The 72,089-nt window shown below is 41.4% G+C and overlaps 1 protein-coding gene and 1 long non-coding RNA gene across 2 annotated transcripts; both read right to left on the bottom strand.

Annotated features, from left to right (window-relative positions):
• Positions 1–16,055: 16,055 nt before the first annotated feature.
• LOC138373684 (uncharacterized) lies at positions 16,056–51,598 on the bottom strand. Its single transcript, XR_011231281.1, has 3 exons — positions 51,470–51,598; positions 31,520–31,656; positions 16,056–16,130 (listed from the first exon to the last, which is right to left on the bottom strand). It is a non-coding gene; the product is annotated as an uncharacterized lncRNA (long non-coding RNA).
• A 494-nt stretch (positions 51,599–52,092) lies between these two features.
• Positions 52,093–52,848, bottom strand: LOC138351338 (uncharacterized). Its single transcript, XM_069303071.1, has one exon. The coding sequence runs from the start codon at positions 52,846–52,848 to the stop codon at positions 52,093–52,095; it is 756 nt and encodes a 251-aa protein (XP_069159172.1).
• Between the last annotated feature and the right edge of the window lie 19,241 nt (positions 52,849–72,089).

The raw sequence follows: 72,089 nt of genomic DNA, 5'->3' as shown, positions 1-72,089 counted from the left end.
AGACAGGCAGCCCTAAAGGAAAGAGAGGCGGCCCTAAGAGAAAGAGAAGCCGCCTTGAGGAAAGAAGAACAAGAACGAGAAATGGCCCTCAAGGAATGTGAGACTGCAATATTCCGTGAGCGTGAGCGAGTATAGCTTGAAGCAAAACATCGTCACCTGGAGATGCAACGCGAGCATGACAAACAGCAAGCGGCTATGGCTATAGAATGTCGTCAACAAGAACTCGCGTTGGAAACCACGCACCTCACTCAACGCCAGCAAGCTACCGCCAGTCTTCCAGTAAGTTTCAATATCTCCCATGCAAGTAAGTTAATGCCACCATTCGTTGAGACAGAGATCGACGTCTTTTTTACCACCTTTGAGACCCTAGCTAATCAACTTAGCTGGCCTGCTGACCAATGGTCTACCCTTCTCAGAGTGCATCTTACAGGTAGAGATGCAGTTACTCTCAGTACCTTAGCGTCTGAGAATGACTACCAGACCCTGAAGCAAGCAGTGTTGGACGCCTACCTTCTCTCCACCGAAAGCTACCGACGAAAATTCCGTGACCATCTTAAGGCAAGTAACACCACCTTTCTAGAATTTGTCAATACAAAGAAAAGATATTTTATGAAATGGCTGGAAGCAGCACATGTCCCTACATTTGCAGAACTCATCAACCTCATGCTAGTTGAGGAATTCTAGAGACGTGTTCCCCCTTCCGTCCGTTTATATCTAGCAGATAAAGAAGAAACCGACTAACATCAAATGTGCGAAGTCGGCTGACACCTACAGCCTCATCCACCAGCTGACACCATCACCAGCTCCAAATAAGAAGTCTTGGTACAACGATAAATTGAGTACAGAGGAAGCGAGCTCACAATTGTATTGTAAGTATTGCAAACTCTATGGACATACCATAGACAGATGTGTGAAGGCTCTATACAAGAGCAATGAATCTACTAAACCCAAACAGACTCCTCCTAAGTCCGGTAAGCCTGTAATGAATGTTGGTGTTCATGTTAATGATCTTTCTCTCTTCAGTAAACACCTGTATCCTGGAACTGTCTCTACCAACGGTACAGATTCGGAGGGAAGTTTCAAATTGAAGATCTTGAGGAACACAGTCTCCGTGGTGTAGTGGTAAGACACTCGCCTGGCGTTCCGCGAGCGCTATGTCATGGGTTCGTATCCTGGCCGGGGAGGATTTACTGGGCGCAATTCCTTAACTGTAGCCTCTGTTTAACGCAACAGTAAAATGTGTACTTGGATGAAAAAACGATTCTTCGCGGCAGGGGATCGTATTCCAGGGACCTGCCCGAAACGCTACGCGTACTAGTGGCTCTACAAGAATGTAACAACTCTTGTATATATCTCAAAAAAAAAAAAAAAAAAAAAAAAAAAAACACAGCGGCTCTCCAATCTAATATGCTGAAATCGGCTGTGTCTAACGTCGCCTACACCGGGGAAACCGTCCTTATCACTGACCTCACTGCTACCACTCCATATCCACTCGCCAGAGTCCACCTGGATTGTCCCTTCGTGACCGGTGAAGTCCAAGTCGCCATCAGGGAAAAGCCTTTTCCCATGCCTGGAGTGCAACTTCTCCTTGGCAACGACTTGGCAGAAGATCTGCATCCGTCCAACCTGATCATCAGACAAACCCCAGGTGTGTAACTCTTTAATGGATAATCCCATCTTTGAATGTTCCAGCAGAGGTTCAAGAGAGTGATAAAGTTTCTCCTCCGGTTTTGGTGACCACCCGTGCACAAGCTGCACGACCGCAACCAGCTGACACTACTGCTACCGCTGTCCCTCAAGACCCTCAGAATCTACCTCCAAATCTTACCAAGTTGGAGTTCCGTAAGTTACAGAGGGAAGATCAATCATTAACACCATTATTCTTCCAGGCTGAGACTCAACCTGACAGTATCCCTGGGTTCTTCCTAGAGAATGAATTGCTCTACCGCAGATACAGACCCAGCAAGCTGAAGGAGGGTGACGATTGGGCAAATGTCGAACAACTAGTGATTCCCACCAGCATACGGCCTGATATTCTACACCTGGCCCACGGAGCTCTTTCTCACTATGGCTTCAACAAAACCTACCACGGAATCAGACAAGACTACTTCTGGCCAGGTATGGTAAAAGACGTAAAGAAATACGTACGAGAGTGTCATATATGTCAGATGGCACGTAAACCTAACATCTCTATTCCCCAGGCTCCACTGAAACCCATCCAGGTGCCTGCGGAACCTTTCCACAGACTCATCATAGACTGTGTTGGTCCTTTACCCCGGACCAGTTCTGGCAACGCATATATAATAACTATCATGTGTCCTACCACCAGGTTCCCCATAGCAGTTCCAGTAAAGAACATTACGGCTGCTACAGTGGTGAAACACCTATTGAAGATCTTCACCCAGTATGGATTTCCAAGAGAGGTTCAAAGTGACTGGCACCAACTTCACCAGTGATCTCTTCAAGAAGACTCTGGAGGAGTTCAACATCACACAGGTACTGTCCAGCCCCTATCATCCTGCTTCACAGGGTTCTCTTGAACGTAGTCATCAGACTATTAAAGCACTCCTAAAGAAATTATGCAATAAGACTTTGAAGGACTGGGATAGACAACTTGATCTCATAATGTGCATTTTTCGAAGTCTCCCCAATGAGTCACTAGGAGTATCTCCTTATGAGATGCTCTACGGACATAAGTGCCGTACTCCTCTCAAAGCTTTCAAGGACTCTCTACGTAATGCCACCTTCATTGACCATCAGAATGTGCCTCAGTTTCTTCAAAACTTAAAACACATTCTAGAGAGAGTACGTAAATTTGCTAATGACAACCTACTGAAAGCCCAGGAGAGGATGAAGACTCATTTTGACCAGAGCAGCAAATTGAGGAAATTTAAACCAGGAGACTTCGTATTGGCATACCTTCCTATCCCAGGTTCTCCATTGAAAAACAAGTTTTCAGGACCCTACCGTATCAAGGAGTGCAGGAACAACAACTACGTTCTTGAGACTCCTGATAGGCGGCGGACGATCCAGCTGTGCCACGTCAACCTCCTGAAGCAGTATCAAGGTATTCCCCCTACTGTGCTGATATCTGTTCCTACATCTAAAGGTCCATACCTCCATAGTGAAACCTTCCCTGCTTCTCCCGAAAGCATTAACACTGAATTGGTGCTTTCCAAATCGGAAATCCTACCTGATCTTCATCCCAATTTACAGGACTATAATAGTGCTCCTTTGCCATGTTCTAATCCTATTCTCACCTGTTGACATATCTTGGTATGGTAAGTTATTCAGTCTGGCTCACAGTATTCCCGCACCATATTTTATTTGTACATTAACGTAACGTAAATTTGATTGTTCATCTTGTTTGTTTTGCACACTTTGTATTAGAGCCAAGCCTGGATATTATTTTATGTTTTGTAATTTGTTTACCATCAGTTTTCTATCAAAGTAAAGTATTTTTAAATGTTTTTTTCCCTCTGTCTTATCCTACAGTTACATCACCGTGAAGACAAATTGCAGTCTTAATTTTTTTTATTTTTCTTTTGCTTTTGTTTATTTATATGACTGGGATTCCATCTGCCTAGAGAGGCTGCGATACCACCTATTCTTCTCATCACAATATATATATATATATATATAATATATATATATATACATATATTATCTGTAAAGTACGTCAGGACATAAGTGTCCCATCAACAAAGTCAGACAATAACGCGACTTTGTCTATTGCCCAACTAGTCATCAAAAACAAAAGGTCCAAGGTCACCACTCGTGGATTATTTGACCAAGGGTCTCAAAAAACATTTGTCACACAGAAAGTGGCAGATGACTTAAAATTAAAACTTGTTCGACAGGTAAAACTGAATATATTAGGGTTCCTGACAAACACAGGACCCCAAGACTACAGAGAGGTCCAACCACTAATAAGTTTAGGTGGTTATATCCGACTTGTACAAGCCATAGTAGTTGACAAGATTCCATCTGACCTACATGTTCATGTTCTAGGGACAACAGCCAAATTCCTATAAGAAAAGGGAGTCAAGTTGTCTGATAATAAAATCACATCTGATCACCTCACCGACATGGGAATACTTGTAGGTGCAGACTATTACCACAAATTCGTCATTGGAAGTACAAAACAGCAGGGAATGAACCTATTATTGTCTGCGGGAGGCAAATTGCCCACTGGCCCAGTATTGAGGCTGAGGAAACCCCATCTGCAGACAACAAACAAGTCAACCCAGTGATGGTTGCCTGACTAAGAAAAGAACAGTCACCACTTAAGTTCAGAGACATGTCTGAAGATGAGCGTGATCCACCTGTACATAAATTGTGGGCTCTAGCAACTTTAGGAATAATCCCTGAGCAACCTAGTCCAGACGACGCATGGACGTATAAATAATACCTGGACTCAGTGATCAACAAAGATAATCAATACTGGGTCAGGCTACCTTAGAAGCTGAATCATCCTCTGCTACCAATAAATAATTTACATGGCATTTTGTGGCACCAACTCACAACGAATCGAAGTGTCCAAGTGTCCATCACGTTTCCTCGTAACACCATAATAGCCAACCAGCCTGATAGGCTACATATATTTTGCAACATCTCAGGAAATTCTTATGGCACTGTAGCCTATTTAGTGATAGACTAACAGACATGTCGGCTCACTTCTAAAGCTAGGATGGCACCGTTGAAGAAGTGGTCATCGCCACAATTAGAATTAACCTGCCTACTGTTAGAAGTCATACTGGCTCATTGTCTGACCAAAACTCTAAGTAACCTCTACTCTGAAGAAACAATGGTATGGTCAGACATAGATAATGTCAGTCAGATATGGTCAGTCGGATAATGAGGCAGTACTACAGTGGGTGAGAAACTATAATACCAAGACTCCTTACGTGGGTAACCACACTAAGGAAATCAGAGTGTTGTCAGCTGGGTACAAACTGAGATATGTTCCCATCTAAGAGAATTCAACTATCTCTCCATAGGAGAGATAGTCTCTCTCTCTCTGCTGGTGGATAGCGCGCAGGACTCGTAATTCTGTGGCGCGGGTTCGATTCCCGCACGAGGCAGAAACAAATGGGCAAAGTTTCTTTCACCCTGAATGCCCCTTTTACCTAGCAGTAAATAGGTACCTGGGAGTTAGTCAGCTGTCACGGGCTGCTTCCTGGGGGTGGAGGCCTGGTCGAGGACCGGGCCGCGGGGACACTAAAGCCCCGAAATCATCTCAAGATAACCTCAAGATAGGACTGCCTTTACGGCAATTAACCAAAGCCGAGATGTGGTTCCAAGGACCTCAGTGGCTAGTCAGTGACCAGTGGCCTACACAAAAGCCACAAGTCACTGTGACCAGTGTCACTGCTCTTATTGAGACACCTGAACCAACTCGGATATTGCTAACTGATCCTAATCAGTACTCTGATCTGAATAAAATGTTAGGTGTCACACCAAGTGTATTTGATTTTGATCCTAAACGGATAGAAACGCGAGACCCTTGATTGGAAGATTAGCACGAAGCCCACTGTGCTACTACGCACAGACCAGAGAACCCAAATTAATACGAGCATAGCTCCTCTGCTGCTATTAGGTAGAGAAATAGATACCTCCTCCTCTGCCGCAATGAGCAAGAAAAATAGGTACCTCCTCTGCCACTTTGAACAAGAGAAATAGGTATCTGTTCTGGTGCACTGAACAAGAGAAATAGGTACCTCCTCTGCCGCAATGAGCAAGAGAAATAGGTACCTCCTCTGCCGCAATGAGCAAGAGAAATAGGTACCTTCTCTGCCGCAATGAACAAGAGAAATAGGTACCTCCTCTGCCGCAATGAACAAGAGAAATAGGTACCTCCTCTGCCGCAATGAGCAAGAGAAATAGGTACCTTCTCTGCCGCAATGAGCAAGAGAAATAGGTACCTCTTCTGCCGCAATGAACAAGAGAAATAGGTACTTGTTCTAGTGCTGTGAACAAGAGAAATAGGTACCTCCTCTGCCGCTATGAACAAGAAAAATAGGTACCTCCTCTGCGACTGTGAACAAGAGAAATAGGTATTTGTTCTGGCACAATGAACAAGAGTAATAGGTACCTGTTCTGGCTCTATAAACAAGAGAAATAGCTACCTCCTCTGTCAATACGAGCAAGAGAAATAGCTACCTCCTCTGCCACTTTGAACAAGAGAAATGGGGACCTCCTCTGTCGCGTTGAACAAGAGAAATAGGTACCTGTTCTGATGCTATGAACATGAGAAACTGGTACCTCCTCTGCTGCTTTGAACAAGAGAAGTAGGTACCTGTTCTTGCACTATGAACAAGAAAAATAGGTGCTTCCTCTGCCACTGTGAACAAGAGAAATAGGGACCTCCTCTGCCACTATGAACAAGAGAAATAGGGACCTCCTCTGCCACTACGAACAAGAGAAATAGGGACCTCCTCTGCCACTATGAACAAGAGAAATAGGGACCTCCTCTGCCACTATGAACAAGAGAAATAGGGACCTCCTCTGCCACTACGAACAAGAGAAATAGGGACCTCCTCTGCCACTATGAACAAGAGAAATAGGGACCTGTGAAACGAGCTAAGCTTGGTGGAATTATATATCTCAAATCATAGGGATTAAACTGTACCACGTGGTTTTACAAACTTAGAGTCACAGGGTATTCTGTACCAGGGAGGCTGGGGTGGGTCATCTCCCCAGGGATTAAGGGATTAACAAGTTCAGAAATACAAGATGGCTGTCTCCCTTGCATTAATTCAACAAGTGATGAATAATTCAATAATACAGTAATTACAGTAATAACCAATCTGGTTTAAGGTCTTAGGTTAGGTTAACACGATTGTAGAATGAAGATCAAGGTTCGTATACCGTCACAGAGAAAGTGACGTCATGTAGAAGTAGAGGGACTAGTTCATAGGCCGCCTATGACGCAGCCTGAGTCAAAGGTTAAGCGGTGAGGAGGTAGCCTCAGCCTACCGTATTATTAATTCATAACGTATAAATTCAGGCCAGTTAATACCCATTACTTTGTTCAATTAACCCTGCTTAGTAATCAGAGCTGGCGGAGTGATATTAGCTAGCTTCAGTCTTGAGGACAGGGGACCTACGACAGTGTGGTTTGAGCAGCAACTGGGAGAACAACTCCACCTCCCGGAGACCAGAACAACATCAGGCTGGTTCTTATATTATGGTAAAGTACTGCAGAGTTTGGTACAGTTTGTACCCAGTTCATGTGCCTCATAGGAATATTTCAGTTAGCAAGTGTTAAAGTTAGGGAGGGTTTCTTTTTATTTCCATTTTGTATTAATAAATTGTTTAGTATTTATGGTATTCTTGAGTTCTAAGATTAGGTTAAATTAGGAAGGGCTTATTTACATTAGGTTATGTTTGGTTAGGTTAGGTTAGGTTTCTTTAGGTTCGATAAGATTTGGCTAGGATAGATTAAGTTGACTGGGTTAGTTTAGTTTAAAGCTAGATTTCGTTTGGTTAGATTAAGATAGGTTTCCTTGTGTTAGATTAAGTTAGGTTAAGTAAAATTTAGGTTAGCTATGAATAAGTTACATTTGGTTAGTTTAGGTTTGGTGAACTTAGATAAAGGAAGGTTTAGGTTAGGTTAGTTTAGATTTGGTTACTTAAGATTTAGGTTAGGTAATGCTAAGTTGGATGTATTTGGTTAGCGTAGGTTAGGTGATGCAGACGACGAGTCACAATAACATGGCTGAAGATAACATGACCAGACCACTCACCAGAAGATGAAGAGACGGCGACGTTTCGGTCCGTCCTGCGCCATTATCAAGTTGATTGCCAATCAACAATTGACTTAATAATGGTCCAGGACGGACCGAAACGTCGTCGTCTCCTGATCTTCTGGCGAGTGGTTGAGTCATCTTAGGTTACGTAAGGTAAGAAATAAGTTAGTTTAGCCTAGGTTGGGTTAAGCTAGCCTAGGTTGAGTTAAGCTAGCCTAGGTTGGGTTAAGCTAGCCTAGGTTGGGTTAAGCTAGCCTAGGTTGGGTTAAGCTAGCCTAGGTTGAGTTAAGCTAGCCTAGGTTGAGTTAAGCTAGCCTAGGTTGGGTTAAGCTAGCCTAGGTTGAGTTAAGCTAGCCTAGGTTGGGTTAAGCTAGCCTAGGTTGGGTTAAGCTAGCCTAGGTTGGGTTAAGCTAGCCTAGGTTGGGTTAAGCTAGCCTAGGTTGGGTAAAGCTAGCCTAGGTTGGGTTAAGCTAGCCTAGGTTGGGTTAAGCTAGCCTAGGTTGGGTTAAGCTAGCCCAAGTTGGGTTAAGCTAGCCTAAGTTGGGTTAAGCTAGCCTAGGTTGGCTTAAGCTAGCCTAGGTTGGGTTAAGCTAGCCTAGGTTGGGTAAAGCTGCCCTAGGTTGGGTTAAGCTAGTCTATGTTGGGTTAAGCTAGCCTAGGTTGGGTAAAGCTGGCCTAGGTTGGGTTAAGCTAGCGTAGGTTGGGTTAAGCTAGCCTAGGTTGGGTTAAGCTAGCCAAGGTTTGGTTAAGCTAGCCTAGGTTGGGTTAAGCTAGCCTAGGTTGAGTTAAGTTAGCCTAGGTTGGGTTAAGCTAGCCTAGGTTGGGTTAAGCTAGCCTAGGTTGGGTTAAGCTAGCCTAGGTTTGGTTAAGCTAGCCTAGGTTTGGTTAAGCTAGCCTAGGTTGGGTTAAGCTAGCCTAGGTTTGGTTAAGCTAGCCTAGGTTGGGTTAAGCTAGCCTAGGTTGGGTTAAGCTAGCCTAGAATGGGTTAAGCTAGCCTAGAATGGGTTAAGCTAGCATAGGTTGAGTTAAGCTAGCCTAGGTTGGGTTAAGCTAGCCTAGGTTGGGTTAAGCTAGCCTAGGTTGGCTTAAGCTAGCCTAGGTTGGGTTAAGCTAGCCTAGGATGGGTTAAGCTAGCCTTGGTTGGGTAAAGCTGGCCTAGGTTGGGTTAAGCTAGTCTATGTTGGGTTAAGCTAGCCTAGGTTGCGTAAAGCTGGCCTAGGTTGGGTTAAGCTAGCCTAGGTTGGGTAAAGCTGGCCTAGGTTGGGTTAAGCTAGTCTAGGTTGGGTAAAGCTAGCCTAGGTTGGGTTAAGCTAGCCTAGGTTTTGTTAAGCTAGCCTAGGTTTGGTTAAGCTAGCCTAGGTTGGGTTAAGCTAGCCTAGGTTTGGTTAAGCTAGCCTAGGTTGGGTTAAGCTAGCCTAGGTTGGGTTAAGCTAGCCTAGAATGGGTTAAGCTAGCCTAGAATGGGTTAAGCTAGCATAGGTTGAGTTAAGCTAGCCTAGGTAGGGTTAAGCTAGCCTAGGTTGGGTTAAGGTAGCCTAGGTTGGCTTATGCTAGCCTAGGTTGGGTTAAGCTAGCCTAGGATGGGTTAAGCTAGCCTAGGTTGGGTAAAGCTGGCCTAGGTTGGGTTAAGCTAGTCTATGTTGGGTTAAGCTAGCCTAGGTTGGGTAAAGCTGGCCTAGGTTGGGTTAAGCTAGCCTAGGTTGGGTAAAGCTGGCCTAGGTTGGGTTAAGCTAGTCTAGGTTGGGTAAAGCTAGCCTAGGTTGGGTTAAGCTAGTCTAGGTTGGGTTAAGCTAGCCTAGGTTTGGTTAAGCTAGCCTAGGTTTGGTTAAGCTAGCCTAGGTTTGGTTAAGCTAGCCTAGGTTGGGTTAAGCTAGCCTAGGTTTGGTTAAGCTAGCCTAGGTTGGGTTAAGCTAGCCTAGGTTGGGTTAAGCTAGCCTAGAATGGGTTAAGCTAGCCTAGAATGGGTTAAGCTAGCATAGGTTGAGTTAAGCTAGCCTAGGTTGGGTTAAGCTAGCCTAGGTTGGCTTAAGCTAGCCTAGGTTGGGTTAAGCTAGCCTAGGATGGGTTAAGCTAGCCTTGGTTGGGTAAAGCTGGCCTAGGTTGGGTTAAGCTAGTCTATGTTGGGTTAAGCTAGCCTAGGTTGGGTAAAGCTGGCCTAGGTTGGGTTAAGCTAGCCTAGGTTGGGTAAAGCTGGCCTAGGTTGGGTTAAGCTAGTCTAGGTTGGGTAAAGCTAGCCTAGGTTGGGTTAAGCTAGCCTAGGTTTTGTTAAGCTAGCCTAGGTTTGGTTAAGCTAGCCTAGGTTGGGTTAAGCTAGCCTAGGTTTGGTTAAGCTAGCCTAGGTTGGGTTAAGCTAGCCTAGGTTGGGTTAAGCTAGCCTAGAATGGGTTAAGCTAGCCTAGAATGGGTTAAGCTAGCATAGGTTGAGTTAAGCTAGCCTAGGTTGGGTTAAGCTAGCCTAGGTTGGGTTAAGGTAGCCTAGGTTGGCTTATGCTAGCCTAGGTTGGGTTAAGCTAGCCTAGGATGGGTTAAGCTAGCCTAGGTTGGGTAAAGCTGGCCTGGGTTGGGTTAAGCTAGTCTATGTTGGGTTAAGCTAGCCTAGGTTGGGTAAAGCTGGCCTAGGTTGGGTTAAGCTAGCCTAGGTTGGGTAAAGCTGGATTAGGTTGGGTTAAGCTAGTCTAGGTTGGGTAAAGCTAGCCTAGGTTGGGTTAAGCTAGTCTAGGTTGGGTTAAGCTAGCCTAGGTTGGGTAAAGCTAACCTAGGTTGGGTTAAGCTAGCCTAGGTTGGGTTAAACTAGCCTAGGATGGGTTAAGCTAGCCTAGGATGGGTTAAGCTAGCCTAGGTTTGGTTAAGCTAGCCTAGGTTTGGTTAAGCTAGCCTAGGTTGGGTTAAGCTAGCCTAGGTTTGGTTAAGCTAGCCTAGGTTGGGTTAAGCTAGCCTAGGTTGGGTTAAGCTAGCCTAGAATGGGTTAAGCTAGCCTAGAATGGGTTAAGCTAGCATAGGTTGAGTTAAGCTAGCCTAGGTTGGGTTAAGCTAGCCTAGGTTGGGTTAAGCTAGCCTAGGTTGGCTTAAGCTAGCCTAGGTTGGGTTAAGCTAGCCTAGGATGGGTTAAGCTAGCCTTGGTTGGGTAAAGCTGGCCTAGGTTGGGTTAAGCTAGTCTATGTTGGGTTAAGCTAGCCTAGGTTGCGTAAAGCTGGCCTAGGTTGGGTTAAGCTAGCCTAGGTTGGGTAAAGCTGGCCTAGGTTGGGTTAAGCAAGTCTAGGTTGGGTAAAGCTAGCCTAGGTTGGGTTAAGCTAGCCTAGGTTTTGTTAAGCTAGCCTAGGTTTGGTTAAGCTAGCCTAGGTTGGGTTAAGCTAGCCTAGGTTTGGTTAAGCTAGCCTAGGTTGGGTTAAGCTAGCCTAGGTTGGGTTAAGCTAGCCTAGAATGGGTTAAGCTAGCCTAGAATGGGTTAAGCTAGCATAGGTTGAGTTAAGCTAGCCTAGGTAGGGTTAAGCTAGCCTAGGTTGGGTTAAGGTAGCCTAGGTTGGCTTATGCTAGCCTAGGTTGGGTTAAGCTAGCCTAGGATGGGTTAAGCTAGCCTAGGTTGGGTAAAGCTGGCCTAGGTTGGGTTAAGCTAGTCTATGTTGGGTTAAGCTAGCCTAGGTTGGGTAAAGCTGGCCTAGGTTGGGTTAAGCTAGCGTAGGTTGGGTTAAGCTAGCCTAGGTTGGGTTAAGCTAGCCAAGGTTTGGTTAAGCTAGCCTAGGTTGGGTTAAGCTAGCCTAGGTTGAGTTAAGTTAGCCTAGGTTGGGTTAAGCTAGCCTAGGTTGGGTTAAGCTAGCCTAGGTTGGGTTAAGCTAGCCTAGGTTTGGTTAAGCTAGCCTAGGTTTGGTTAAGCTAGCCTAGGTTGGGTTAAGCTAGCCTAGGTTTGGTTAAGCTAGCCTAGGTTGGGTTAAGCTAGCCTAGGTTGGGTTAAGCTAGCCTAGAATGGGTTAAGCTAGCCTAGAATGGGTTAAGCTAGCATAGGTTGAGTTAAGCTAGCCTAGGTTGGGTTAAGCTAGCCTAGGTTGGGTTAAGCTAGCCTAGGTTGGCTTAAGCTAGCCTAGGTTGGGTTAAGCTAGCCTAGGATGGGTTAAGCTAGCCTTGGTTGGGTAAAGCTGGCCTAGGTTGGGTTAAGCTAGTCTATGTTGGGTTAAGCTAGCCTAGGTTGCGTAAAGCTGGCCTAGGTTGGGTTAAGCTAGCCTAGGTTGGGTAAAGCTGGCCTAGGTTGGGTTAAGCTAGTCTAGGTTGGGTAAAGCTAGCCTAGGTTGGGTTAAGCTAGCCTAGGTTTTGTTAAGCTAGCCTAGGTTTGGTTAAGCTAGCCTAGGTTGGGTTAAGCTAGCCTAGGTTTGGTTAAGCTAGCCTAGGTTGGGTTAAGCTAGCCTAGGTTGGGTTAAGCTAGCCTAGAATGGGTTAAGCTAGCCTAGAATGGGTTAAGCTAGCATAGGTTGAGTTAAGCTAGCCTAGGTAGGGTTAAGCTAGCCTAGGTTGGGTTAAGGTAGCCTAGGTTGGCTTATGCTAGCCTAGGTTGGGTTAAGCTAGCCTAGGATGGGTTAAGCTAGCCTAGGTTGGGTAAAGCTGGCCTAGGTTGGGTTAAGCTAGTCTATGTTGGGTTAAGCTAGCCTAGGTTGGGTAAAGCTGGCCTAGGTTGGGTTAAGCTAGCCTAGGTTGGGTAAAGCTGGCCTAGGTTGGGTTAAGCTAGTCTAGGTTGGGTAAAGCTAGCCTAGGTTGGGTTAAGCTAGTCTAGGTTGGGTTAAGCTAGCCTAGGTTTGGTTAAGCTAGCCTAGGTTTGGTTAAGCTAGCCTAGGTTTGGTTAAGCTAGCCTAGGTTGGGTTAAGCTAGCCTAGGTTTGGTTAAGCTAGCCTAGGTTGGGTTAAGCTAGCCTAGGTTGGGTTAAGCTAGCCTAGAATGGGTTAAGCTAGCCTAGAATGGGTTAAGCTAGCATAGGTTGAGTTAAGCTAGCCTAGGTTGGGTTAAGCTAGCCTAGGTTGGCTTAAGCTAGCCTAGGTTGGGTTAAGCTAGCCTAGGATGGGTTAAGCTAGCCTTGGTTGGGTAAAGCTGGCCTAGGTTGGGTTAAGTTAGTCTATGTTGGGTTAAGCTAGCCTAGGTTGGGTAAAGCTGGCCTAGGTTGGGTTAAGCTAGCCTAGGTTGGGTAAAGCTGGCCTAGGTTGGGTTAAGCTAGTCTAGGTTGGGTAAAGCTAGCCTAGGTTGGGTTAAGCTAGCCTAGGTTTTGTTAAGCTAGCCTAGGTTTGGTTAAGCTAGCCTAGGTTGGGTTAAGCTAGCCTAGGTTTGGTTAAGCTAGCCTAGGTTGGGTTAAGCTAGCCTAGGTTGGGTTAAGCTAGCCTAGAATGGGTTAAGCTAGCCTAGAATGGGTTAAGCTAGCATAGGTTGAGTTAAGCTAGCCTAGGTTGGGTTAAGCTAGCCTAGGTTGGGTTAAGGTAGCCTAGGTTGGCTTATGCTAGCCTAGGTTGGGTTAAGCTAGCCTAGGATGGGTTAAGCTAGCCTAGGTTGGGTAAAGCTGGCCTGGGTTGGGTTAAGCTAGTCTATGTTGGGTTAAGCTAGCCTAGGTTGGGTAAAGCTGGCCTAGGTTGGGTTAAGCTAGCCTAGGTTGGGTAAAGCTGGCCTAGGTTGGGTTAAGCTAGTCTAGGTTGGGTAAAGCTAGCCTAGGTTGGGTTAAGCTAGTCTAGGTTGGGTTAAGCTAGCCTAGGTTGGGTAAAGCTAACCTAGGTTGGGTTAAGCTAGCCTAGGTTGGGTTAAACTAGCCTAGGATGGGTTAAGCTAGCCTAGGATGGGTTAAGCTAGCCTAGGTTGCGAAAAGCTAGCCTAGGTTGGGTTAAGCTAGCCTTGGTTGGGTAAAGCTAGCCTTGGTTGGGTTAAGCTAGCCTAGGTTGGGTTAAGCTAGCCTAGAATGGGTTAAGCTAGCCTAGAATGGGTTAAGCTAGCCTAGGTTGGGTTAAGCTAGCCTAGAATGGGTTAAGCTAGCCTAGAATGGGTTAAGCTAGCCTAGGTTGGGTTAAGCTAGCCTAGGTTGGGTTAAGCTACCCTAGAATGGGTTAAGCTAGCCTAGGTTGGGTTAAGCTAGCATAGAATGGGTTAAGCTAGCCTAGAATGGGTTAAGCTAGCGTAGAATGGGTTAAGCTAGCCTAGGTTGAGTTAAGCTAGCCTAGGTTGGGTTAAGCTAGCCTAGGAAGGATTAAGCTAGCCTAGGTTGGGTAAAGCTAACCTAGGTTGGGTTAAGCTAGCCTAGGTTGGGTTAAGCTAGCCTAGATTAGGTTAAGCTAGCCTAGGTTGGGTTAAGCTAGCCTACGTTGGGTAAAGCTAGCCTAGGTTGGGTTAAGCTAGCCTAGGTTGGGTTAAGCTAGCCTAGGTTGGGTTAAGCTAGCCTCGGTAGGGTAAAGCTAACCTAGGTTGGGTTAAGCTAGCCTAGGTTGGGTTAAGCTAGCCTAGGATGGGTTAAGCTAGCCAAGGTTGGGTTAAGCTAGCCTAGGATGGGTTAAGCTAGCCAAGGTTGGGTTAAGCTAGCCTAGAATGGGTTAAGCTAGCCTAGGTTGGGTTAAGCTAGCCTAGAATGGGTTAAGCTAGCATAGGATGGGTTAAGCTAGCATTGATTACATCACAAGCACCTATATCAGCAACATCAGATTACATCATAAACATCTATATGACATCGCTATAGAAGTATGAGAACGTAACATCTTGTAGACATGTTTATAATAAACATTTTGAACACATATTGTACATACAGTGAACACATTCAAGACACATAACATACATAAATTGTACACATAATACACATAAATTAGACACATATACTTTCTAGTTTAATTTCTTAGGCCCAATCTGTTCTCACATAGAACTGACCTAAAATAAATTCTTCTTTAATCCTAATCATATTAATTTAAACCCATATGATTCATTAGCAAGAAAAAACTTGTATGTGTAGTATTTTACATATATGACCTGAAATACATGGCGAGACATGTGGCTGGACATAATGTGGCCAGATATATATGACCTGACATATGTAGCCAGAGCAGAGGTATATGGCCTGATATATACAGTATACATATGTGGCCAGATATATGTAGCCACACACATCTGAAAAAAAAAATGTTATTCCTAGTAATACTACAATAGTACTCTCTGATGGCTTCAGAAATTTAACATTATTTTATACTGAAAAATGTCATTATTGATTCATTAAAAGTCTTTAAAATGACAGTAGAAAACTTGTTGTCAATGTAATTAAATTTGCAGAAAGAATATCAAAGCAAGTCATGTAAAGAAAATGGGAGCTAGGTCACAATAAAATAAAATAGGAGTTGTAAGAAAATGGAAACTGGCCAACCATCTGAAGAAAATTGGAGCAGGAATATAATTTAAAGAAAATGGGAGCTGACACACCATTAAAGAAAGTGGAAACTAGCACATTATCTAAAGAAGAAGGGATTATTGTGCACTAATGGTTTGTGCACTAATATGACCTGAACACTACAGAAAACGGGAACTGGCACGCCATCAAAGAAAATGGAAACTGGAACAACATCTAAATATAATATAAGCTGGCACCCCCAATCTGAAGAATATGGAATGTGGCACAATGTCTGAAGAAAATGGGAACTGGCAAAAAATAAAGACAATGGGATTTAGCACACAGTCTAAAGAAAATGGGAATTAGCATAGTCTAAAAAATGGAAGTTAGCACACATAAAGAAAATGGGAGTTACCACTCATTATAAAGAAAATGGGAGTTAGCACACATTATAAAGAAAATGAGAGTTACCACACATTATAAAGAAAATGGGAGTTAGCACACCATATCTGAAAATGGAAACAAATAATTATAACAAGAATATATATTAGCTAAATCTAAGAGTGGACAAGCAGTCAAACGGAAAAGCAATCTAACAAACTTTACAACTGTTGCTGGCAAATATTCCTAAGAAAAATGAGTGTTAGGAAACTAAAGAAAATGGGTGTAAGCAAACATCTATAGAAAACGGGTGTTAGCAAACTAACGAAAATGGGTGTAAGCAAACATCTATAGAAAACGGGTGTTAGCAAACATCTCTAGAAAACGGGTGTTAGCAAACATTTCTAGAAAACGGGTGTTAGCAAACATCTGTATAAACCAGGTTGAATAACCATGTTAGGGCACAACAGTTAATGTAATATATCGCACAACAGGCTTCACAAAGCTGCTCATTACAGCCAACAAATTGAACGAGCTCACAGTAAATAGAGGTTAGCACAACGTAGTCACAGAAAACTTGGATTTAAGGGGTAACTTACACGGCGTGTTTGTAGGATTCTTTCTCGGATGGATTGGTAAGCAGTTTTCTCATATCCGGATGACTCAGTCGAACGCTGCTGAGGCGGATTTCGGTTAGATAAATCCAAAATATATTTTTATGTACGGTTACAAGCATCACTCGCTAGTTCATCTTGCTATATGAAGGGTTAAATGATCACTTACCATTAAGATTCAAATAGAAATATATTGGTTCGTTTTACGAAGCAATCTAAATCGAATTTTGTATTTATTTTATTCAAATTAGACATCATCTGAATAAAATTGGAAATGAATTTTTACTTGCATAAAATAATGCAAATGGAATCAAATAAAATAATAAAAACCACCGAAACACAGAATCCAAAATTAGTCAAATCAATTTAAGGATTTAAAGTCCTAAGATACAGAAAGGAATTTAGATTTTAACAATGATAATTTACTGCGGAATTGTGAACATTAGGAGGCGTTGTTAGATAGCCAGGACATAAGAGAGCTGATAATTATTGTAATATGAGACCAAGATTTGTCCACCCATAGTCCTAAACTGAGAGCACTCAAAGTAACTATGGAGTCGACCTTGCAAAATATAGAAGTAATGCATCAGTACAGAAAGTTGACTTTTGTATTATTGAATTTGGACAAACCGGAGAAGCTTTTTTTCAATTTATGTTGCCAATAAAACTTGACCTAACCAATCTAGGTTAGGCCAATCCTAATACCTGCTATCTGAGGCCTAATATGGCACATATATATGCTAGCCTAACCTAGAAATATTAATGTTTACCTTTTAGTTTGATTTTTTTCAGAGTTCTTTAAAATGAATAACACCAAATTCGACTTTCAATTTGTCTGTCATGTAGATATTTGGTCTATCGTCTACATAGTTACAAAAAGTACTTATCAGGATGATGGGTTCACTGATCAAGCGAGGGGGGGGGGGCGGTGGAGGGGACACAGAAGACATTCTGTGGTGAAGACTTTTATAACGTAATGAAATAAGTAAGCAATATGAAAATTATATAAAAATACATAATCAAAGGCTACTTATAGAGAATAAAGAAATACATAATCAAAGACTACTTATAGAGAATACAGAAATACATAATTAGAAGCTACTTATAAGAATGCACAAATACATAGTCAAATACTACTATTCAGGATATTATTACATAACCATATGCTACTTAGAAAGAATACATAAATATGTAACCAATGCTACTTATTATACAGAAATGCATACACAAAACCTAATTACTATGAAAACACATAATCAAATGCTGTTCATTGTGAACAAGTAAGACATATCCCACAGTTGGAGAACACTATGTAAGAACATAACAGGAAGATCATAACTAGGAATATGTAGCCCCAAATCCATACATCATATGCGGTACACATGCAACCAAAGAGTATATTTTGTAATTATATACATATATGACGAAATTTTAAAGTTTGTTGAACATTATGTTATTGATCACATTAGGTCGTTACTGACACTGGCACTAGGTGAACTGGTGACTGATACAAGTAGAACTAGTGACTAGTACTAGGTGAACTGGTGACTGATACAAGTAGAACTAGTGACTAGTACTAGGTGAACTGGTGACTGATACAAGTAGAACTAGTGACTAGTACTAGGTGAACTGGTGACTGATACAAGGTGAACTAGTGACTAGTACTAGGTGAACTGGTGACTGATACAAGGTGAACTAGTGACTAGTACTAGGTGAACTGGTGACTGATACAAGGTAAACTAGTGACTAGTACTAGGTGAACTGGTGACTGATACAAGGTAAACAAGTGACTAGTACTAGGTGAACTGGTGACTGATACAAGGTAAACAAGTGACTAGTACTAGGTGAACTAGTGACTGATACAAAGTGAACTAGTGACTAGTACTAGGTGAACTGGTGACTGATACAAGGTAAACAAGTGACTAGTACTAGGTGAACTGGTGACTGATACAAGGTAAACAAGTGACTAGTACTAGGTGAACTAGTGACTAGTACTAGGTGAACTAGTGACTAGTAGTGGCAATGACCCTGTAGACCGCGTGTTTTGGTTTCCCCCCGCACGGTCTATGGGGCAGGTGGGGATATACATATTTTTTCTGATGGACGGTCGTTGGAGCAGGGGAGAGGGGGGGGGGGTGGATTTTCAATTTTTTGCCTAACAACCTGCCTCAGCCCAGTTTTTTATTTTTTTTATTTTTTGTGTATCATTTATCAAACTATTTTCTTCCATCACAAACAATTTGCAAAATGAGAATACAAAGGTTCGCTCCAAAGTCCAGCCATTTCGCTCAAGGGTATTAAAAGGCCGCCTCCCGCCACACCCAAGTCTCGGCACCTCGGTGACCCAACACAGACATCATAAATCATCAGTGACGTCAGTCAATCTTCATCTCCCCTGAATAAGTCCGTTTTCTGTAATAGCATAATTTAAACCAATTTTCTTAATGTTTCCCATTTTCAAAGTACATTTTCTAGATAAGATCACATATTGAACATAAGAAATGAAATTGCAAAAGCCCTTTTGCAGGATCTCCTATTTACTTCCAATCTATGTTAACCAAAACATCAACTAGCGCTATTAGATGAACTGCTGTAGGTCTATTCCCTATTAATATTCCATTTCAATAATAACACTCCATTAATATTCAGAAGGGCCTATTTATCACCCTTACTCATCTGGAAGCTTTTATATGTGTAGTGACCAGCCAAAGGATCGTTTACTGAGCATTGGAATGGATGAAATCTACCATCATCCATTCGCATGTAGCAAAGGGGAACAACACAGAACATGAACTAACATGTATCTCAGCGTTCACTCCTGTTACCGAACCAGTATTTACCCAGGACTGTTTCCTAAATCTAAAACTTATCCAATTTATACCCATTTTTTCATGTTCTGTCTCGTGTTGAAACTTTTAATAGGCTATTAATATCCCCCTTCGTCATGTCCATTCATCCACTCACACACCTCTATCTTCTCACCCCCTAATTCTTCGCCTTTCTAGAGAATGTAAATTAAACTTTGTCAGTCTTTCTTCAAGGATCGTTAATCAGGCATTGGAAATAAAATAAAAATCCACTATCTCCCATTCGTATGAAACAGACCCAGACATGGAGACTGCAACAGGAATTCAGTAGTATTCCCAAGTGCATGCAAATACATGTTATTATATCATTTTTCAAAACAGGCTACACCAACTCTCAAACATTTTTATTTAATTCCTCTTTCACTGCTTGTTCTGTGTACGTCTCGCAATCGCTCAAAAACATGCCCCCCCCCCACACCTTAAAGTAGCATATGCAGGCGATGAGTCACAATAACGTGGCTGAAGTATGTTGACCAGACCACACACTAGAAGTTGAAGGGACGACGACGTTTCGGTCCGTCCTGGACCATTCTCAAGTCGACCATTCTCCAGTCTATTTTCGGTCCAGAACAGACCGAAACGTCGTCGTCCCTTCAACTTCTAGTGTGTGGTCTGGTCAACTTACTGTAGCATATAACAAATCAAAATACTCATGCTGTGTACCTATATATGAATTACATTGAGTAGAAGCTGCTTTGTATGTTTTAAAATAGGTTTCTGCAGTTACCTTCATTCTGATGTTCTCATCCCCAATGCGGTTTGATTCACAATGGGGACATTGCTTTTAGCCAATGTCACACAAGCGGTTCCGTGGAGGGTATCCACCTCTCATTAAAACATTCTCTTAATCTCTTTCAATAACTCAACTGTACTCTGTAAGCGTCATCACAGGCTATGCTCTGATGCCTTGCAGTATTTTCCTGATGCCTTTTGCTCGTATTTTCGCTCATTGTTCATATTTTTCTGTTATATGATTCATCGGCCCTATCAAACCAACCTAACCTAGCCTTACCTATAATAAACTAACAAATGCATTGTACAGTAATTTTCGAAAAGATTTTCGAAAAGCTTATTTCAATAGCCTAAGAATTTTTGGGGGTCAAATAGATTGGAAAGTCTTGAGCATGGAGGGTGGGCCGGTCTTGGAGCGAGATATGAACCCAACGATAGGTGACGTAAAAGGGTATTTTGATGTGGATTCAAAATATCCCTTATTTAAAAATATTCTAAGCAAAGCACAGAAATGTTGTGTACCATACAAATTGAATATATCGAATATTAATGACCCAAATTGGATAAGAAAGAATCTGAAGAACCTTATAGGAAAGAGAGCGTGGTACAAAAGAATTAAAAATGGGGAAGTCAGTTTAGAACAGGAATTCGTACAACTGGTTAGAAATGTTAAAAAAAAAAGAGATAAGGAAAGTAAAAAGAAACTATAAAGTTCACATAGCAGGGCAAGCAAAGACAAATCCTTAAGGGTTTTTTCAATTATATCGAACAAACCTCCTGGACGCAGGTTCGAATCCTCGTCACAGTCCTTGTGGATTTGTTCTTTATATCGAACAAAGATTAGGGAAAGGAGAGGTCCATTAAAAACTAAAACAGGTCAAATAACAGATAGTGATGAAGAGATGAGTAGTATTTTTAATAAATATTTTATAACTGTATTTACTAAAGAGGAACTTAACAATATGCCTTCAGCCGAACAAATCTATGTGGGTGGGGACGAGGACAGGTTGACGAGTTTAGCAGTTACCAGGAAAGATATAATTAAACAAATAGTAAAATTCAAACCAAACAAATCCCCAGGCCGGATGAAGTGTTTGCCAGGGTGCTTAAAGAATGCAAAGAGGAGCTTTGTGACCCACTGTCTACCATATTTAATAAATCAATAGAGTCAGGCAGAGTGCCAGAGTCATGGAAGGTAGCTAATGTGGTACCAATTTATAAGTAAGGAGATAGATCACTTGTGTCAAACTATCGGCCAATTAGCCTAACGTCTATTGTGGGAAAGTTACTTGAATCGATAATTGCAAATGCAATTTATCTTCATTTTGAAAAACATAAATTAATAAATGAGTCGCAACATCGTTTTACAAATGGCCGTTCATGTTTAACAAATTTGCTATCTTTGTTGAGGTAGTTAATAGTGGTAAGGATTGTGATGTTGTGTACTTTGACTTTAGCAAAGCTTTTGAAACAGTCCCACATGAAAGATTGATTAAAAAGAAAGAGGCTCATGGTACTGGGGGTGCTATATTAAGTAGGATTAGGGCATGGCTATATGAAAGGAAACAGAGTTAGCATAAATGGGGTTAAGTCAGAGTAGAAAAATGTTGTAAGTGGAATGCCTCAAGGCTCTGTCCTAGGACCTCTGTTGTTTATAATATATATATATATATATATATATATATATATATATATATATATATATATATATATATATATATATATATATAATAATAATAATAATAATATTTTATTTAGGTAAGGTACATACATACAATAAATTTTTACAAAGATTGGTTGACTTATAGGTAGAGCTAGTACATACAATGCCTAAAGCCACTATTACGCAAAGCGTTTCGGGCATGATAAACTTAAATGACAAGCTTAATACTAATTGAGCATAATGAGTAGATGAAAACAAGAAATGAAAACATAGATGAAAAAGCAGCACAAATACAAATATGTCAACAAACAGCGCTCTTTAAAGAAAAACAGACATTGGTTGACAATAGAAGGGTAAGGTAGGTTACAGGGAATTTATTAGGTATAGCTTCGTTTTTAACTTAAACTGGTTGAGCGAGGTACAGTCTTTAACATGGTCGGGATGGTCATTCCACATTCTGGGCCCCTTGATTTGTAGAGCATTTCTAGTTTGATTAAGTCGTACTCTAGGAATATCAAAACTGTATTTATTTCTGGTGTGGTGCTCATGGGTTCTGTTACAACCTTCTATGAAGCTTTTGAGATCAGGATTGGTATTATAGTTTAGCGTTTTATATATGTATAATACACATGAGAGAATGTGCAGAGACTTAATGTCTAACATATTCAGAGATTTGAGTAGGGGTACCGAGTGATGTCTGGGGCCAGAGTTGGATATTGTCCTAATAGCAGCTTTGTGTTGAGTAATTAGAGGACGTAAGTGATTTTGGGTAGTAGAGCCCCAAGCACAAATACCATAGTTGAGATATGGATAGATAAGGGAGTAATAGAGAGTCACCAGGACAGGGCGTGGTACATAATATCTGATCTTAGAAAGAATGCCCACAGTTTTTGAAACTTTTTTTGATATATTTAGAATGTGTCCCTGGAAATTCAGCTTGTGGTCAATGAGAATGCCAAGGAATTTGCCATCTAATTTGTTACAAATTTGGGTATTGTTTATTTTGAGATTTATTTGATTAGAGGATTTATTGCCAAACAGAATATAGAACGTTTTGTCAATGTTAAGGGTGAGTTTGTTGGCAGTTAGCCAAAGATGGACTTTATTAAGCTCAGTATTTACTGTGGCATTTAGAGCAAGGGGATCAGGACTGGAGTAAATGAAGGTTGTGTCGTCAGCAAATAGAATTGGTTTGAGGTGTTGGGAGGCATTTGGAAGGTCATTAATGTAGATGAGAAAGAGGAGAGGGCCAAGTATGCTGCCCTGAGGAACACCAATGTTGATGGGTAGGGTGGGAGAAATTGTATTATTCACAGAAACATATTGGAGCCTGTCAGTAAGGTAGGATTTGAGGTATTGTAGGGAGTGTCCTCTGACTGCATAATGATGTAATTTAAGAAGAAGGTTTTGGTGGTTGACAGTATCAAAAGCTTTACGCAGGTCCACAAATAACCCAACAGGGAACTCATTATTATCAAGAGCTGTATGAATCGAGTTAAGCATACTAATAAGTGCATCGTTAGTGCTTTTTTTGGGTCTGAAGCCATATTGGCAAGGGCTAAGTATATTGAGTTTGGCTAGATATGAGTAAAGCTGCTTATAGATTAGTTTTTCAAAAATTTTTGACAAGTTTGGCAGGATTGATATAGGTCTGTAGTTGTTAACATCTGTGAGATCACCACATTTGTGGACAGGCGTTACTCTCGCTTTTTTTAGAATATCTGGAAAGGTTTGGAGTTCAAGTGACTTGTTGAAGAGCAAGGCAATAGCAGGGGCTAAAGATCTGGAGGCTTTTTTGTAAATTAAAGTTGGTATCTCCTCAAGGGCACTAGACTTGGTTTTAAGGGAAAGGATTATCTCATTGACGTCAGTGGAATTAATAGGCTTTAGGTACAGAGACTGTGGATAGTTACCTGTAAGATAGTCCTTAATGTCAGTACTGGAAGATGGAATATCATTTGCAAGGGATGAACCAATGGAAGAGAAGAACCTATTGAACTCAATAGCAGAATCAGAGGCTGAAAGCTGACCATCGTTATTAGACAGGAGAGTCGGTTTGTTATTTAAAGACTTCTTTGATCCCAATATTTGTGAAATTGTGCTCCAAGTTTGTTTAATGTTGCTCTTTATTTGGGTAAATTTATCTTCGTAGTATTTAGTTTTGGCTCGTCTAATTATCTTAGATAGCAATAATGAGTAATTCTTTGAGAATTCTTTGGAGACAATTCCTAACCTATACTTCTTCTCAAGGTCATGTTTTTTATTAATAGATTTAAGTATTCCCTTTGTAAGCCAGGGATTGTTAAGCCTTTTGGTTGTGACTTGTTTTGTAAGCATAGGACAGTGGGAATTATAAAGGCTAATATAAATATATATATATATATATATATATATATATATATATATATATATATATATATATATATATATATATATATATACATATTTGAGTAGCAACATTTGCAAATTTGCCAATGATACAAAAATCGGTTGGGAAATTAACACAGAAGAAGACTCACTTTCACTCCAAGTTGATCTAAATAGGATTTTGAAATGGTCAAAAGATTGGCAGATGCAGTTTAATGCTGATAAATGTAAAGTTTTGATGCTAGGTAATGATGATAGAGTTACAAGATACGAGCTGGATGGTGTTGAGATTGCGAAGTCGGATTACGAAACGGATCTGGGAGTTATGATTAGTAAGAATTTATAACCAAGGGATCAATGCATGAATGTTCGTAATAAGGCAAATAGGACATTAGGATTTATTAATTGAAGCGTTAGTAACAAGACACCTAATGTTGTTTTCAGCTATATATTGAAGTAGGCTAATAAATCTAATAATAACATATTAGCTGTAATCCAGGGTGGAATGGATGTTAGAAGTAGACATTATCAGCTCTAACAGTTAACTCGTGCTCTGGATGGGATGCGCATAGGTATATTTAGTAGAACAATACTGGAATTGTTACAAATTGGGATAATTTGGAGGAATTTAGCTAATGTTGTGTTAGGATAGGCTAGGTTAGGTCTGGTTTGGTAGAATTGATGATAGAAAACACATCTGGAAATTGGAAATAGCTAGACGAACACAGCACTAGCTCTATGAATTGGTCTTGGGAATGGGGGATGTTGTGCCAAGACTTGATTCTAGATATTGGAAGTTTAGGTGGAATAGGTGAAAGCTTGGGTAAAATGCACTTTAGCTGTGCTATGATTCAAAACATTTTGGGCACATTGGTGGAAATTGTCTTAAATTAGGGTAAATATTGGTGGGACAGCATAAATTTTGCCAACTTTTATTCAAATCGGGCTTTGGATATGCTAGGTCAGGTTAGGTGAGGTTATGTAGGGTGGGATGAAATAGCTGAAAATGTGGATAAAAATGGGCTTTAGCTGTGCTATGATACAAAACATTTTGGGTATCTTTGGTGTAAATTGTCTTAAATTAAGTTAAATATAGTGGGGAGAGCATAAATTTTGCCAACTTTTATTCAAATCTAGATTTGGTTATGCTAGGTCAGGTTAAATAAGGTTGTATAGGGTAGGTTAGAATAGGTGAAAATGTGGGTAAAAATGGACTTTTGGTTGTGCTACGATACAAAACATTTGGGTATATTTTGTGGAAATTGTCTTAAATTAGGTGGAATTTAGGTGGGAATAGCTTAAATTTCACTACCTTTAAGCAAATCTAGCTTTGGATATGCTAGGTCAGGTTAGGTAAGGTTGTGTAGGGTTGGATATATAATATCTTAGTGGTAATGATCTAGCTTGTTCAGAAAATAGAGTAAATTACCCTATTAGGGTTAGAGTCATAGCTATCATTTGTAATGGATGGGCAGAGGCTACATAGGGATGTATGTGAGGATATGGGCACTATGGTCTTTGGAATGGGGTATGTCATGTCAAGACTGGATGTTGGATATTGAAAGTATGCATTAAATTCAGATGGCATAGATCAAACTTGGATAAATTGGGCCTTAGTTATGCTATGATAGGGTAAATTTGGTGGGAATTATCTAAAATTCAGTAAATTTAGGTATATTTGTGCAAATTTGGTGGAAATTCTCTTAAATTAGGTGAAATTTAGGTGGGTTAGCTCAAATTTGGTCAACTTAAATAAAGTATCACTTTGGATGTGCAAGGTCAGGTTAGGTGAGGTTGTGTAGGGTAGGATATATAATATCTTAGGGATAATGAACTAGCATGTTCATAAAATAGTGGAAATTTACTTTCTTAGGTTTGAGCTGTAGCAAGCTCATGTAATGGATGGACGGTGACATAGGCTTGTGTGTGAGGATATGGGATGCTTATATTTAGTCAGGTTTAGCTTTGCTAGGTTGAATTGGGTTAAATTTGGGAAGTATAAGTATAAATTTTGCTAGATTTAGATGAATTTAGGTTCTAATTGGTTGCATTTTTGATAGGATATAGTAAATTTGCTTAACTTATCATTGAAATTACTAACTTCACCTGTCCCTAACATAATTTAGGCTAGCACCAATAATTCTGTTGGTTGGTTAGCCTAAATAAATATATGTGACATGATTGAAGAGGCTGTAACAAGGGGGGTATTAATAAAGCATTAAAACAATGGACACATGTTAGATGAATAGTTTGGCACTATTAATGTTGCAACATTAATGGAAAATGTATGTGTGTGTTTTTATATTGAGCTCATAGGATGTCAGACGTGTCATTCATTCATGCGAAATTCTGACTTTGGGGAGTTGGATAAACTCAGTATATTATAATTAATTTTTTAAACATTCCTAAAAAAATATTATGTAAATTGAGTATTGTTTGGCCGAGTTGGCTGTGATTGTATTTGTACAAATAGCATAATAATTATAATTGTGCAAGTTGTGTATTAATTGTGCAGGTTATGTATTTTGCATAAATTGTATGATGATTGCAATTATGTATTGATTATATCCCAACAAACTGTGTATTGTTTGTGCAAGTTGTGTATTAATTGTACATGTTTTGTATATGTATTTGTGGAATTGTGTAGTTGTGTATTTAGTGTATATGCACTAGTTCTATATAGTGCATATAGTATATGCCTATATGCACATTAAAGTATATTGCATATATATATTGTTCATATTTGGGTTAGTTGTGTATTGATTATATTTTTGTGTAAGTTGTGAATTAATTGTGTATATGTTGTAGTTGTATTAGGTGAATTGTGTATTTGTGCTGGTTGTGTATTTACATATTTCGGCTAGTTATGTATTGTATGTATTTATGCTGAACATGTATTTAATTGTATTTATGCAAATTGTGTAATTATGAACGATGCATAATAATTGTGCAAGTTGTGTATTAATTGTGTATGTTGTGTAATTGTATATGGACGAATTGTTTATTTGTACCTTTGAGTATTGATTGCCATCGTGCAAGTTGGGCAATTATATACCAAGTTTGTCTGTATTAATTGTGCAGAGATGTGTATAAATTACACAATTGTGCAATAATTATCCATGTTTTATAATAGTTTTGTGCGAATAGTGTATTAATGCAAGTTGTGTTTTTAGTTTGCTGAAGTGGAACTAGTACAACTGTATTTTTTTGTGAGAATTGTGTATATGTGAAAGTACTGTGTATGTTATCTGAAAAGTAGTTCTTGATGCGCAAATGTGAAAGTGTATTTGGTTTATGAGACAAAGCGTGGATATTTTGTGAAAATTATGTTTATGGAATTGTGTAATTTTAGTGAAAACGCTTTTTGACTGTATGAGCATATATGAAATTCGATATAGTTATACAAATACCATACTTTATGCAAATGTTATACTTTGAGTATATATGTAATATTTGTGTAAATGGTATATTTTGTGTGTATTATATATATAAGAATATATATATATATATATATATATATATATATATATATATATATATATATATATATATATATATATATATAGATATAGATATGATGCACAACTTGCCTAAACACGCAAGTGAAGTTATACAACTTTAGAACACTTTCCCACCAGGAGACTCGAACCCTAGTCAGCATAGAAGCCTTCCAGCAACTGGCATAACAGGTACGCCTTTAACGTAACGTACTAGGGTTCGAGTCTCCTGGTGGGAAAGTGTTCTAAAGTTGTGTGTATATATATATATATATATATATATATATATATATATATATATATATATATATATATATATATATATATATATATTGTGTAGACATATTTTGTGTGTAAACGGCATATTTTGTGTAAGAATAATATAGTTTGTACATAAATGTCATATCTGGTGTGTAAATGTTGTATTTTCTGTGTAAATTGAATGTTTGTGTGGAATTGCTTTGTGCTTAAATGATATATTGAGTGTAAATGTCAATGTGTTTTATTGCGTGTAATTTTGATTTTGTGCATTTTTAGTGTGAGTACAAGTGCTGCATTTTGTGTGTTTATGATGTTAAATTAATATATTTTTGTGCTCCTTAACACAACCTTAGCTTTTTATGAATAATTACTAATGTATTTATTCCAATGAGACATATACACCCTGGTTTATCCATTTGTATAGTGTGTAAATGGTATTTAATAATATTTTGAACTCGCTGGAATAATATGAATACCTGACTGATTGGTGTACATTAATATGAATTAACAGTACAAATAATTAAGATTACTTGGGGTTAATGAGCTTTGGGGTTACTGAAATCTTATTCTTAATACATTTTAGGGTTTCATATAGCATAAATTACATTACAATGGTGGTAAAACAGGATATTATCTATGCATGTATGGGTTGTGGAGTATGTGTATGTGTGTATGTGTGTATGTATGTATGTATGTATGTATGTATGTATGTATGTATGTATGTATGTATGTATGTATGTATGTATGTATGTATGTTTGTATGTTTGTATGTATGTATGTATGTATGTATGTATGTATGTATGTATGTATGTATGTATGTATGTATGTATGTATGTATGTATGTATGTATGTTTGTATGTTTGTATGTATGTATGTATGTATGTATGTATGTATGTATGTATGTATGTATGTATGTATGTATGTATGTATGTATGTATGTATGTATGTAAGCATGTATGTATGTATGTTTGTATGTTTGTATGTATGTATGTATGTATGTATGTATGTATGTATGTATGTATGTATGTATGTATGTATGTATGTATGTAAGTATGTATGTATGTATGTACGTATGTACGTATGTATTTGTGACTGTTGGTTTAGAAACAAGTTAGTTGATTTGTGTAGCAAGACTGAGATTTTCGAGGTCTAGGAATGATTAACCAACGAGTATACTGGCCAGGATCCAGCTGAGTTGCTAGATGGATGAATTGCAGTGAGACATTTGGGCAGCTATTTGTTGGATGTGAGTACAGCTGACTAACCTATGAGCGCAGCTGTTAGGACAGCTGACCTGCTATGCTGCCAGATGTACGATTCAGATGAATTGCGGTACGACATTTGGGTAGCTATTTTATTTTTGAATTTATCATTGCATAATGTATGATCAAAGTTGTGGATAAATGTATATTCTTACACCTCTGATGAAGTTAGGTTATGCAGGCGTCACTCATAGTTGAAAAGTCAGCATGCTGGGGGGCCTTGACACCCATCTGTTAATGGGAGGCCATATTTTATCCCTATACCTGGGCCAGTTTTTGTGAAGTCGCTAAAACAACAAACGGGTCTTATTACTGTAGAATGCATTTGTTAGTTTATTATAGGTAAGGCTAGGTTAGGTTGGTTTGATAGGGCCGATGAATCATATAACAGAAAAATATGAACAATGAGCGAAAATACGAGCAAAAGGCATCAGGAAAATACTGCAAGGCATCAGAGCATAGCCTGTGATGACGCTTACAGAGTACAGTTGAGTTATTGAAAGAGATTAAGAGAATATGCTAATGAGAGGTGGATACCCTCCTCGGAACAGCTTGTGTGACATTGACTAAAATCAATGTCCCCATTGTGAATCAAACCGCATTGGGGATGAGAACATCAGAATGAAGGTAACTGCAGAAACCTATTTTAAAACATGCAAAGCAGCTTCTACTCAATGTAATTCATATATAGGTACACAGCATGAGTATTTTGATTTGTTATATGCTACAGTAAGTTGACCAGACCACACACTAGAAGTTGAAGGGACGACGACGTTTCGGTCTGTCCTGGACCGAAAATGGACTGGAGAATGGTCGACTTGAGAATGGTCCAGGACGGACCGAAACGTCGTCGTCCCTTCAACTTCTAGTGTGTGGTCTGGTCAACATACTTCAGCCACGTTATTGTGACTCATCGCCTGCATATGCTACTTTAAGGTGTGGGGGGGGGGGGGGCATGTTTTTGAGCGATTGCGAGACGTACACAGAACAAGCAGTGAAAGAGGAATTAAATAAAAATGTTTGAGAGTTGGTGTAGCCTGTTTTGAAAAATGATATAATAACATGTATTTGCATGCACTTGGGAATACTACTGAATTCCTGTTGCAGTCTCCATGTCTGGGTCTGTTTCATACGAATGGGAGATAGTGGATTTTTATTTTATTTCCAATGCCTGATTAACGATCCTTGTAGAAAGACTGACAAAGTTTAATTTACATTCTCTAGAAAGGCGAAGAATTAGGGGGTGAGAAGATAGAGGTGTGTGAGTGGAAGAATGGACATGACAAAGGGGGATATTAATAGCCTATTAAAAGTTTCAACACGAGACAGAACACGAAACAATGAGTATAAATTGGATAAGTTTTAGATTTAGGAACGAGTCCTGGGTAAATACTGGTTCGATAACAGGAGTGAACGCTGAGATACATGTTAGTTCATGTTCTGTGTTGTTCCCCTTTGCTACATGCGAATGGATGATGGTAGATTTCATCCATTCCAATGCTCAGTAAACGATCCTTTGGCTGGTCACTACACATATAAAAGCTTCCAGATGAGTAAGGGTGATAAATAGGCCCTTCTGAATATTAATGGAGTGTTATTATTGAAATGGAATATTAATAGGGAATAGACCTACTGCAGTTCATCTAATAGCGCTAGTTGATGTTTTGGTTAACATAGATTGGAAGTAAATAGGAGATCCTGCAAAAGGATTTCTGCAATTTCATTTCTTATGTTCAATATGTGATCTTATCTAGAAAATGTACTTTGAAAATGGGAAACATTAAGAAAATTGGTTTAAATTATGCTATTACAGAAACGGACTTATTCAGGGGAGATGAAGATTGACTGACGTCACTGACGATTTATGATGTCTGTGTTGGGTCACCGAGGTGCCGAGACTTGGGTGTGGCGAGAGGCGGCCTTTTAATACCCTTGAGCGAAATGGCTGGACTTTGGAGCGAACCTTTGTATTCCCATTTTGCAAAATTGTTTGTGATGGAAGAAAGCAGTTTGATAAATGATACGTAAAAATTAAAAAAAAAATAACTGGGCTGAGGCAGGTTGTTAGGTAAAGAAGTAAAAATCCCCCCCCCCCCTCCCAGGCCCCATAGACTGTGGGGAGGGGGGGGGGAGAACCAAAACGCACGGTCTCCGGGCCCATTTCCACTACTGTGACTAGCACTAGGTGAACTGGTGACTGATACAAGGAGAACTAGTGACTAGCACTAGGTGAACTGGTGACTGATACAAGGTGAACTAGTGACTAGCACTAGGTGAACTAGTGACTATCACTAGGTGAACTAGTGACTAGCACTAGGTGAACTGGTGACTGATACAAGGAGAACTAGTGACTAGCACTAGACGAACTAGTAACTAGCACTAGGAAAACTGGTGACTAGCTCTAGGTGAACTAGTGGCTAGCACTAGGTGAACTAGTGACTAGTAGTAGAGAAACTAGTTACTGATACTGATAGGTTGTGTGGTCCTCTGGTTAGGTCTATTACCAGGGGATCCCACAACTAGTAAAGTAGTTAAGTAATACCAACATTCTTGATTAGATTTAGATGAGGTTTTGACCGACATGAACTACCCTAGTTGAGTTACCTAGTTAGGTGACGCCTGTCAGTTCAGGCGACTAGATGACCCTACCATTGCCAGATTGGGGTGACAACCGTTCAAGACGGTAACGAGGTGATTCGACCAACACCATGCGATAACGAGTGAGGCGACCATCACCACTCTACAGGACCGTCACCACTCGAGAGTAACGACCTCCAAGGACACTCTACACAGGACCTACCTGGGATCCTCCCGCTGCTCCGGGTTGGTGTACATGGGACTGCGCACGTCTGGTTGACTCAGGCGCGCAGAGCCGCCCATTGCTGCGCTCAACATGGTGGGCAAGGAAGACTAGGCCCGCGGCCTCTCACACTCTACCTGTTGAAGAGAATATGAGTGTGAGTGGTGACTTCACGCACCCTTTGTACAGGTGTGAGTGGTGACTTCACGCACCTTTTGTACAGGTGGGAGTGGTGACTTCACGCACCCTTTGTACAGGTGGGAGTGGTGACTTCACGCACCCTTTGTACAGGTGGGAGTGGTGACTTCACGCACCCTTTGTACAGGTGTGAGTGGTGACTTCACGCACCTTTTGTACAGGTGGGAGTGGTGACTTCACGCACCCTTTGTACAGGTGGGAGTGGTGACTTCACGCACCCTTTGTACAGGTGTGAGTGGTGACTTCACGCACCCTTTGTACAGGTGTGAGTGGTGACTTCACGCACCTTTTGTACAGGTGACTACTTGGTTATGGGACAATTACCCATTGTTTGGGAGATGGGGAGGTCACTTAATGGGTCCCAGGACAGTCACAGAGACACATAATGGGTCCAGGACAGTCACAAAGACACATAATGGGTCCAGGACAGTCACAGAGACACATAATGGGTCCAGGACCGTCACAGAGACACATAATGGGTCGAGGACCGTCACAGAGACACATAATGGGTCCAGGACCGTCACAGAGACACATAATGGGGCCAGGGCCGTCACAGAGACACATAATGGGTCCAGGACAGTCACAGAGACACATAATGGGTCCAGGACCGTCACAGAGACACATAATGGGCCCAGGACCGTCACAGAGACACATAATGGGTCCAGGACCGTCAAAGAGACACATAATGGGTCCAGGACAGTCACAGAGACACATAATGGGTCGAGAACCGTCACAGAGACACATAATGGGTCGAGGACCGTCACAGAGACACATAATGGGTCCAGGACCGTCACAGAGACACATAATGGGTCCAGGACCGTCACAGAGACAGATAATGGGTCCAGGACCGTCAAAGAGACACATAATGGGTCCAGGACCGTCAAAGAGACACATAATGGGTCCAGGACCGTCCCAGAGACACATAATGGGTCCCAGGACCGTCACAGAGACACATAATGGGTCCCAGGACCGTCACAGAGACACATAATGGGTCCAGGATCGTCCCAGAGACATAATGGGTCCCAGGACCGTCACAGAGACACATAATGGGTCCCAGGACCGTCACAGAGACACATAATGGGTCCAGGAGAGTCACAGAGACACATAATGGGTCCAGGACCGTCACAGAGACACATAATGGGTCCAGGGCCGTCAAAGAGACACATAATGGGTCCAGGATAGTCAAAGAGACACATAATGGGTCCAGGATAATCACAGAGAAATATAATGGGTACAGAAGGGTTATAGAGACACATAATGGGCCCAAGAGGGTCACAGAGACATATAATGAGACTAGTATCGTCATAGAGACACATAATGGGTCCAATAAGGTCATAGAGACATATAATGGCCGCAAGAAGGTCACAGAGACACATAATGGGGTCCAAGCCAACCACAGACACATAATGGGGTCCAAGCCAACCACAGACACATAATGGGGTCCAAGCCAACCACAGACACATAATGGGGTCCAAGCCAACCACAGACACATAATGGGGTCCAAGCCAACCACAGACACATAATGGGGTCCAAGCCAACCACAGACACATAATGGGGTCCAAGCCAACCACAGACACATAATGGGGTCCAAGCCAACCACAGACACATAATGGGGTCCAAGCCAACCACAGACACATAATGGGGTCCAAGCCAACCACAGACACATAATGTGTCCAGGACCGTGAGAGAGACACATATAATGAGACAAGGAGCGTCACACAGACACATAATGGCCTCAGACTGATCAGACACACAATGTGTCCAGGAGTTGTATGGGAGGCAGGATAAGTTTGTGGAGGCTGTATCACCCTTACATGTGTGATCACGTTACAGGAGAATTACAGTACTGTACCCGTAACAGCGGTGGAGGGGGAGTCGAACCCGCACACACACTGGGGACTCCCAAGCACACGCCTAAAATCTTCATTGGTTTCCTTAATTCTCACGTATTGTTATATTCACTTAACTATGCCCAACACTCTCCCTGCTGAGTTGTGCTGTAGCTCCTGAGCTCTGGCTCCTGACCATGCGGTTCTCGTCCTCCCATAACGCAAAAATATAATATACTAAAAATATCACAGCGGGGTCTCAAAATTAACGTGATGTCCCGTTTTCTCTTCGTAGGTCCTCGGGTAGGTTAGGTTCGGGCAACTTAGTACATTGTTATTGTGACGTTTTGAACGCTGTGGAGAGATCGCGGGAGGTAACCATTATTGACCTCTGTTGATCTTTTTTATTGAAGATATTGATGTTTTTTTCAACGTCTAAGTGGTTGGGCACCATTCCTTCCCCCCGTCCCATCCAGAATACTTATCCTGACCACTTCCTAATGCTATATAGTCGTAATGGCTTGGTATTTTCTCCTGATAGTTCTCTCTCTCTCTCTCTCTCTCTCTCTCTCTCTCTCTCTCTCTCTCTCTCTCTCTCTCTCTCTCTCTCTCTCTCTCTCTCTCTCTCTCTCTCTCTCTCTTTCTCTCTCTCTCTTTCTCTCTCTCTCTCTCTCTCTCTCTCTCTCTCTCTCTCTCTCTCTCTCTCTCTCTCTCTCTCTCTCTCTCTCTCTCTCTCTCTCTCTCTCTCTCTCCCCCCCCCCAAGACGAGAGGAGTCTGGAGCCTCAACTTACGATAGTCGCTACGTTAATATTGTTTCTGGTACACTGTTCGTAGTATTGTAGGTATTTATCGTGCGGTGGAAGTGAGGTATTGTACTTATGATGGTGAGGTATTGTACTTATGATGGTGAGGTATTGTACTTATGATGGTGAGGTATTGTACTTATGATGGTGAGGTATTGTACTTATGATGGTGAGGTATTGTACTTATGATGGGTGAGGTATTGTACTTATGATGGGGGAGGTATTGTACTTATGATGGTGAGGTATTGTACTTATGATGGGGGAGGTATTGTACTTATGATGGTGAGGTATTGTACTTATGATGGGTGAGGTATTGTACTTATGATGGTGAGGTATTGTACTTATGATGGTGAGGTATTGTACTTATGATGGGGGAGGTATTGTACTTATGATGGGTGAGTTATTGTACTTATGATGGGTGAGTTATTGTACTTATGATGGGTGAGTTATTGTACTTATGATGGGTGAGTTATTGTACTTATGATGGGTGAGTTATTGTACTTATGATGGGTGAGTTATTGTACTTATGATGGGTGAGGTATTGTACTTATGATGGGTGAGTTATTGTACTTATGATGGGTGAGGTATTGTACTTATGATGGGTGAGTTATTGTACTTATGATGGGGGAGGTATTGTTCTTATGATGGGTGAGGTATTGTACTTATGATGGGTGAGTTATTGTACTTATGATGGGTGAGTTATTGTACTTATGATGGGTGAGGTATTGTACTTATGATGGGTGAGTTATTGTACTTATGATGGGTGAGTTATTGTACTTATGATGGGTGAGTTATTGTACTTATGAAGGTTCTGACATCGTGCGACGGGGGGAGTTAAGATATCGTAGTCATGAGGGATACGATATCGTACTTATTAAGGATTAAGAATTGTACTTAAAAGGATTTTGTTATCGTATTTATGAGGGTTGGGCTATCGTTCGTAAGAGGGTTGGGTTATCGTTCGTATGAGGGTTGAGCTATCGTACTTTTTTATGAAGATTTAGCTATTGTAATTTAAGGGTTATACTATCGTTATATTGAGGGTTTAGCTATCGTATATATAAGGGTTCAGCTATCGTATTTATGTGGGTTCAGTTAGGGTATTTATGAGGGTTTAGCTACCGTACTTGTGAGGCTTAAACTATCGTACTTATAAGAGTACAAATGATTAAGAGCACAGAGATTTATTAACTGGGGTGGGTTTAACGGGCTCAATAAGGGTTCTGGCAGCGTAATTGGACGCCATATTGGAATTCCCTCAATTCACTGTATACAATGAAGATCAAATGTCAATATACCTCACAAGTAACTTCAGTAAGATCAGACATGTCCAACAAACAAACTATACAAACACACAAATAAAATATATCCAATACAAAACTAAATATAACATACAAGGAGCAACAAAATACATCATACAAAGATCAACAAAATGCATCATACAAGGAACATCAAAATACATCACACAAGGAGCAACAAAATACATTATACAAAAGAGGGCAACAAAATACAACATACAAAGAGTACCACCAACACAATAAAACATACGAAGAGCACCAAAAATACAGGGAATACAGTACTTTAAAAATCACAGGTACGACAAGAGTAAATATAGCAGCCTTCCTGCCAGACGCACGATGCCTCACACAGTCCCGGCGCCAAAAAAAGCGCGCGCAAGAATGTAAACTTTGCAGCGTTTGGCGCCAAAAATTCCAGAGAAAATAAAAAAAAAAATCCTAACTTTCGCGGGAGACTAATGAATTTTGGGGATTGTACAACACTGGCGCGAATGGGTATATCAGACGTTTATTTACACATATTTCTTGAATATACTTTGATAATACTTAAAATATTTAAATTTATTCTTATAAGTTATACTTAATGCTTAAATTAATAATACTTATTCATACTTAAAAGTTATATAACCGGATGTTTTTAAATGGTTATAAACTGTTTGGGAGGTCTATTGAAATCTTGAACAAATGGTTGACTGGTTGAATGGTTGACTGGCTGAATGGTTAACTGTTGAATGATTGGCTGGTTGAATGGGTGGCTGAATGAATAATTTCACAGGAAGTCTCTGTTGATTTGTTAAAGAACATGAACGTGTTCATTCTCTCAAACTCAGATGTGTCATAGAGATGCTATAAAGTTTTTCTTTATCGTAAGGGAAGTAAGTGGAATGACCTAAAGGAGCAGGTTGTAGAGGCTAACTCAATAACTCCATTCATAACTGTAAAAGCAGGTACTGTAGGGAAACAGGTCAGGAGTTATTGCATTAGACAATCAACGGTATGAAAAGCGGGTCCCAAGAGCTAACAGCTCGATCCTGCAGGCACTAATAGTAAATACAAATACAATTAATAACATAAACACTGACACTCACGCATATATCACAGTCACATACGTGCACATAATTGCAATAGTGGAAACAAAACTAAGCAGAATGATCTCTGATGCTATATTTCCAGGAGGAAGCCAAGTAACAAGGAAGGATAGACAACAGAGACAATAAGGAGAGTTGCACTTACAGTAAAACGGTAATGGAAGATTGAGAAAATCAGGATATACATAGATGCACAGGTTCCGTCACCGGCTGACAGCTAATGGGAACAGCATAGAGGTCCTGGTAATCAACCCCCCCCCCCCCAGCAGACAACAGAAGACCCAGACACGAATACGTTCAAAACATCAAGGCATGTTTATATGAACTGCACAAAGCTTCAACATAACCACCAAGAAAAACTCAAATTTGCATGTCATGAGGGACGTAAATCATTGGAAGATCGACTGGGAAGGCAGACATTCAGTGTGTGGAAGACACGTGGAGAGAGAAACTAGTAGAAGCTGTGTCAAGAAACTTCTGAACACAAATTGTGAAGGATGACACGAGAGATGTTGATATATTCTTGTCCTGTGGAGATTGAGGCTCCCTTGTATCGTCGGTATCTTAATGACCCCTTCCTTACCCTTAATGACCATTAATGACCCCTTCCTTACCCTTAATGACCATTAATGACCCCTTCCTTACCCTTAATGACCATTAATGACCCCTTCCTTGTCCTTAATGATCGTTAATGACCCCTTCCTTACCCTTAATGACCATTAATGACCCCTTCCTTACCCTTAATGACCATTAATGACCCCTTCCTTACCCTTAATGACCATTAATGACCCCTTCCTTATCTTTAATGACAGTTAATGACCCCTTCCTTATCCTTAATGATCGTTCAAAGTTTGGTTAATTGAATTCTAAACAATCAAACATTAAAATTTATAACCAAATTGAGAAACATTCTAAAATTTATTTACCCTTTGACTCAATAGTTTCTAAAGGTCTTTTTATTACGCGAGTTTACTGTAAACCCCACATTTACAGGACTTGGTTTACTATTTATTACGTTAATTTTCTCATATTAATACATATTGCGTCCGTAAACCCCACATTTACAGGACTTGGTTTACTATTTATTACGTTAATTTTCTCATATTAATACATATTGCGTCCGTAAACCCCATATTCACAGGACTTGGTATACATTACCTCAGTGTTTAACCAAAGGTAAACTGAACACAATAAACCTTTCATCAATTGAGCTTTTAAACGCCTATCTAATTATAAATGACTCAATACTGAGGTTATGTTTCTCCGTCATTTTGGGGGCTTCAAGTGTGTTTTGAAGTCAAATATTGTATAGAATTCCGAGGAGATTCTTAACTACCAAATTTAAACCAATTATCGAAGATGCTGCAATCCCAACCCGTCCTCAGACCAAGTCCATTCCATCCAGCGGTCGACCCCAGAGACGTATTCGTCAACTTTAACATGATGTTCATTCAAAACAGGAATTTTCTCAACTTTCAATTAATATTATTATATATTAGTATATTGTGCATATATAGGCATAGGTTAGGTTAGGTGTTTAGGTTCTATTGGCGATTATTTGTATTTGTAGTACGTGGGCGAAGCATTTACAGCGTTGTGGTTCGAGCAGAATTCGTCAGTGAAGCACTTGTTCCGGAAGTGTTCGAACGTCAGCAGTTGTGAGTCCAGCCCGTCCTCCAAACAAAGATCCAAAAGTGATTCCATGCACCCGCCAAACCCCCTGTTTATGAATGAAAAGCGGTTTACACACGACTCACAACTGCTGACGTTCGAACATATCCGGAACAAGTGTTTCACTGACGAATTTTGTTCGAATCACAACGCTATAAATGCTTCACCCACGTACTACAAATACAAATAATCGCCAATAGAACCTAAACACCTAACCTAACCTAACCTATGCCTATATATGCACAATATGCTAATATATTATAATATTAATTTATACTTGAGAAAATTCCCGTTTTGAATGAACAGCATATTAAAATTTATGAATGCGTCTGTGGGGTCGACCGCTGGATGTAATGGACTTGAGTCGAGGACGGGTTGCAGGAGTCATGTGTGTAAACCGTTTTTCCATTCACAAACAGTTTTTGTTTTGTTTTTATTGCTGGGATATTCCTGCGCGGGCCCAAAGCCTCTGGCTGGCCCACTGGGCGGGCCCTAAGCCTCTGGCTGGTCCACTGTACGGGCCCTAAGCCTCTGGCTGGCCCACTGTACGGGCCCTAAGCCTCTGGCTGGCCCACTGTACGGGCCCTAAGCCTCTGGCTGGCCCACTGTACGGGCCCTAAGCCTCTGGCTGGCCCACTGTACGGGCCCTAAGCCTCTGGCTGGCCCACTGTACGGGCCCTAAGCCTCTGGCTGGCCCACTGTACGGGCCCTAAGCCTCTGGCTGGCCCACTGTACGGGCCCTAAGCCTCTGGCTGGCCCACTGGGCGGGCCCTAAGCCTCTGGCTGGCCCACTGGGCGGGCCCTAAGCCTCTGGCTGGCCCACTGCGCGGGCCCTAAGCCTCTGGCTGGCCCACTAAGTGTTGCTTGTTTCTGTTTTACTTGGGCGGAGGATGAGTATTTATGACTCGTATGGTCGCTTCAGTAAGATTTTGCCATATGTGTTTAACAACTTCTTCTGCTCTGTTGAATCCAAGGTGAAATCTTAATGGGTTTGTGACTGCACTGTGTTAGATAATGTTCCAGTGGTCTGCTGTGGCTGTAACTGTGCACTGTATTAGATAATGTTCCAATCGTCTGCTGTGACTGTAACTGTGCACTGTATTAGATAATGTTCCAATCGTCTGCTGTGACTGTAACTGTGCACTGTGTTAGATAATGTTCCAGTGGTCTGTCGGGCATTTCTCCACAGTGCGTTTGGCGGGTGCATGGAATGGACTTTGGACCCTTGTTTATGAAGACGGGCTGGTATGTTAAATAAATAAAAGGAGGTGTGTACATCTTCAAATTGCAAATATCCAACTATCCATCTATCTGACAGATGTCCAACTATCCATCCATATAACCCTATATATTGTTTAACTTTGACAGGTTCATTAAGGCTGTCAAGTGAAGTACCTGGTGAAACTGCAAGCAAGAGCTGTTATCCTACCACGGTTCATCTGAAGCCTGCTCCTAGTGGCCCATTTATTCCCTGAACCTGTAGGAATAACTTTAAGTCATTAAGTAACAATCATATTAAGGAAGAATGAGCCTGTAGCCAACTGTGTGCCAGAGCCTTTATGTGCTCACTTGACCTGATTTCATGCAAATCAACCTCTCACTATCTTCCTCCTTCTGCCTGTCTGCCAATTCGTTTCTCTCTCTCTCTCTCTCTCTCTCTCTCTCTCTCTCTCTCTCTCTCTCTCTCTCTCTCTCTCTCTCTCTCTCTCTCTCTCTCTCTCTCTCTCTCTGTCTCTCTCTCTCTCTCTCTCTCTCTCTCTCTCTCTCTCTCTCTCTCTGTCTCTCTCTCTCTCTCTCTCTCTCTCTCTCTCTCTCTCTCTCTCTCTCTCTCTCTCTCTCTCTCTCTCTCTCTCGAGAAACTATTCAAACAGACAAATAAACCCAAATTATGTCTATATGTTTTAGAGACAAAAACAAAAGGTTTTGTCCTGACCCTCGCAGATATTCAATGTTATTACCCACAACGACCAATCATAACGCTCGAGTGGCCATTACCCTCACCCTGATTGGCTAGGATTTCCCCGGGAATGATTATTGCGCCTCTGAAGGTAAACAATAAACAAAAAAGCATCACTATGCCCATGATGACAACAATTCTCGTATATTAATGCTCTCAGATAACGATAGAATTATCGTACCTCTCCGCGGTGATAACGATAGTATTATCGTACCTCTCCGCGGTGATAACGATAGAATAATCGTACCTCTCCGCAGAGATAACGATAGTTATCGTACCTCTCCGCGGCGATAACGGTAGAATTATCGTACCTATCCGAGGCGATGATTATCGATGATACTGGATCGTAATTCAAGCTGGTTCAAGCTGTCGCCCCGCTGACTATCAGACTCAGCTGGCTGCAGGTAACACACAGGTGACTATCGTATTATATTGGATTAGCGTTATCGTACACCTGACGTCTGAAACTGGCACAACACACACGGTATTCGCTTAATGTATCGTACATTTGCCTATCGCACCGAGGTAGTTGAAGATGTGTGTGTTGTGTTGTGCTGTAGTTGTGTGTGTGTGTGTGTGTGTGTGTGTGTGTGTGTGTGTGTGTGTGTGTGTGTGTGTGTGTGTGTGTGTGTGTGCTCACCTAGTTGTACTCACCTAGTTGTGCTTGCGGGGGTTGAGCTCTGGCTCTTTGGTTCCGCCTCTCAACTGTCAATCAACTGATGTATAGATTCCTGAGCCTACTGGGCTCTATCATATCTACATTTGAAACTGTGTATGGAGTCAGCCTCCACCACATCACTGCCTAATGCATTCCATCCGTTAACTACTCTGACACTGAAAAAGTTCCTTCTAACGTCCCTGTGGCTCATGTGGGGACTCAGTTCCCAACTGTGTCCCCTTATTCGCGTCCACCAGTGTTGAATAGTTTATCCTTGTTTACCCGGTCGATTCCCCCGAGAAATTTGTAGGTTGTGATCATGTCTCCACTTACTCTTCGGTCTTCCAGTGTCGTAATGTTCATTTTCCGCAGCCTTTCCTCGTAACTCATGCCTCTTAGTTCTGGGACTAGTCTAGTGTGTGTGTTTGTGTGAAAAAAGGTTGATTGATTGAAAGCCGGCACGAAAGAACCAGAGCTCACCCTTGCAAGCACAACTAGGTGAGTACACATGCACTGTCATACACAAGCACTGTCATACACAGGCACTGTCATACACTTCTTCTGTCATACACAAGCACCGTCATACACTTCCACTGACATACACAGGCACTGGCATACACTTCCACTGAAATACACAGGCACTGTCATACACTTCCATTGACATACACAGGCACTGTCATACACCTCCACTGACATAAACAGGCACTGTCATACACAGGCACTGTTATACACTTCCTCTGTCATACACAAGCACTGTCATACACAGGCACTGTCATACACTTCCACTGTCATACACAGGCACTTACATACACAGGCACTGTCATACACAGGCACTGTCATACACAGGCACTTTCATACACAGGCACTGTCATACACAGGCACTGTCATACACAAGCACTTACATACACAAGCACTGTCATACAAAAGCACTGACATACAGAAGCAGTGTCATAAACAAGCACTGTCATACACAGGCACTATCATACAGGAGCACTGTCATACACAGGCACTGTCATACACAAGCACTGGCATACACAGGTACTGACATACAAAAACACTGTCATACACAGGCACTGTCATACACAAGAACTGTCATACACAGGCACTGATATACACAGGCACTGTCATACACAAGCACTGTCATACACAGGCACTGTCATACACAAGCACTGTCATACACAAGCACTGACATACACAAGCACTGTCATACACAAGCAGCGTCATACACAATCACTATCATACAGAGGCACTGTCATACACAGGCACTGTCATACACAGGCACTTTCATACAGGGGCACTGCCATACACAGGCACTGTCATACACAGGCACTGTCATACACAAGCACTGTCATACATAGGCACTGTCAAACACAGGCACTGTCATACACAGGCACTGTCATACAAAAGCACTGTCATACACAAGCACTGTCATACACGGGCTCTGTCAAAGAAAGGCACTGTCATACACAGGCACTGTCATACACAAGCACTGTCATACACGGGCACTGTCAAAGACAGGCACTGTCATACACAGGCACTGTCATACACAAGCACTCCCATACATAGGCTCTGTCATACACAGGCACTGTCAAACACAAGCACTGTCATACACAAGCTCTGTCATACACAAGCACCGTCATACACGGGCACTGTCAAAGACAGGCACTGTCATACACAGGCACTGTCAAACACAAGCACTGTCATACACAGGCACTCATACACAAGCACTGTCATACACAGGCACTGTCATACACAGGCACTGGAATAAACAGGCACTGTCATTCACGAGCACTGTCATACACAGGCACTGTCAAACACAAGCACTGTCATACACAGGCACTAATACACAAACACTGTCATACACAGGCACTGGAATAAACAGGCACTGTAATACACGAGCACTGTCATAAACAAGCACTGTCATACACAGGCACTGTCGTACACAGGCACTGTCATACAAAGCACTGTCATACATAGGCACTGCCTTACACAATCACTATCATACACAGGCACTGTCATACACAGGCACTGTCAAACACAGGCATTGTCACGCACAAGCACTGTCATACATGTGCACTGTCATATACAAGCACTGTTATACACAGGCACTGTCATACACAAGCACTGTCATACACACGCACTGTCATACAAAGGCACTGGAATACAGAGGGACTGTCATAAACAAGCACTGTCATACACAGGCACTGTCATACACAAGCACTGTCATACACAAGCACTGTCATACATAGGCACTGTCATCCACAGGCACTGTCAAACACAGGCACTGTCAAACACAAGTACTGTGAATCACAGGCACTGTCATACACAAGCACTGTCATACACAGGCAAAGTCATACAAAAGCACTGTCATACACAAGCATTGTCATACACAAGCTTTGTCAAACACAGACACTGTCATACACAAGCAGTGTCATACATAGGCACTGTCATACACAAGCACTGTCATACACAAGCACTGTCATACATAGGCACTGTCATACACAGGCACTGTCATATACAGGCACTGTCATACACAGGCACTGTTATACATAAACACCGTCATACACAGGCACTGTCAAACACAGGCACTGTCATACTCAAGCACTTTCATACATAGGCACTGTCATACACAGGCACTGTCATACACAAGCACTCTAATACACAAGCTCGGTCACACACAGGCACTGTCATACACAGGCACTGTCATACACAAGCACTGTCATACACAAGCTCGGTCACACACAGGCACTGTCATACACAGGCACTGTCATACACAAGCACTGTCAAACACAGGCACTGTAATACACAAGCTCGGTCACACACAGGCACTCTCATACACAGGCAATGTCAAACACAGGCACTGTAATACACAAGCTCGGTCACACACAGGCACTCTCATACACAGGCACTGTCATACACAAGCACTGTCATACACAAGCTCGGTCACACACAGGCACTGTCATACACAGGCACTGTCAAACACAGGCACTGTCAAACACAGGCACTGTCAAACACAGGCACTGTCATGCACAGGCACTATCATACACAGGCACTGTCATACACAAGCACTGTCATACATAGGCACTTTCATATACATGCACTGCCATACACAGGCACTGTCATACACAGACTCTGTCATACACAAGCACTGAAATACACAAGCACTGACATACACAAGCACTGTCATACACAAGCACTGACATACACAAGCACTGTCATACATAGGCACTGTCATACACAAGCACTGAAATACACAAGCACTGACATACACAAGTACTGACATACACAAGCACTGACATACACAAGCACTGACATACACAAGCACTGACATACACAAGCACTGTCATACATAGGCACTGTCATACACAAGCACTGAAATACACAAGCACTGACATACACAAGTACTGACATACACAAGTACTGACATACACAGGCACTGTCATACACAAGCACTGACATACACAGGCACTGACATACACAAGCACTGACATACACAAGTACTGACATACACAAGCACTGACATACACAAGCACTGACATACACAAGCATTGTCATACATAGGCACTGTCATACACAAGCACTGAAATACACAAGCACTGACATACACAAGTACTGACATACACAAGTACTGACATACACAAGTACTGTCATACACAAGCACTGACATACACAAGCACTGACATACACAAGCACTGACATACACAAGTACTGACATACACAAGTACTGTCATACACAAGCACTGACATACACAGGCACTGACATACACAAGCACTGACATACACAAGTACTGACATACACAAGTACTGTCATACACAAGCACTGACATACACAGGCACTGACATACACAAGCACTGACATACACAAGCACTGTCATACACAAGCACTGACATACACAAGCACTGTCATACATAGGCACTGTCATACACAAGCACTGAAATACACAAGCACTGACATACACAAGTACTGACATACACAAGCACTGACATACACAAGCACTGACATACACAAGCACTGACATACACAAGCACTGTCATACATAGGCACTGTCATACACAAGCACTGAAATACACAAGCACTGACATACACAAGTACTGACATACACAAGTACTGACATACACAGGCACTGTCATACACAAGCACTGACATACACAGGCACTGACATACACAAGCACTGACATACACAAGTACTGACATACACAAGCACTGACATACACAAGCACTGACATACACAAGCATTGTCATACATAGGCACTGTCATACACAAGCACTGAAATACACAAGCACTGACATACACAAGTACTGACATACACAAGTACTGACATACACAAGTACTGTCATACACAAGCACTGACATACACAATCACTGACATACACAAGCACTGACATACACAAGTACTGACATACACAAGTACTGTCATACACAAGCACTGACATACACAGGCACTGACATACACAAGCACTGACATACACAAGTACTGACATACACAAGTACTGTCATACACAAGCACTGACATACACAGGCACTGACATACACAAGCACTGACATACACAAGTACTGACATACACAAGTACTGTCATACACAAGTACTGACATACACAAGTACTGACATACACAAGTACTGACATACACAAGTACTGACATACACAAGTACTGACATACACAAGTACTGTCATACACAAGCACTGACATACACAAGTACTGACATACACAAGTACTGTCATACACAAGCACTGAAATACACAAGTACTGACATACACAAGTACTGTCATACACAAGTACTGACATACACAAGCACTGACATACACAAGTACTGACATACACAAGTACTGTCATACACAAGCACTGACATACACAAGTACTGTCATACACAAGCACTGACATACACAAGTACTGTCATACACAAGCACTGACATACACAAGTACTGACATACACAAGTACTGTCATACACAGGCACTGACATACACAAGTACTGTCATACACAAGCACTGACATACACAAGCACTGACATACACAAGTACTGACATACACAAGTACTGTCATACACAAGCACTGACATACACAAGTACTGACATACACAAGTACTGTCATACACAAGCACTGACATACACAAGTACTGACATACACAAGTACTGACATACACAAGCACTGACATACACAAGCACTGACATACACAAGTACTGACATACACAAGTACTGTCATACACAAGCACTGACATACACAAGTACTGTCATACACAAGCACTGACATACACAAGCACTGAAATACACAAGTACTGACATACACAAGTACTGTCATACACAAGCACTGAAATACACAGGCACTGACATACACAAGCACTGACATACACAAGTACTGACATACACAAGTACTGTCATACACAAGCACTGACATACACAGGCACTGACATACACAAGCACTGACATACACAAGTACTGACATACACAAGTACTGTCATACACAAGCACTGACATACACAAGCACTGACATACACAGGCACTGACATACACAAGCACCGTCATACATAGGCACTGTCATACACAAGCACTGACATACACAAGCACTGACATACACAAGTACTGACATACACAAGCACTGACATACACAAGCACTGACATACACAAGCATTGTCATACACAAACACTATCATACACAAACACTGTCATACACTAGCACTGTCATACATAGGTACTGTCATACACAAGGACTGTCATACACAAGCACTGTCATACATAGGTACTGTCATACACAAGGACTGTCATACACAAGCACTGTCATTCATAGGCACTGTCATACACATGCACTGTCTTACACGGGCACTGCCTTACACAGGCACTGTCATACAGAGGCACTGTTGTACACAGGCACTGTCATAAGCATATACTGTTATACACAGGCACTGTCATACACAGGCACTGTCAAACACAGGCATCTTCATACACTAGCATTGTCATACACAGGCACTGTCATGCACAGGCACTGTCAAACACAGGCACTGTCATACACCGGCACTGTCAATCACAGGCACTGTCAAACACAAGCACTTTCAAACACATGCATTGTCAAACACATGGACTGTCAAACACAAGCACTGTCAAACAATCACTGTCAAAAGCAGCCACTGTCATACACAGGCACTGTCAAACACAAGCACTGTAAAACACAGACACTGTCAAACACTGAGACTGTCAAACACAGGCACTGTCATACACTGAGACTGTCATAATCAGGCACTGTCAAACACAAGCACTGACATACACTGAGACTGTCAAACACAGGCACTGTCAAACACAAGCACTGTCATACACTGAGACTGTCATACACAGGCACTGGTCACACCAAACCTGTCTCCTGAAACCCACATAAAAAGAATAACGTCTGCGGCATATGCGAGGCTGGCTAACATCAGAACAGCGTTCAGGAACCTGTTTAAGGAATCATTCAGAATCTTGTATACGACATATGTAAGACCAATCCTGGAGTATGCGGCCCCAGCATGGAGCCCGTACCTTGTCAAGCACAAGACGAAGCTGGAAAAAGTCGAAAGGTATGCCACTAGACTAGTCCCAGAACTAAGAGGCATGAGTTACGAGGAAAGGCTGTGGGAAATGCACCTTACGACACTGGAAGACAGAAGAGTATGGGGAGACATGATCACAACCTACAAAATCCTCAGAGGAATGAACCTGGTAAACAAGGATAAACTATTCAACACTGGTGGGACGCGAACAAGGGGACACAGGTGGAAACTGAGTACCCACATGAGCCACAAAGACGTTAGAAGGAACTTTTTCAGTGTCAGAGTAGTTAACGGATGGAATGCACTAGGCAGTGATGTGGTGGAGGCTGACTCCATACACAGTTTCAAATGTAGATATGAGAGAGCCCAATAGGCTCAGGAACCTGTACACCAGTTGTTTGACAGTTGAGAGGCGGGACCAAAGAGCCAAAGCTCAACCCCCGCAAGCACAAATAGGTGAGTACAAACAGGTGAGTACACAGGCACTGTCAAACACAGGCACTGTCACTCAGGCACTGTCAAACACAGTCACTGTCATACACAGCCACTGTCAAACACAGGCACTGTCAAACACAGGCACTGTCAAACACAGGCACTGTCATTCATAGGCACTGTCAAACACAGGCACTGTCAAACACAGGCACTGTCAAACACAGGCACTGTCAAACACAGGCACTGTCATACACTGAGACTGTCACCTCCGATTGGCGTGAAGTCACCAGTGGAGTTCCACAAGGCTCTGTACTCGGTCCTATCTTGTTTCTGATATATGTAAATGATCTCCAGGAGGGTATAGATTCATTTCTCTCAATGTTTCCGGACGATGCCAAAATTATGAGAAGGATTAAGACAGAAGAGGACTGTTTGAGGCTTCAAGAAGACTTAGACAAACTGAATGAATGGTCGAACAAATTGTTGTTAGAGTTTAACCCAACCAAATGTAATGTAATGAAGATAGGTGTAGGGAGCAGGAGGCCAGATACAAGGAATCATCTGGGAGAGGAAATTCTTCAGGAGTCAGAGAAAGAAATAGACTTCGGGGTTGATATCACGCCAGACCTTTCTCCTGTAGCCCATATCAAGAGGATAACATCAGCGGCATATGCCAGGCTGGTCAACATACGAACGGCATTCAGAAACACGTGTAAAGGATCATTCAGAACTTTGTATACCTCATATGTCAGGTCAATCCTGGAGTATGCAGCCCCAGCATGGAGTCCATATCTAGTCAAGGATAAGACTAAACTGGAAAAGGTTCAAAGGTTTGCCACCAAACTAGTACCTGAGCTGAGAGGTATGAGCTACGAGGAGAGACTACGGGAATTAAACCTCACTTCGCTGGAAGACAGAAGAGTTAGGGGGGACATGATCACCCCATTCAAGATTCAGAAGGGAATTGATAGAGTAGATAAAGACAGGCTATTTAACACAAGGGGCACACGCACTAGGGGACACAGGTGGAAACTGAGTGCCCAAATGAGCCACAGAGATATTAGAAAGAACTTTTATAGTGTCAGAGTGGTTGACAAATGGAATGCATTAGGCAGTGATGTGGTGGAGGCTGACTCCATACACAGTTTCATATGTAGATATGATAGAGCCCAATAGGCTCAGGAATCTGTACACCAGTTGATTGACAGTTGAGAGGCGGGACTAAAGAGCCAAAGCTCAACCGGCGCAAAACACAACTAGGTGAGTACAACGAGGTGAGTACACAGGTACTGTCATACACAGGCGCTGTCAAACACAGGCACTGTCAAACACAGGCACTGTCATACACAGGTACTGTCATACATAAGCACTGTCAAACACAGGCACTGTCATACACAGGTACTGTCAAACAAGGCACTGTCAAACACAGGCACTGTCATACACAGGCACTGTCATACACAGGCACTGTCATACATAGGTACTGTCATACACAGGCACTGTCATACACAGGTACTGTCAAACACAGGTACTGTCATACACAGGCACTGTCATTCACAGGCACTGTCATACACAGGCACTGTCATACACAGGCACTGTCATACACAGGTACTGTCATATACAGGCACTGTCAAAGACAGGTACTGTCATGCACAGGTACTGCCAAACAAGGCACTGTCAAACACAGGCACTGTCATACACAGGTACTGTCAAACAAGGCACTGTCAAACACAGGGTCTGTCATACACAGGCACTGTCATATACAGGCACTGTCAAACACAGGCACTGTCATACACTAAGATTGTCATACACAGGCACTGTCAAACACAGGCACTGTCAAACACAGGCACTGTCATATACAGGCACTGTCATACACAGGCACTGTCAAACACAGGCACTGTCATACACAGGCACTGTCAAAAACAGGCACTGTCAAAAACAGGCACTGTCAAACACAGGCACTGTCAAACGCAGCCACTGTCTTCCACTGGCACTGCCAAACACAAGCACTGTCAAACACAGACGCTGTCAAACACAGGCACTGTCAAACACAAGCACTGTCAAACACAGACGCTGTCAAACACAGGCACTGTCAAACACAGACACTGTCAAACACAGGCACTGTCAAACACAGGCACTGTCATACATTGAGACTGTCATACACAGGCACTGTCAAATACTGGAACTGTCAAACACAGGCACCATCATACACAGGCACTGTCATTCACTGAGACTGTCATACACAGGCACTGGCGTACACAGGCACTGTCATACACAGGCACTGTCATACACAGGCACTGTCAAGCACAGACACACTCCTACACAGGCACTGTCACATAGGCACTGTCAAACACAGGCACTGTCATACACAGGCACTGTCAAACACAGACACTGTCAAACACAGGCACTGTCACATAGGCACTGTCAAACACAGGCACTGTCATACACAGGCACTGTCAAACACAGACACTGTCAAACACAGGCACTGTCAAACGTGGGCACTGTCACACACAGGCACTGTCAAACACAGGCACTGTCATACACTGGCACTGTCAAACACAAGCTCTCTCAAACACAGGCATTGTCAAACACAGGCACTGTCAAACACAGGCACTGTCAAACACAAGCACTGTCATATACTGAGACTCTCATACACAGGCACTGTCAAACACAGACACTGTCAAACACAGGCACTGTCAAACACAGACACCGTCAAACACAGGCACTGTCATACACAGGCGCTGTCAAACACAAGCACTGTCAAACACAGACACTGTCATACACAGGCGCTGTCAAACACAAGCACTGTCAAACACAGGCACTGTCAAACACAAGCACTGTCAAACACAGGCACTGTCAAAAACAAACACTGTCATATACTGAGACTGTCATACACACAGGCACTGTCAAAGACAGGCACTGTAAAACACAGACACCGTCAAACACAGGCACTGTCAAACACAGGCACTGTCAAACACAGATACCGTCAAACACAGGCTCTGTCAAACACAGGTACTGTCATACACTGAGACTATCAAACACAGGCACTGTCATACACTGAGACTGTCAAACACAGGCACTGTTATACACTGAGACTGTCATACAAAGGCACTGTCAAACACAGGCACTGTCAAACACAGACACCGTCAAACACAGGCACTGTCAAACACAGGCACTGTCAAACACTGGCACTGTCAAACACAAGCTCTCTCAAACACAGGCACTGTCAAACACAGACACCGTCAAACACAGGCACTGTTATTACCTGGCACACACACACACACACACACACACACACACACACACACACACACACACACACACACACACACACACACACACACACACACACACACACACACACACACACACACACACACACACACACACACACACACACACACACACACACACACACACACACACACACACACACACACACACACACACACACACAATATATATACATATATATCCCAGGCTATTGATGGACTTACCAGAGACAATGGTTCCTCTTGACTGTTGGTACTAGCCCTTGGTATTCCCCTCACTCTCCCTCGTGTCCCCTCGGAGCCCTGCGGCCACCCCTCACACACTCACACTCCCCAACACACTCTCCTCTCTACACACTTGGGTTTGTACTCGGAGAGGGCCACTCACTAAGCGTATAACATGGCAGTGTTTTGGTGGCGGGTGGCCACTCAGCGGGCGTAAGGCCCGCCAGGGTGCCACTCATCAAGCATACAACATGTGGAGCATCACTGGTACCAGCAGGTGGGCCACTCAGCAGGCGTAAGGCACACCAGTAAAGGCTTCTAATACCAGCTCCCATCAAAGCCATGGTTAGTTGCCCTCTGTCTCTAGTAGGGGAATGTTGCAGAGGTCTTACAGAACGACCATAGACGTTTGACCACCATTTATGTATAATTGATTTGGCCAAATCCTACAAAAGACCGAACTAAGAACATTTTTTTTGTTAGTTTAAACAGCATATGTCTTTACTTTGGTCTGTTTTAATTTAGATTAGGTTCCATTGGTTAAGGTTATGTTAGGTTAACTTAGGCGAGATTAGTTTAGTTAAATTTTGTCTTATTTCTTTAAAATTTGCAGGTCAAAAAATCTATATTACACCACAAAATGTCATCTTAGTCATCACCTTGAGTGAATAATTCTTAGTCATCACCTTGAGTGAATAATTCTTAGTCATCACCTTGAGTGAATAATTCTTAGTCATCACCTTGAGTGAATAATTCTTAGTCATCACCTTGAGTGAATAATTCTTAGTCATCACCTTGAGTGAATAATTCTTAGTCATCACCTTGAGTGAATAATTCTTAGTCATCACCTTGAGTGAATAATTCTTAGTCATCACCTTGAGTGAATAATTCTTAGTCATCACCTTGAGTGAATAATTCTTAGTCATCACCTTGAGTGAATAATTCTTAGTCATCACCTTGAGTGAATAATTCTTAGTCATCACCTTGAGTGAATAATTCTTAGTCATCACCTTGAGTGAATAATTCTTAGTCACCACCTTGAGTGAATAATTCTTAGTCATCAACTTGAGTGAATAATTCTTAGTCATCACCTTGAGTGAATAATTCTTAGTCATCACCTTGAGTGAATAATTCTTAGTCACCACCTTGAGTGAATAATTCTTAGTCATCACCTTGAGTGAATAATTCTTAGTCATCACCTTGAGTGAATAATTCTTAGTCATCACCTTGAGTGAATAATTCTTAGTCACCACCTTGAGTGAATAATTCTTAGTCATCAACTTGAGTGAATAATTCTTAGTCATCACCTTGAGTGAATAATTGTTAGTCATCACCTTGAGTGAATAATTCTTAGTCAGCACCTTGGGTGAATAATTCATAGTCAGCACCTTGAGTGAATAATTCTAGGTCAGCACCTTGAGTGAATAATTCTTAGTCAGCACCTTGAGTGAATAATTCATAGTCAGCACCTTGAGTGAATAATTCTAGGTCAGCACCTTGAGTGAATAATTCTAGGTCAGCACCTTGAGTGAATAATTCTTAGTCAGCACCTTAAGTGAATAATTCTAGGTCAGCACCTTGAGTGAATAATTCTTAGTCAGCACCTTGAGTGAATAATTCTTAGTCAGCACCTTGAGTGAATAATTCTTAGTCAGCACCTTGAGTCAATAATTCTTAGTCAGCACCTTGAGTCAATAATTGTTAGTCAGCACCTTGAGTCAATAATTCTTATTCAGCACCTTGAGTCAATAATTCTTATTCAGCACCTTGAGTCAATAATTCTTATTCAGCACCTTGAGTCAATAATTCTTATTCAGCACCTTGAGTCAATAATTCTTATTCAGCACCTTGAGTCAATAATTCTTATTCAGCACCTTGAGTCAATAATTCTTATTCAGCACCTTGAGTCAATAATTCTTATTCAGCACCTTGAGTCAATAATTCTTATTCAGCACCTTGAGTGAATAATTCTTATTCAGCACCTTGAGTCAATAATTCTTATTCAGCACCTTGAGTCAATAATTCTTATTCAGCACCTTGAGTCAATAATTCTTATTCAGCACCTTGAGTCAATAATTCTTATTCAGCACCTTGAGTCAATAATTCTTATTCAGCACCTTGAGTCAATAATTCTTATTCAGCACCTTGAGTCAATAATTCTTATTCAGCACCTTGAGTCAATAATTCTTATTCAGCAACTTGAGTCAATAATTCTTATTCAGCACCTTGAGTCAATAATTCTTATTCAGCAACTTGAGTCAATAATTCTTATTCAGCACCTTGAGTCAATAATTCTTATTCAGCACCTTGAGTCAATAATTCTTATTCAGCACCTTGAGTCAATAATTCTTATATTGCCATTACCTTTTGTCAATAAAATTTAAGCAGTAATCGGTGTCAATAATAAAACAATTGGCAAAATTCTATATCAATAATATCGGCGTAATTTATTTTCAATAATTCCTGAGTTCATTCTGTATAATATTACAACTCGAAAAAAATTCTTAGTAACTATGTAAAAAATCTGTGAAGAATATAATGCATTATAATCTCCCAACAATGAATGATGACAATGATGGCCGTGAAGATGACGAGATTGATGATGATGGAGACGATATCACACCTGATGGTGAGAGAGGGAGGGAAGATGATGATGTTATCTGAGAGCGAGCCAATATTGTCTCTGGACGCCCTGGGAATCTAGCTCCCTTAAACATTGGTAATCTGGATTTTTCTAAATGGTAATCTTAATGGACTTCATTGGGCTGGGAAGTCAGGAAAGCGAAAGTGACCATTTGTGTTTCATTGACAACGCTTTGAAAAGTACCAACAAATCACCCCACATAAGAAACTTGACAATATTCTCATTCAAACCCGTTAATATTTTCCTTTTCACCGGTGGGTAGAAAGACGTTCCCGCTTATTTCAGATTCAAGTTCGAAATCTCAAAGTCAAGCTGGTTGTGCACTGTACCTATTTTGCTGTCTTCATATCTCAGCTCCGTGTTCTCATATCTCAGCTCTTTATCTTCATATCCCAGCTCTTTGACCTAATATCCATTTGTATTCACTTGACCCGCTATTAGTAGTATATATATATATATATATATATATATATATATATATATATATATATATATATATATATATATATATATATATATATATATATTCATTGACCAAACATAGCAACAATAGTAAATCCCAATCATGATGAGCTGCCACCATGACACATGTGAGGGGCGTCACTCACTCTTCTCGGAATAAATTAGGACAGTTGTAGTGAGGCGGAGAGGACCTGCTTGTCAAGTGCCTGTCTTATAGCTCTTCTGGGATATATATGGTTTTTGCTGGTATGTTCATTCATCTCTTAGTCTGTCTGACTGTCGCTCTCGCCTCTCTCTCTCTCTCTCTCTCTCTCTCTCTCTCTGTCTCTCTCTCTCTCTCTCTCTCTCTCTCTCTCTCTCTCTCTCTCTCTCTCTCTCTCTCTCTCTCTCTCTCTCTCTCTCCCTCTCTCTCTCTCCCTCCATGAGGTACTACGAGGCTGGGCTACAGAATTGTTGGTACGCGGGTATTTGTGGCCCAGGTATTGTCACCCAAGTAGCTGGCCTGCCCGAAAATATCTCTCCCACACTCTCTCTCTCTCTCTCTCTCTCTCTCTCTCTCTCTCTCTCTCTCTCTCTCTCTCTCTCTCTCTCTCTCTCTCTCTCTCTCTCTCTCTCTCTCTCAGACACACACACTTCTCCCTCTCTATCTCTCATTACTCTGTTTCACTCTTACTCTCACTACTTTCTCTCACTAACATGTACCTTCCGGTACCAGTTGCCACACCCTATTTATGATCAATTTATGTATAATTGTGTCACACAGCATTATTTTCGTGTTATTGGGCCCCATTGCTCATAATTTTTGAGTAATTATATTAAACAGAGCCCTATTTGTTTATGCAATTCTGTTCCACAATCACCACTTTTCTGTAACTGGGTCCGGCTGTGAACCATTAATGTGTAATTGGTTCCTGCTGAGCATCATCTGTGTAATTGGTCCCAATTACTTACAAATCAAGGAATGTGGCCCTCCTTATGGAAAAAGGCAGATTGTTGTTGTTGTTGTTAAAGATTCGCTATTTGAAACAAAATGTTCCAAGTAGCACGGGCTATGGTGAGCCCCATACTCCTCTTGTTGTTGCAGTGTACAAGAAGAGGAGCTGCTCGGTGGCTGGTGACTACAGACCAGTGTCACTGCTCTCCATGACTGACAAGATCCTAGAATCATTAAGCGCTCAGCAAATAATATAATTTGTTATCATCATCGGCTAATATGTGATCGAGAGTATGGTTTTAGATAAGGCCGACCAGCTGTGAAGTGCCAACTGCTGCAAGACTCGTCAATCACCAACTTTCAGCGATTTCTGCCTCGGGGTGGGAGATGGCAGGTCACATCTACGGCTGAGAAGACACAAGCGATCATGATAACTTGACTACACATGGCAAATCGGACGGCAAAACCCTAGAGTTCATAGATGAAATTTACATCTTGGGAATGAAGTTCGACTCTTCAACGGCAATGAAGAGCCAGGTGCTTAACTTGCTCAAATGGCAGCCAGGAAACTTACAGCTCTACGGCGCAGCTCACACCTTGACAGCAGCGGCTGCAAAACCTTATATGAAGCACAAGTTCGCTTTCATCTTGAGTATGTAACCCTTTCCTGGCTCCCCTGCCCCCCCCCCCATCATTCATCAGACTGTGGGACAAAGTGGAGAGACGGGCAAGAGGCTCATCTCTAGTCTTGACCAAGTCTGGTGGGAACGGTCTGAACATCAGAGCCTGCAACACTGTTGGGACGTTGCGGGTCTAACTGTTATGTCCAAGGACAACATCCTCAAAGTTCTGCACCTGGCCCAACTCCGTGGACTACCAGTAGTTGCCACCCGTAGCACTAGGCTCTCAACCTTTAACAACCTCGTGCTGGAAGTGACTTTCTCAAGAACATCACTCCATCAGCGATCATTCACTCCGAGGCTGACTCGCATCTGGAAATTGTTCACTCAACAGGTTGACACACGGGAGATCACGTCAACTGAGCACATGAAGGCTCTGGCACACAGTTGGCTACAGGCTCATCCTCTTCCTTATATGATTGTTACCTAATGTTGTTAATGAATAAAGGCCTACTGATGAATATAACATGAAAAAATGGGCCTCTAGGAGTATGATTCAACAGAGCTGAGGAAGGAGTACAGCTCTTGCTTGCAGTTTCGCCCGGTTTCTTATATAATAGTTCCCTCTGTGATAGTGTTGAAGTATATTCTTGTGAAATAAATGACTTTCTATGAGTTGGATTCAACTGAGCTGAGGTAGGATAGCAGCTCTTGCTTGCAGTTTCATCATGTACAGAGAGAGAGAGAGAGAGAGAGAGAGAGAGAGAGAGAGAGAGAGAGAGAGAGAGAGAGAGAGAGAGAGAGAGAGAGAGAGAGAGAGAGAGAGAGAGAGAGAGAGAGAGAGAGAGAGAGCCGTCATCGGCTAATTTGTGATCGACAGTATGGTTTTAGAAAAGGCCGATCTGCTGCTGATCTTTTGCTAAATCTCTCCTCTAAGTGGCATCAGTCACTGGATGAGTCCAGGATCAGCTGTGTTGTTGCTCTAGATATAGCAGGAGCCTTTGATCGGGTCTGGCACTCTGGACTATCGGTGAAGCTTCAAGCTTTAGGCATTGCAGGCTCCATCTTAGTGTTATTAAAAGACTACCTTCAAGAACGGACTCTAAGGGTAGTCCTCAATGGAGCAGAATCCGATAGCCACTCAATTGGTGCCAGCGTTCCACAGGGTAGTGTGCTTGGCCCTCTGCTGTGGAATGTTTATTTCAACGATCTTCTTCATCTCATTCCTGAAGCTCAAGCCTATGCTGATGACTATACTCTAACCTTTACATACAGAAAGGAGGAAATGCTAACTGCTGCAAGAATCATTAATCACAAACTTTCAGCAATTTCTACCTGGGGTAGGAGATGGCAGGTCACATTTGCGGCTGAGAAGACTCAAGCGATGATGATAACTAGACTGCACATGGCGAATCGGACAGAACTGCAAATGGGTGGCAAATCCCTGGAGTTCACAGAAGAATTTGACATCTTGGGAATGAAGTTCGACTCTTCAATGACAATGAAGAGCCATGTGATAAACCTAGCTAAAAAGGCAGCCAGGAAACTTACAGCACTACGGCGCATCTCATATCTTCTTGACAGCAAGGGATGCAAAACCTTATATGAAGCTCAAGTTCGCTCCCATCTTGAGTATGCACCCCTTTCCTGGATTGCCTGCCCCCCATCTTTCGTCAGACTGTTGGACAAAGTGGAGAGACGGGCTAGAAGGCTTATATCTAGTCTTGACCAAGTCTGGTGGGAACGGTCTGAACATCAGAGCCTGCAACACCGTCGGGACGTTGTTGGTCTTACTGTTATGTACAAGGCCAACATCCTCAAAGTTCCGCACTTGGCCCAACTCCGTGGAGTACCAGTAGTTCCCACTCGTAACACTAGGCTCTCAACCTTCAACAGTCTCATGCTGGAAGTGCCATTCTCAAGAACATCACTCCATCAGCGTTCATTCCTTCCGAGACTTACTCGCATCTGGAACTTGTTCGCTCAACAGATTGATACAAGGGAGATCAGGTCAACTGTTCACATGAAGACTCTGGCACACAGCTGGCTACAAGCTCATCCTGTTCCTTATATAATTGTTACTTAATGTTTTTTTAATGAATAAAGGCTATTCCTTCTAAAGCAAATAATACCAGGCTCATGAAATAAATGGGCATCTAGGAGTAGGTTTCAACTTAGCTTACATAAGTAAATATATGATAATTCCCATTGTGTTAGTTTCAAAGTATACTCTTATATAATAAATGAGTTTCTAGGTGTAGGCTTCAGATGAGCTGAGGTAGGATAACAGCTCTTACTTGCAGTTTCACTAGGTATGTTATTAGGCATCCCTTATGAATCCTAGTCTTAGTTTAAGGAAAAAAAAAAAAAAAAAAAAAAGAGAGAGAGAGAGAGAGAGAGAGAGAGAGAGAGAGAGAGAGAGAGAGAGAGAGAGAGAGAGAGAGAGAGAGAGAGAGAGAGAGAGAGAGAGAGAGAGAGAGCGAGAGAGCGAGAGAGAGAGAGAGAGAGAGAGAGAGAGAGAGAGAGAGAGAGAGAGAGAGAGAGAGAGAGAGAGAGAGAGAGAGAGAGAGAGAGAGAGAGAGAGAGCGAGAGAGAGAGAGAGAGAGAGAGAGAGAGAGAGAGAGAGAGAGAGAGAGAGAGAGAGAGAGAGAGAGAGAGAGAGAGAGAGAGAGAGAGAGAGAGAGAGCGAGAGAGAGAGAGAGAGAGAGAGAGAGAGAGAGAGAGAGAGAGAGAGAGAGAGAGAGAGAGAGAGAGAGAGAGAGAGAGAGAGAGAGATAGAGAGAGAGAGATAGAGAGAGAGAGAGAGAGAGAGAGAGAGAGATAGAGAGAGAGAGAGATAGAGAGAGAGAGAGAGAGAGAGAGAGAGAGAGAGAGAGAGAGAGAGAGAGAGAGAGAGAGAGAGAGAGAGAGAGAGAGAGAGAGAGAGAGAGAGAGAGAGAGAGAGAGAGAGAGAGAGAGAGAGAGACACCTGCTGTCTTCCTCTCTCTAAATGTCAACCAAATTCCATGATAAATTAGTTACATGGTGGGAGCTGTCAGTCGTCCCGGCCCCCTTCCGATATTGATCCACGATGGGTGTACCTCATGAACACTGCAGTCTACACTATATTCTTCTGTACTATACATTGTATACTATTGTTTTTAGTATACAGTACAGACTGTATTGTTGAGTATTATACATTGGAGACTGTATTGTAGTGTATTATAAGATGTAGATTGTAATATTGTGTATTATGCAGTCAAGGCTGTATTGTGGTGCATTACACAGTGTAGCCAGTACTGTGATGTATTACAGTATAATAGTGATGTATAATACATATGTGTAGTATACACACACACATACAAACTCATATAATGTGCTTAGAGAAAGATCTAGGAGTTGATGTCACACCAAACCTGTCTCCCGAAGCCCACATCAAGGTAATGACATCTGCGGCGTATGCGAGGCTGGCTAACATCAGAACCACCTTCACAGAATCTGTGTAAGGAATCTTTCAGAACCTGTGTAAGGAATCTTTCAGAACCTTGTATACTACGTATGTAAGACCAATCCTGGAGTATGCGGCCCCAGCATGGAGCCCGTACCTTGTCAAGCACAAGACGAAGCTGGAAAAAGTTCAGAGGTATGCCACTAGGCTAGTCCCAGAACTAAGAGGCATGAGTTACGAGGAAAGGATGAGGGAACTGCACCTCACGTCGCTGGAAGATAGAAGAGCTCGGGGAGTCATGATCACCACATACAAAATCCTCAGGGAAATTGACAGGGGTGGACATAGACAAACTATTTTGCATGGGTGGAACACGAACAAGGGGACACAGGTGGAAACTGAGTACCAACATGAGCCACAGGGACGTTAGAAAGAACGTTTTCAGTGTCAGAGTAGATAGTAAATGGAATGCATTAGGAAGTGATGTGGTGGAGGCTGACTCCATACACAGTTTCAAGTGTAGATATGATAGAGCCCAGTAGGCTCAGGAACCTGTACATCAGTTGATTGACAGTTGAGAGGCGGGACCAAAGAGCTGAAGTACAGCGGGACCGAAGAGCAAGCACAGTGGAAGCAACCCCCGCAAGCACAACTAGGTGAGTACACACACACCCAAGTCTTCAGTTCACCTTCTGTTTAGTTCCAGTTTTTATTCCGTATTTTCCCAATAAAGTGTTTGTCAGTTTTCTATATATTTTAAACACAAGTTTGGGGTATCTATTTCCTCGGTTTCTATGCCAGTTTTCTTTTATTTTTCACCAGAGTAATGAGGGTAACTTATATAATGTATATATATAATATTAATAATGTTTATTCAGTTGTTTTTTATTATTTATTTAGCAGCCCGTAACAGCTATCCAACTCCCAGATACCTATTTCCTGCTAGGTGAACAGGTACATCAGGGTGAAAGAAACTCTGCTTATTTGTTTCCGCCTCCGCCGGAGATCGAACCCGGACTCAGAGGACTACGAACCCCGAGCGCTGTCCACTCAGTCGTCAGGCCCCTCAGTGGAGGGGGGGGGGCCTGAATCTCGAATTAAAAGGCAAAAAGTACATACATTCAAAATGAGTTACAAACATAATGTTAGAGTTGCAGACAGAGCTAGTATTTACTATGCCTAAATTTTTAATATACATATATTGTTAATATATATATATATATAATTTAATACAGAGTCACAGTGGAAACAAGCCTTCCTTCCTTCCTGTCAGACTCGGGGGCCTCGGCATTCGCACAGCAACACAAATTGTTGTACCAGCATTCCTGTCCTCTTCAGTGGCATCTGACAACCTGGTGAAGGAAATCCTACCTGAGTACCAAGGTCAACAGACAGGTGTACATGATCCCAGCTTTACAGACTGCACCTAGAGAGAGTTTCTCTTGGGTCTCTCTCTCGCAGGACCAGCACCCCAACCCCCACCTTCTGAAGCCCATAAGCCATCCAGCTGGGATCGCCCCATTGTCGACCAAGCAGCTGCGACATGCCTAGAATTTTCAACAACACCAGATGCCATTGCCCAATTTAGAACTGTAGCAGCTTCCCATGCAGGTGACTTCCTATTAGTAAGTCACCTGCCTATTAGGAACCAGCACCCGTCTCACACCGCAGGCCCTCCAAATTGCTGTGGCCCTTTGCCTCGCTGCCCCAATCCATACTAAATTCAGGTGTATTTGCGGTGAGGCAGTGGCCGACAAGTACAGACGCCATGGCCTTCTCTGCCAAAGCACAGGAGGATGGCATGCAAGACACAGCAAGCTAAATGACATTATTAGGAGAAGCCTTACCACAGCTGGTTGTCCAGCAGAGAGAGAACCCCATTACCTAATGCCCCGCAACTCTAATGAACCTGTCTGTTGCCCAGACGGAATCACGGTGAATCCCTGGAAGAATGGTGGGCAGTTGGTGTGGGACTACACTTGCGTTTCAACTTTAGCCAACAACTATGTGAATTTCAGTGTTGCATATTCTGGCAGTGCTGCCAATCACCAGGAAGCAGCCAAGTCCCGTAAATACAAAGATCTTTATCACCACTATAATTTTGTCCCCATTGCCTCAGAGACACTTGGTGCCTGGGGTAAAAGTGTTACTAGTTTTATGAAAAAGCTGGGCTCTAAGCTAATTGAAACAACAAGAGACCCAAGAGCTGCCAGTTGAGTCATTCCATCTCATATCACCAAAAAGTCACCTATGGCTCCCACTCGACCCTCTCCAAATGCCATGAAATTTTGTAGTAAGAAAGTCCTAGACCCCAAATGACACTTTACAAAATATTAGAGCTCAATCTGCTTTGGTTCTTAAATAACAGGTTCATATTCAATGGGCTCTCGTCCTGTTGATGCGTAAATACCACAAAAATGACCAACTTTGACCCTTTGTTAAATCACGACTAGTGCCTGGAGGAGTGTGAGATGTGACCTACCAGGACAACCTTTGGTGTAGAATAACGCAGTGTGATCGAAAACAGCAGTTTGGGTGCCATTCAGCTATCCATCAATGCTAAAATCGCTGCCAAATTTTGTCGTGAGAAATTTGAACCCCAATTTGGAGACCACTTACTCATCAGCAAAAGATCTAAACGCCATGATCTTTTGCAACGATGTATAACAAGCACAATATTATGAAGTGATGCAATAGCAACTCTGTTATATCCATATATCCAGAGGTGGTCCACTTGAAAGTTGGCCAATAAAATTTTTTGTGCAAAACTAGCCAACTTTCAAGGCAAAATATCTCAATATGCGTCATTCCCAATTTGGTTTTGAATGACACCATTCGATAGAGCTGATTTTTCTGTACAAGAGAAACTTTTATTTAGGTTGAAATCTGAATTCCTAGTTCAGCCAGAGGACTCTGAAAATGGCATCCATGGTTCCCGCCCGCCATCTGAGGAGCTGGAGGAACTCTACCGCCTGTGACAAGTAGCCTTGTACCCTGTATGTAACCAATGTTGTAGCCCTTTTTTGTGTAACGAAGTTTTAAATAAAATTAAATGACAAAATACAAAAATATAGGAGGTGGTAGGAAAAGACAGTATGTGAGTGTACACGGGTGCCCCACAAGGCTCCCCCGGATGCTGCATATCGTCTTCTTCGAGGTCGAGGGTCCCTATAAACGCAACCAGAGGTGGTACCCCTTATATATATATATATATATATATATATATATATATATATATATATATATATATATATATAAATATATACATATACTGTAATATAAATATATTTTTAATTCATCATACTTTCACATAAATAATTAATAATTATAATAATTTATTGTGTCGAGGAACAGGCAGCCAGTATATATATATATATATATATATATATATATATATATATATATATATATATATATATATATATATATATATATATATATATATATATATATATATATATATATATATATATGCAATTGACGATCACAATTAATTTCTCTGTGGATTTTCCGCATATATATATATATATATATATATATATATATATATATATATATATATATATATATATATATATATATATATATATATATATATATATATATATATATATATATATATATATATATATATATATATATATATTGTGACGATAATCTCTTTCAAGAGAGATTGAGCCTGCTCTTCTCTACATAAACTTACTTATATATATACAACAATAAGATGCTACCTTCAAGATACGTCTACCAGTAGCACAAAACGTTTTGACCAGGAGGCAAACGTACCCAAAACTCCCCCCTACTCCACACTCCCTCCATGCCGGCTCCGTCATCAACCAGCAAACTACCATTCCCAGCCTGCCTGCTTCTGATTGGTGACCCGCCGACTGCACACCTGCACCTCTGCACGTCAGCGCCCTCTACTTAGTCGATGTCTGGGCTTGAACCAGTCATTGAAGTTAGAATATCTTGTGCTCTCAAGCTGTGAACAACTAACTGATATACGCTCTGTCTATCAGGTGGATGTTTCTCAGCTAGCGCTTTATTCTCAGCACCTGTTTAATCACTTTTCTGTCTTTATATTATAGAATAACGTCATTCCTGTTCTTAATTTTTATGTTATATTTTTTGACTTGTTTGTTTGCACTGTACATAGCCAAGGAATTGTCTTTGTTCATAATTTGTTTTCAAAGTTAATTAAAGTTTCATTGTTCATACTATGTGTTTTGCGTGTCTTCCCTTATTTTACCACAGACAACAGCCAAGCAGTCTATTTTTTTTTTTGTAAATGTGACTAGACATTGACACCAGCCATTAGGAGGACTGCCGAACATCTACACTCCTACACTTTCCCGTCACATTAAATGGGGGGCCTGTCCTAGGAGCCTCACTCAGGTACTAGTACCAGAACATCAATTTGTGGTAAGTGTACTTGGCTTGGATACAGTTGCTTTTCAATATTTCCATTACTTTTAATAATTATATGGTGCTGAGTGTATTGTGCATTCCGAGAGTAGCATATTGTGAGTGTTGGATAACTTTGGATTACGTGGTGACTGGAGGCCTTTGGCCATATCGCGCATACGAGCCAAAAGTGACGTTCTTTTTAGGAGGACGGGTTGGAGGCCTACCTTGAGGTTACCTTAAGGTGCTTCCGGGGCTAAGCGTCCCCGCAGCCCGGTCGTCGCCCAGGCCTCCTGGTTGCTGGACTGATCAACCAGGCTGTTGGACGCGGCTGCTCGCAGCCTGACGTATGAGTCACAGCCTGGTTGATCAGGTATCCTTTGGAGGTGCTTATCCAGTTCTCTCTTGAACACTGTGAGGGGATTGCCAGTTATGCCCCTTATGTGTAGCGGAAGCGTGTTGAACAGTCTCGGACCTCTGATGTTGATAGAGTTCTCTCTCAGAGTACCTGTTGCACCTCCGCTTTTCAACGGGTGTATTCTGCACATCCTGCCATGTCTTCTGGTCTCATGTGATGTTATTTCTGTGTGCAGGTTTGGGACCAGCCCCTCTAATATTTTCCACGTGTAAATTATTATGTATCTCTCCCGCCTGCGCTCAAGGGAGTACAGATTTAGGCTCTTTAGTCGGTCCAAATAGTTTAGGTGTTTTACTGAGTGGATTCTAGCAGTAAAGGATCTCTGCACGCTCTCCAGGTCAGCAATTTCTCCAGCTTTGAAAGGGGCTGTCATTGTGCAGCAGTACTCCACTCTAGAGAGCACAAGGTTTTGAAAAGTGTCATCATCGGAAAAGCATCTCTAGTGTGAAAAGTTCTTGTTATCCAACCTGTCATTTTTCTTGCAGTTGTGACGGCTACTTTATTGTGTTCTTTAAGAACATAAGAACATAAGAACAAAGGTAACTGCAGAAGGCCTATTGGCCCATACGAGGCAGCTCCTATTCTATAACCACCCAATCCCACTCATATACTTGTCCAACCCGTGCTTGAAACAATCGAGGGACCCCACCTCCACAATGTTACGCGGCAATTGGTTCCACAAATCAACAACCCTGTTACTGAACCAGTATTTACCCAAGTCTTTCCTAAATCTAAACTTATCCAATTTATATCCATTGTTTCGTGTTCTGTCCTGTGTTGATACTTTTAATACCCTATTAATATCCCCCCGGTTATGTCCATTCATCCACTTGTAAACCTCTATCATGTCACCCCTAACTCTTCGCCTTTCCAGTGAATGCAACTTAAGCTTTGTTAATCTTTCTTCATATGAAAGATTTCTAATTTGGGGAATTAACTTAGTCATCCTACGCTGGACACGTTCAAGTGAATTTATATCCATTCTATAATATGGCGACCAAAACTGAACTGCATAATCTAAATGGGGCCTAACTAGAGCAAGATATAGCTTGAGAACCACACCAGGTGTCTTGTTACTAACGCTGCGATTAATAAATCCAAGTGTCCGATTTGCCTTATTACGAACATTTATGCATTGATCCTTTTGTTTTAAATTCTTACTAATCATAACTCCCAGATCCCTTTCGCAATCCGACTTCGCAATCACAACACCATCTAGCTCGTATCTTGTAACTCTATCATCATTACCTAACCTCAGAACTTTACATTTATCAGCATTAAACTGCATCTGCCAATCCTTTGACCATTTCAAAACCCTATCTAGATCAACTTGAAGTGATAGTGAGTCCTCCTCCGAATTAATTTCCCTACCGATTTTCGTATCATCGGCAAATTTGCAAATGTTGCTACTCAAACCTGAATCTAAATCATTTATATATATTATAAACAACAGAGGTCCCAGGACAGAGCCTTGAGGCACTCCACTTACAACATTTTCCCACTCTGACTTGATTCCATTTATACTAACTCTCTGTTTCCTTTGGTATAGCCATGCCCTAATCCAGCTTAATATAGCACCCCCAATACCATGAGACTCTATTTTTTTAATCAGTCTTTCATGTGGCACTGTATCAAAAGCTTTGCTAAAGTCAAGGTATACAACATCGCAATCCTTACCACTATCAACTGCCTCAACAATGCTAGAATAAAAAGATAACAAATTTGTTAAACATGAACGGCCATTTATAAAACCATGTTGCGACTCAATTATTAATTTATGTTTTTCAAGATGAAGACGAATTTTATTTGCTATTATAGATTCGAGTAACTTTCCCACTATAGACGTTAGGCTAATTGGTCGATAGTTAGACGCAAGTGATCTATCTCCTTTCTTAAAAACTGGTATCACATTAGCAACTTTCCAAAACTCTGGCACTCTGCCTGACTCTATTGATTTATTAAATATGGTTGACAGTGGGTCACAAAGCTCCTCTTTGCATTCTTTAAGCACCCTAGCAAACACTTCATCCGGCCCTGGGGATTTGTTTGGTTTGAGTTTTACTATTTGTTTAAGAACATCCTCCCTGGTAACTGCTAAACTCGTCAACCTGTCCTCGTCCCCACCCACATAGACTTGTTCGGCTGAAGGCATATTGTTAAGTTCCTCTTTAGTAAATACAGATACAAAATATTTATTAAAAATACTACTCATCTCTTCATCACTATCTGTTATTTGACCTGTCTCAGTTTTTAATGGACCTATCCTTTCCCTAGTCTTAGTACGATATAACTGAAAAAACCCTTTAGGATTTGTCTTTGCTTGCCCTGCTATGCGAACTTCATAGTTTCTTTTTGCTTTCCTTATCTCTTTTTTAACATTTCTAACCAGTTGTACGAATTCCTGTTCTAAAGTGACCTCCCCATTTTTAATCCTTTTGTACCAAGCTCTCTTTTTACCTATAAGGTTCTTCAAATTCTTTGTTATCCACTTTGGGTCATTAGTATACGATCTATTCAATTTGTATGGTATACTACGTTCCTGTGCTTTGTTTAGAATATTCTTAAATAAGTTATATATTGAATCCACATCGAAATCCCCATTTAAGTCACCTATCGCTGGGTTCATGTCTCGCTCCAAGACCGGCCCACACCCCATACCCAAGCCTTTCCAATCAATTTGACCCAAAAAATTTCTTAGGCTATTAAAATCAGCTTTTCGAAAATCTGGCACTTTAACAGAATTTTCTCCTACTGGTCTATTCCATTCTATGCTAAATCTGATTTCTTTGTGATCACTGCTCCCTAGCTCACTCCCTATTTCGATGTCATTAATTTGCGTTTCCCTGTTAGTTAACACTAAATCTAAAATATTATTTTCCCGTGTTGGTTCCTTAATGTGTTGCGTAAGAAAGCAATCGTCAATTAATTCTAGAAAATCTTCTGCTTCACTATTCCCTGTTTTGTTCAACCAGTTTATTCCGCTAAAATTAAAGTCACCCATGACATAAATACTGTTAGATCTAGATGCTCTAGATATTTCATCCCATAGATGCTTTGCTTCCATTCTGTCTAAATTTGGTGGCCTATATATTACTCCTATTATAATATTATTAGCTTTTTCGTTTAATTCAATCCAAATAGTTTCTGTGTGTGGCTCTGTTTTGATTCCCTCTTTGAGACTACATTTCAAATTGTCCCTAACATATATGGCTACTCCACCTCCTCGTCTAATATATCTATCTGTGTGAAATAGTTTAAATCCATATATTTGATATTCAGCTAATAGTTCTCTATTTTCTACATTCATCCACGTTTCGGTAAGTGCAATAATATCTATTTTTTCTGTGCAGACAAGAGCATTTAATTCGTTAATTTTATTTCTTAGACTTCTACTGTTAGTGTAATATACCCTAAGTGAATTGTTATTTTGCGGACCTTCTCTTTCCCTGATCGTTTTGCCAATTCCTTTCTCCCACAAACACATACTTTTATTACCTCCTTCCTCCAAATCAATTCCCATACCTCTATCTACTAACAGTTTAAACCCAAACAAACACCTCTAACCACTTCTTCTAGCGAGTTCGCAACAGCAACAACCCCAGCTCTCGATAGAAGCACCCCATCACGAGCATACATTTCATTTCTTCCATAGAAGTGTTCCCAGTTGTCTATGAAAGATATTGCATTTGATTTGCAATATCTTTCCAGCCGGCAATTGACACCAAGTGCCCTCGATATCCATTCATTTCCCACTCCCTTTCTTGGAAGAATGCCACATATGATCGGGATTCCTCCCTTGCTCCTAACTAACTCTATGGCTGTTTTATACCTCTGAATCAGTTCCTCACTCCTGACTCGACCAACATCATTTCCTCCCACGCTAATGCAAATAATGGGATTGTTCCCATTACCAGCCATAATATCATTCATGTTGTTTATAATATCACCAATGCCAGCTCCGGGATAGCAAACCCTTAACCTGTTCCCCCTATCTCTAGCACAAAACGTTCTATCCAAATACCTTATCTGGGAATCTCCCACAACTAATGTTTGCTTAGGTACTTCCTTTACTTTCTGAGGGGCCTGCGCTTCCTTTCTCTTCGTTGCTTTCCCTTTTGCGCGATCCACAGTCTCTCCACAGCACTCGTCCTCCAAAACGTCAAATGAATTTGAAGTTGCTATGGCGTTTGAAGGCGGCTTTATCAAAGTCTTCTTAAGGCCCCTGTCTTTCGCAACTCTCCAAGACGAGGTCCCTTTACTGCTGGTCTCCTCCTTCGTTACTTCTCGTTGTTTTTTAAGCTGACGCACCTCCTCCCGCAGAGAGTCCAACTCTGTCCTCAGGGCTCCCACTAGAGTCACCAGGTCCTTCACTACAACTTCCATATTGCTATGATAATATAACAACACTCAGGAGCTCCGGTTAACACAACCTCTCACTGTGACTTCACCTGACCGACTGGCCTGACCTTAAAGGTAAGGTCTTCCGACATGAGTACACCCAGATCCTTTACATTGCCTTTACGTTCTATGTTATGATTTGCCTGAGTTTTGTACGTGGTTTCCGTTTTTATATTTTATTTTTTTCCATAGCGCATGAGCTGGAACTTATCTTCGCTAAACACCATATTATTTTCTGTAGCCCATAGAAAGACCTGATCTACATCTGACTGGAGGTTTGCCGTGTCCTCTATGTTCCGTACTCTCATGAAGATCCAGCCATTAGTCATTCTCCAGGCCTCAGTCATTCTCTTAATTGGTCATCCATCCCTCCCTGTTATTACTCGTGTTTTTTACCTTTTGTCCTTAGGATATTTCTCAATCTCAGACAGATCATTATTTTGGTACCCTGGTACTTTGGTTTGTCTTCGGGTCAAAGTACCCTATCTTCTGTAATCCGACCGAAGGAGGATAAAGAGGGCCATAGTTCCTCTAGCACGGACTACGTTGCTGAGTTGGGACCTCAGCAGCAGTTCTCGTCACCAGTTGACACTAGCACCCCTACACGTCGGTCAGAGATGATGATATTTACTTAGGTAGGGAATTAGCTTTCTTTTTTCAGAGCACAAAGTTCGCTAATTCTGTAAGTATCATATTTCATTTAGTGGGAAAACCCTTGCTTCTGTCCTATAGAGACTCGGCAAGGTATGCCTACATTCTTGGACTACCTCATACACTTTTGGAACAATTAAATGTTTCATTTGTTTTAGAAACTATCGGTTTCAATTTAGTAGGATTTTCTTGCCCTTATTCTCTTACATTGAGTACCGGGTACAAGATTTCCTGCGCTTTTGATTGACTAATCATTTACCCTACTAAAATTAACGTTAATTGTTAACAATTAAAATTCCACAGGATAGTTACCAGTTGCCGCGTTATCCTGTTACTGACACTTACCATATCACAAGTATTCCTTGTACATTTATTTGCTATTTTTCACCATGTTTCGTCTCCAAGCTTTTCGTACCGATCCAGCAGGTGAAATAGGGAACTTAAGTCTTAAGAACTTTCCCGTCACAATATATATATATATATATATATATATATATATATATATATATATATATATATATATATATATATATATGTGTGTGTGTGTGTGTTATACCTAGTAGTCAGAACGCAATACTCGGCCTACTATGCAAGGCCCAATTTTGTCTAATAAGCCAAGTTTTCCTGAATTTATATATTTTTCGATTTTTTTCTTATGAAATTATAAAGCTATCCATTTCATTATGCATAAGTAAATTTGTTTAAATTTGAGTTAAAACTAACGTAGATATATGACCGAACCTAACCAGAAATCCTGGTTAGGTTCGCAGTGTGGAAACACTGCAAGGTTTCCACACTGCAGTCTACACTAAGGAAACAAACATAGGAATGTGCCTCAATGCCAACAGTGACTGCCCAGACAGGTACAAGAGGAGTGTCGTTAATGCTTATGTCGACCGTGCTCTCAGCCACAGCTCAGGATGGAAGCAAGTCGATGAAGAACTCTGTAGGGTAAGGCAGGTCCTAGTCAACAACGGCTTCTCCAATGGTTTCGTTGAAGACATCATAAAAAGGAAGGTGAAACGCCATGCAATCTCTGAAGAGACAACTAACACAACACCTGTACCCCCCTATTAGACTATTTTACAGGAACTTCTTTTCCACAGCTCATAAAACGGAGGAAAGGGTCCTGAAAGATATTGTTAATAGAAACGTTATCCCTACAGACAAAAATCAGAAGATACAATTGACGATCTACTGTAAAACCAAGAAAACGGCCAGCCTACTCATGAGAAACTCTCCAGACACAAAGCAGAACGCTTTAAAAGAGACCAATGTCGTCTATGCCTTCAAATGCCCACTTGGGGACTGTAAGCCTCAAAGAATTCAGTATATAGGCAAGACAACAACATCTCTTTCCAGGCGATTAACGATGCATAAGCAACAGGGCTCTATTAAGGAACATATAGCCTCTTCCTACAACCAGACCATCACCAGAGAAGTCTTAACAAAAAACACGGAAATCATCGATAGATACAGCGATAGTAGGCGGCTTGATATCTGCGAGGCACTACACATTAAGAAGTCGACACCAGCAATCAACAGCCAATTAATGCACAACTATATTCTACCCACTTCAAGACTCCTCACCAATATAGAAGCATCAAGAAATATGGGCCAATAGGCCCTTTGCAGTTACTTCCATTCTTCCCTTTAACTTACAAAATATTATGCCCATTGTTTCGTGTTCTGTCTTGTGTTGAAAGTTTGTTTTCACCTCATCCAAAACTGTTGTAGCATATCACCTCACCCAAATGCAGGTATAAAATCAAAGCTGTTTAAACTCTGTTTAGTGTTTGCAGGATATAGTTGTGTATGTGTAAACTAAAGTCTTTGAAAATGTAATAAGTTATTACGAAACGCGTTCAAGTGTCGCGTCAGACTAGAAATAAAAATGAAATTTGGAGAATTGATTTTTCAATTACCATCAACAGTGAAAAGAACCATAAGAAATATTGAGAAAATTCGTGTTAGAATTATTAATCTTACTTTTTCGGTCATATTTAATAATATATATATATATATATATATATATATATATATATATATATATATATATATATATATATATATATATATATATATATATATATATATATATATATATATATATATATATATATATTCTTTCTTCAAATATTCTGAGGAGTTCTTCAAAAGTCATCTTCGTGTGAGATGAAGAAAAAGAATTAATAACTGTAGAATGAATTACACTTATTATAAAATTACACAACGTTTCGACCCTACATGGTTCATTCTCAAGTGATTGCAAATCATGTTGGATTTATACTAATATGGGGTAAGGTGAAAACAAGTAGACCAATCCAAATGGGTTAAGAATAAGGCATAAAGGGAGGAAAAAGTAAGGCATAAAGTTTTAAAGGCCTGTAAAGAAAATGGCCATAAAGGTCCACATACACATACAAAGATTAATCAGGTGTATTGGGTGTAGCATGTTGAGCAGTGTCTTCTATGTTGGCATCTTCACGTTCCGGTCTTGTTCTTACTCTCATGGTGGGTAGAGTGAATAGTTCCGTTATCTGGGTATTTATGATAGGTTGTTCTATTTTGATGTGAATTGCTTCAAGAATTTGTAATCGTCTTACACCTTGGCTTTTGTCTATTATACAAGTGTTTTTATTCAACATTTCTCTTGTTAGGG

This window comes from Procambarus clarkii, chromosome 5, assembly GCF_040958095.1.
Source record: "Procambarus clarkii isolate CNS0578487 chromosome 5, FALCON_Pclarkii_2.0, whole genome shotgun sequence".
Lineage (NCBI taxonomy): Eukaryota > Metazoa > Arthropoda > Malacostraca > Decapoda > Cambaridae > Procambarus > Procambarus clarkii.
Note: the sequence above shows the minus strand (reverse complement) of the source record. Positions and strands in the feature narration are given on the sequence as shown.

Bases quoted from the DNA above. Each gene is read 5' to 3' on its own strand.
- LOC138351338 (XM_069303071.1), bottom strand. From the start codon at position 52,848: ATGAATTATTCACCCAAGGTGCTGACTAAGAATTATTCACTCAAGGTG.